Consider the following 72,089-nt stretch of genomic DNA (forward strand, 5'->3'; position numbering starts at 1 on the left):
GCTTCTCTTGTGCCTCCTCTTGTGGCCGCACTTGACTGATCATTACATAAAGGAACACAGAACACAGAGCACAAGATAGTCCAGAATCATCTCATATTTTGCTGCTTCAGCCCTGGAATCAGCCATTTCTCCAAAGGGTCTTGGTTCCTTTGATCAGAGAATGGTATTTAGAAACCAACAGAGGTCTTCCCTGATGGCTCAACTGGTAAAGAATCTGCCTGCAATGCAGGAGACCAGGGTTCAATTCATGGGTCAAGAAGGTCCCCTGGAGAAGGAAATAGGAACCCACTCCAGTATTCTTGCCTGGGAAATCCCATGGACAGAGAAGCCTGATGGGCTACAGTCCATCAGTTCAGTTCAGTTCAGTCACTCAGTCATGTCCGACTCTTTGCGACCCCATGAATTGCAGCACACCAGGCCTCCCTGTCCACCACCAACTCCCAGAGTTCACTCAGACTCACGTCCATCGAGTCAGTGATGCCATCCAGCCATCTCATCCTCTATCGTCCCCTTCTCCTCCTGCCCCCCAATCCCTCCCAGCATCAGAGTCTTTTCCAATGAGTCAACTCTTCGCATGAGGTGGCCAAAGTACTGGAGTTTCAGCTTCAGCATCATTCCTTCTAAAGAAATCCCAGGGCTGATCTCCTTCAGAATGGACTGGTTGGATCTCCTTGCAGTCCAAGGGACTCTCAAGAGTCTTCTCCAACACCACAGTTCAAAAGCATCAATTCTTTGGTGCTCAGCCTTCTTCACAGTCCAACTCTCACATCCATACATGACCACAGGAATAACCATAGCCTTGACTAGACGGACCTTTGTTGGCAAAGTAATGTCTCTGCTTTTGAATATGCTATCTAAGTTGGACATAACTTTCCTTCCAAGGAGTAAGCGTCTCTTAATTTCATGGCTGCAGTCACCATCTGCAGTGATTTTGGAGCCCCAAAAAATAAAGTCTGACACTGTTTCCACTGTTTCCCCATCTATTTCCCATGAAGTGATGGGACTGGATGCCATGATCTTCGTTTTCTGAATGTTGAGCTTTAAGCCAACTTTTTCACTCTCCACTTTCACTTTCAACAAGAGGCTTTTTAGTTCCTCTTCACTTTCTCCCATAAGGGTTGTGTCATCTGCATATCTGAGGTTATTGATATTTCTCCCAGCAATCTTGATTCCAGCTTGTGTTTCTTCCAGTCCAGCATTTTTCATGATGTACTCTGCATATAAGTTATATAAGCAGGGTGTCAATATACAGCCTTGACGTACTCCTTTTCCTATTTGGAACCAGTCTGTTGTTCCATATCCAGTTCTAACTGTTGCTTCATGACCTGCATACAGGTTTCTCAAGAGGCAGGTCAGGTGGTCTGGTATTCCCATCTCTTGAAGAATTTTCCACAGTTTATTGTGATCCACACAGTCAAAGGCTTTGTTTGGCATAGTCAATAAAGCAGAAATAGATGTTTTTCTGGAACTCTCTTGCTTTTTCCATGATCCAGCGCATGTTGGCAATTTGATCTCTGGTTCCTCTGCCTTTTCTAAATCCAGCTTGAACATCAGGAAGTTCATGGTTCACATATTGCTGAAGCCTGGCTTGGAGAATTTTGAGCATTACTTTACTAGCATGTGAGATGAGTGCAATCGTGCGGTAGTTTGAGCATTCTTTGGCATTGCCTTTCTTTGGGATTGGAATGAAAACTGACCTTTTCCAGTCCCGTGGCCACTGCTGAGTTTTCCAAATTTGCTGACATATTGAGTGCAGCACTTTCACAGCATCATCTTTCAGGATTTGGAATAGTTCAACTGGAATTCCATCACCTCCACTAGCTTTGTTTGTAGTGATGCTTTCTAAGGCCCACTTGACTTCACATTCCAGGATGTCTGGCTCTAGGTCAGTGATCACACCATCGTAATTATCTGGGTCGTGAAGATCTTTTTTGTACAGTTCTTCTGTGTATTCTTGCCACCTCTTCTTGATATCTTCTACAGTCCATAGGGTTGCAAAAAGTGGGAAACAACTGAGTGACTAACACTCATGCCACCAGGCATATGTACTATATAATGTACATCTGGGCTCTAGGTGTATTTTACTTAAAATGGTATCAACATTTGTGGCAATACCTTTTCTCATCTGAGGAAGCAACTTGGGTTGGAGGAATTATAATGGTTAAAAGAGTGGACTCTGGATCCACTGGATCCAAATTCTGCCACTGTGACAAATTGCAATACCTTGGGAGAGTCCCTTATAATTGATCACCTGTGTGATGGTGTTAATAACAGTGTCTACTTTGAAAGGTTGCTATGAGAATTCAGTGAGATGTACATGCAAAGCTCTCAGGCTCATGCATGCCCCTGCATGCATGCCACTGCATATTACTCGGTAAATATTTATTGAATGAAGGATCCTCATGTTGCTCAGAAACTCTGAAGGAAGAATGAAAATGAGGGGAAACTCTTATTTACATCCTTTTAGAGCCAGATATCTTGCAATGTGAAGTCAAGTGGGCCTTAGGAAGCATCACTACAAACAAAGCTAGTAGGGTTATGGAATTCCAGTTGAGCTATTTCAAATCCTAAAAGATGATGCTGTGAAAGTGCTGCACTCAATATGCCAGCAAATTTGGAAAATTCGGCAGTGATCACAGGAGTGGAAAAGATCAGTTTTCATTCCAATCCCAAGGAAAGGCAATGCCAAAGAATGCTCAAACTACCGCACAATTGCACTCATCTCACATGCTAGTAAAGTAATGCTCAAAATTCTCCAAGTCAGGCTTTAACAATACATGAACTTGTTGGATGTTCAAGCTGGATTTAGAAAAGGCAGAGGAACCAGAGATCAAATTGCCAACATCTGCTGGATCATGGAAAAAGCAAGAGAGTTCCAGAAAAACATCTGTTTCTGCTTTATTGACTATGCCAAAGCCTTTGACTGTGTGGATCACAATACACTGTGGAAAATTCTTCAAGAGATGGGAATACCAGACCACCTGACCTGCCTCTTGAGAAACCTGTATGCAGGTCATGAAGCAACAGTTAGAACTGGATATGGAACAACAGACTGGTTCCAAATAGGAAAAGGAGTACATCAAAGCTGTATATTGTCACCCTGCTTATTTAACTTATATGCAGAGTACATCATGAGAAACACTGGGCTAGATGAAGCACAAGCTGGAATCAAGATTGCCAGGAGAAATATCAGTAACCTCAGATATGCAGATGACACCACTCTTACGGCAGAAAGTGAAGAAGAACTAAAGAACCTCTTGTTGAAAGTGAAAGTGGAGAGTGAAAAAGTTGACTTAAAGCTCAACATTCAGAAAACTAAGATCATGGCATCCGGTTCCATCATTTCATGGCAAATAGATGGGGAAACAGTGGAAACAGTGTCAAACTTTATTTTCTTGGGCTCCAAAATCACTGCAGATGGTGACTGCAGCCATGAAATTAAAAGACGTTTATCCTTGGCAGGAAAGTTATGACCAACCTAGATGGCATATTAAAAAGCAGAGACATGGTGGCTCAGATGGTAAAGCATCTGCCTACAATGCGGGAGACCTGGGTTTCGTCCCTGGGTCAGGAAGATCCCCTGGAGAAGGAAATGGCAACCCACTCCAGTACTCTTGCCTGGAGAATCCCATGGATGGAGCAGCCTGGTGGGCTATAGTCCATGGGGTCGCAAAGAGTCGGACACGACTGAGTGACTTCACTTTCTTTCTAGTCAAGGCTATGGTTTTTCCAGTAGTCATGTACGGATGTGAGATTTGGACTATAAAGAAAGCTGAGTGCCAAAGAATTGATATTTTTTGAACTGTGGTGTTGGAGAAGACCCTGATGCTGGGAAAGATTGAAGGTGGGAGGGGAAAGGGACGACAGAGGATGAAATGGTTGGATGGCATCACCGACTCAGTGGACATGAATTTGGGTAAACTCTGGGAGTTGGTGATGGACAGGGAAGCCTGGTGTGCTGTAGTCCATAGGGTCGCAAAGAGATGGCACGACTGAGCGACTGAACTGAACTGAACATCCTTTTTAGAAAATAAATAAAAAGTGAATTTGTCAAGGATCTTCATCCTCTTATGTAAATCTTTTTCTTTAAGAATTCCCCACCATAAATTTTATTTATTTATTTATATTTATTTTAGCTGTGCTGGGTCTTGGTTGCTGAGTGCGGGCATTCTCTAGTTATGGTGAGTGTGGGCTCCTCTTCACTGAGGTTCATGCGCTTCTTATTGTGGTTTCTACTCCTGGTGCAGAGCACAGGCTCTAGGTGCACAGGCTTCAGTTAGTTGTAGCACATGGGCTCATTTGTTGTGGGGAACGAGCTCAGTTGCTCTGCTGCGTGTGAAATCTTCCCAGACCAGAAATTGAAACTGTGTCCCCTCCATTGTCATGAGAATTCTTATCCACTTCACCACTGGGGAAGTCCCCACTATAACACTTTTTTTTCTGGTTTTATACACTTTTAATACTATTTTTTTCCTATCTTATGGTTCAGTAAACAAGATTTAAAATTCTTATAAAGTTACTTTTCATAACTTTTTGCTTTCCCTTCATATTTATTATGTTTTTAATTTATTCTCTATAAAGAGGAATTTTATGAATCTGTGTCTTCCAGTGCCTTTTGAGGCCACTATGGCCATGAAGAGCCCTGTTGCTGTCTGTGTCTGGGGATCAGTGGGGTCCTCTTTCCATTCCAGCACTCGGGGGTGGCATCTCAAAGGCCACTTCAGATCCACAGCAATCTTTGTGTAAGAGTGTTCCCATCAGAGACAAGTTATCATGGTCAGTGTCTGCATGTTCTGTAGAAGAGCAGGTCCCTGCCTTCAGCTCCCCAAACTTCTGCCCATTGTAGTGTTGGAGAGAGGGGCAAGGGTACAAGCCTCCATTGTTATGGTGGGCACAGATGGTTTTGAGCCTCTTCTCCTCACTGACACTTGCCAGACCCGATGCTGAGAAACTCCATAATTTCAGATTGGTTTTACTACATTGTAAGAAGCTAGAAGTGTATGTGTTAGTCACTCAGTCACATCTGACTCTTTGCGACCCCACAAACTGTAAGCCCACCAGGCTCCTCTGTCCATGGAATTCTCCAAGTAAGAATACTGGAGTGGGTTGCCATTCCCTTCTTCAGGAAATCTTCCTGACACAAGATCAAACCCTGGTCTTCCAATTGCAGGTGGATTGTTTACTGCTAGAAGAAGTTAGAAGACCACCTATGAAATGTCATATATAAAATTCAAAGAAAAAATACTTTCCACTTATTTGTGTTCATATTCTTCCTCCTTTGTTTAAAAAAAAAAAGTCAGAAAGGAACTCACACAAACCTCATGCCAAACCTGTGCCTGAGACTCTGATTCTTAAAGACATCTAGTCATCACAGAAGACACCAAGACCATTGGGAAGACAGGGAATTGGAGGAGGAGGCAGTCAAGAAAGATAAGGTCCTGTAATCATGCACCCCTTGTTCTCACGACGGGGAGGAGAGCAACCAGAACCACTTCTGCAAGGGCAGGTGCAAGGAGAGCAGGAATTCCACATCCTGAGCCAGCTTTTAATAACGTCTTCTTGACAACTGGCATCTCTAGCCCAAATTCCTGATTTAATTACTCGGAGAGACAGCTATCCTGAAGGCTCTCACAAAGGAGCTTATTTGGTTTTTATTAGACAAGGAGCAAATGCATTAGAAATACTCTAGATGAGGGGGACTTCCCTGGTGATCCAATGGTTAAGACTTCACCTTCCAGTTCAGGACTTTACAGGTTCAATCCTTGGTCAGGAAGTTAAAATCCCACATGCGTCATGCCCAGAAAACAAGACATAAACAACAGAAGCAATATCATGACAAATTTAATAAATACATTAGAAATGGTCCACATCAAAAAAAACTTTTTTTAATCTTAAAAAAAGAGAAATATTCTGGGTGATTTTTATCTTTCAATTTGGTATTTCAGTCCCTTTGCAATTCTTACTCAAGTTCTCCTCACCGTTTAAATCTGAAAAAGTAATTTCTGAATCACTGTGAAGGCCTTGTTGAAAAACCATGACTCTGTAAAGAATCTTTGAGTCATTTGAAATAGGTCAGGCTAACGGTTTAACTTGAAAACGGAATGAATTTTCCAGCAGGGTTCCCATGGTACGTGACTGTGTTTTTGTAATGTAAGACAATGAAGGGAGTTGTTACTAGGTGATTTGGCTAATTTAGAATCTCAGCTCCCTTTCTGGGGAGGAAACCTGAGGCGTGGTGTTTGTACTAGATGCTGGGGTAGTGCTAACTCAGACTTCAGTTCTCCTGCATTGGGCCAGATGGAGGCTATGAACAGGGAGTTAGAAAGTAAGGTCAGCATCCACTTTGGCCAGAACTGAGCCTTGGATCCAATGAAGTCTGTCAGGTTTCTTTGAGTCTGTCTGTCTCTCTCTCTCATACACACACACACACACACACACACACACCAACTCTTAACTGATCCCCCTTCTGTATTGCTGTTCTGGGTAAAATTCCCTAGGGCAAAATCAACAGTAACCCAAGTTTTCAGCTCACTGAGTATCAGTGGGAATTGTGCCATGCTGGCATTTGACTGACAGTCTCAAAACCAGTTTGACTGAGAGTGAAGGCTGTGAGGGCTAGGTGGAGGATTAACTCACCAACTTGGAAAGGTTACTTGGAGAAAGTTCACACTGCCTGTTATTCATGCTTCAGTCTGTCTCAGAGAGTGCTGAGGTCACAGAAATGGCTAAAAGCTGAACAACAGGAGGAGTGTTTTTAATTCAGAGTTCAACCACATGCACATACAAGCTCTGTTGCCACCAGGGACCCCTGGAAAGTGATGCCTAAAAATCAGCTCAGAGCCAACCTCTTTTGGCTTCTATTGTGTGGTCTCCCCACTGGGCTGAATTTTAAATGACAGGAAAGCAGGGGAGAGAGTTCCACCCCAACCTTTCTGGAAAGATGAAAGGCAAATATATATATATATATATATATATTTTAAATATAATATATTTTAAATATAAGCTCAAAGGGCCAGTGGGGAAATCCTTTACACATTAGACCAGGGTTAAGGAAATGAAAACAGGTTTTATTACTTCTCTCCTATACTGAATCTAGAAAAATAAACAAACTGCTCTTATTTTTAACTACTGTTAATGTTGTTAAGTAGCTAAGTCGTGTCCAACTCTATGACCCCAAGAACTGCAGCATGCCAGGCTTTTGGGTCATTCTCTATCTCCTGGAGTTTGCTGAAATTCATGTCCACTGAGTAGATGATGCTATCTAAATGTCTCATCCTCTGCCACCCTCTTCTCCTTTTGCCTTAAATCTTTCCCAGCATAAGGGTCTTTTCCAGTGAATGAGTCAGCTCTTTGACATCAAGTGGCCAAAGTATTAGAGCTTCAGCTTCAGCATCTGTCCTTCCAATGAATATTCAGGGTTGATTTCCTTTAGGATTGATTAGCTTAATCTACTTGTAGTCCAAGGGACTCCCAAGAGTCACCTCCAGCACTACAGTTCAAAAGCATCAATTCTTTGGTGCTCAGCCTTTTTTATGGTCCAACTCTCACATCCATACATGACTACTGGAAAAACCATGGCTTTGACTAGATGGACCTTTGTCAGCAACATGATGTCTTTGCCTTTAATACACTGTTGAGGTTTGTCACAGCTTTCCTTCCAAGGAGCAAGCATCTTTTAATTTCATGGCTGCAGTCATTGTTTACAGCGGTTTTGGGGGTCCAAGAAAATAAAATCTGTCACTGCTTCTACTTTTCCACCTTCTTCTTCATGATATGTGCACCACTAATTTTTAACTATTAATGGTCCACATATCTTGATTGTTGATAAACAAAGCCAAGTTCATGAAATACTGGCTGTAACCTTCATTCTATGCTGTCCACCAGGGTTCTATCCAATCAATCCATGTTGGTGGAAAATCTTCTCATTTGAAAACACCAAGTTAACTTAATTTTAAAATTTTATTTATTTTTTAATTAAGGTCTAATTGATTTACAATATTAAATTAGTTTCAAGTGTATAGCAAAGTGCTTTAGCTATACATATATATGTATATGGGTTTCCCAGGTGGCTCTAGTGATATAGAACCCACCTGCCAATGCAGGAGACATAAGAGATGTGGGGTTTGATCCCTGGGTTGGGAAGACCCCCTGGAGGAGGGCACGGCAACCCACTCCAGTATTCTTGCCTGGAGAATCCCATGGACAGAGGAGTCTGATGGGCTACAGTCCATGGGGTCACAAAGAGTCGGCTACGACTGAAGTGACTTAACACACACTCATGCATATGTATATATAGCTATATTCTTTTTAAAAAGTCTTTTCTATTATAGGTTATTATAAGATACTGGATATAGTTCCCTGTGTTATAATCCTTATTATTTAACTATTTTATATATAATAGTATATATCTGTTAATTCTATACTCCTAATTTATTCCCCTTCCAAGTGAACTTTAAAATCATTTATCTAATTCAAGTAGAACCCAAACAATTAATGTCTAGGAATTCTGTTATTCAGAAACGCCATGTAAAAAGCCCTTAAATCTGGTCAACATTTTTGACTGGGAAGGGTGTGGTAAAATAATAGAAAAAAGCCAAGCGCGTGGAGGGAAGAGCATGAGTGTCTGAGTCATAAACTCCTGAGTAGGAGGAGTCCAGAGTGCGTCACTCTCCAGCCTTGTGATCTCAGGCTGCATAGCAACCCTCATGAGCCTCAATCCTTCACCTGGACTTAGCTCCCTACTGACTGCTACAAAGTTCAATTACAGCCTGGGAAGATGAGCACATGTCTACATGATATTTAATTGTCCCTCCCTCCTTCCTCTAACGCACAGTAACTGGATAATAGTTTCTGTCATCCTCCCCAAAGGCAACTGGGATCTGGGGAAGGAGAAAAAAAAAAAAAAAAACCACAAAGGGCACCGCCTGGTTGATCAGGTGCAAAATGAATTCATTCATGCACAAAGATGAATTCATCACTTTTCACTGTTTAGGGTTTGTTTTTGTTTTAATTATCTATGGCTTTTCTTCTGAACTGAAATTAAACCTTCTGGCCTCATTTCTAAAATGACTAGAAAGTTGGGTCACCTGCATCAGTGGATTTAAACTTGGGCTGTGCATTAGAATCACTTGGGGAGCTTTCTTATAATGCAGAGTCCTGGCCCCACCTTAAGAGAGTCCTTGTTCCCTTTGGGCTAAATCAGGGTGTTTGGTTTTAGATACCCATAGCCCATTGAGACCCAGATGATCTTTGAAGTCCCTTACCATCTCATGTGGCAGGCTCTATTACAAACCACAAGAAATGACACTCAAATCAGAAAACAAGAGCTCTTTTCCCTAAAAGTTTTTGTGCGCTGGTTTCACAGGCATGCTCTGAACCTTCGGCTCACTCGTCCCTTTTTGGAGCAGCCAGCCTCCAAGAAGGAAGAGCCAGATCCACATCTTGGGCTTCAGAACAGGGATGAGGCATCCCAGGAGGTGTCTTGTCTGAAAATGTCTGTGAGGCCAAGGAGATTCCCTGGCTCAATGAGGCGGTAAGATGATGGCTGTGAGATGTTGAACTAAAACTACCAGATGAGGATGAGGGTATTGAGGAGGAAATGGATGAGGGTAAAGGTGAATTCTAGTTTAATCCTGGGCCAAGAAACTTATTTTTTTTGTTTGTGTTTTAATTTGTTTTATATTTAGATTTCCACAGTGATAACATAGAGTATTTGTCTTTCTGTTTGACTTTTTTCACCAACTATATTACTCTCTAGGTCCACCCATATTAACGAAAATGGCAGAATTTCACTCCTTTTTATGGCTGAGTAATATTCATGTGTATATATATATATATATGCGCATGTCTCTGTGTGTGTGTGAATACATCTTTATCCATTCATCTGTTGATGGACACTTAGATTGCATCCATATCTTGGCAATTTTAAATAATGTTGCTATAAACACTGGGGTGCATGAATCTTTTTGAATTAGTGTTTTCATTTTCTTCAGATATATACCTAGGAGTGGGATTGTTGGATCATATAGTAGTTCCATTTTTAATTCTTCGAGGGACTGCCATACAGTTTTCCATAGTTTATAATCCCCTCAGTTTATAATCCCATCAGGGTACAAAAGTTCCCTTTTCTCCACATCCTCATCCAAGATGGCTTACCACTGCTCCCTCTCTCTGCCTTCCTCTTACTGTGGTTGTATACCCTGCTTACAGTTTCAAATAGAGAACAGTTCCTGGCTTCTCCAGCTTTTCCTGAGGATGCCTGCTACTCCATCAGCTTGGTTGCAGAGATGGCTCCTGGCAGCCACATTATTCAGGCCCTCCAGCCATGGGCACGTGTCCCAGTCCAGGCTTGTCCAATGCAGCTGCTCCCTTCCCTCAGAACCTGGAGTTGGGAGGGGTCTCTTGAACAGAGGAAAAAATGTAAACTTGGGTATTGTCAGTAGCTATACTTTTTCATGTGACAGAGAAGAAAATTCTTTTCTTTCATTACAAAGAATAAAGATATAAACAGAAGAGTCAAAGACATAAGATGGAGAGTAAGAAGGACATTCTGGATTTCCTACAGAGTTTGGTTCTCCTTGTCCATAGTTTCATCATCCTAGCTGCATCCCTACCTTTGAGTTCACAACTAATGTCCCTTTAGTTAAAGAAGCTGGAACTGGCTTCTGTTACTTGTAATCAGAAAAGCTTTAGGGACTTCCCTGGTGGTCCAGTGGCTAAGACTCTGTGCTTCCAGTGCAGGGAGTCTGGGTTTGACCCCTGACCCAGGGAACTAGCTCCCACATACTGCAAGTAAAGATCCCACATGCTGCAGTGAAGATCAAATATCCCACGTGCTGCAACTAAGACCCAGAGCAGGTCAAATAAATAAATATTAAAAAAACAAAGCAGCAGGGGAGGCAAAAACCCAGAAATAAAAAACTCTGAGTATGGTTACTATGTATGAATGGTTATGTTTCTCAAATGTCAAACAAGTGAGAAACCAGCGCTTTCCCAACAAGAAAGGCAAAATACATGTGGCAGAAAGCAACCAAGAGATCTGAGTTCAAATCTTCCTCTTAGAATCCCACAGCCACATAGAATCACAGACCACTGACATTAGTTCTTAAACATAACTCCTTTCTATTGCCCACTAGTTGGATGACATTGGGAAGAATCTTGTGGATTTAATAATAAAATTTAACCCTTGTGGATTTAATTATAAAATGACCATAAAGATTCTGTGACAGGGTGGAAACTGAACCATTCACTCTATCGAGACTTCATCCAACATTACAACCCATGCTTACATTGCTATTATCTTGATATAATCAAAAGCAATTTTCCCTGGAATTATTCTTGAAGGCACATTACACACATCAAATGGTTAGGAGAGCTCAGTGTAAGAGGCACATGACAACTGCTCATGGGCATGATGGGCAAAAAAGAAATTTGGGGAGTTTAAATATAACAAATGCCCAGTTTTGCCCAACTTTTCACATGACCTTTGGGCATTTCTTAAAAGCAAATGGTCTTAGAACTTGTCTGTGTACTTGAACAAAATTTAGCAAATCTTTATTGGGACCCAACTAAATACTTGACTGTGCTAGCTGTTGTGCCCTCAAAGAAGAAAAGATAGCCTGCTCTCTGGGACCCCAGCAGAGCTAGGCAGGCTGGTGACAATCTGCATTAGTGCATTGGGGGCTGATGGGTACTCAATGCGGGTGTGTTCAAGGACAAAGTAGGAGTGATGAGCCGGTCTGGCAGGCAGGCAGGGATGTGATGGGAGGTGTCACGGAAAAGTGATGACTTCGCTAGCTTTGTCTAAGGAACAAGCTGAGGGGGATGGACCAGGGCAGGATGGAAGAACAGGGCCTTTCTGGCAGTGGGAGGACGGCATACATAAGACGTGAGGTTGAGAACCAGTTCCAGTGTGTGGAGACCGGCAGTCCTTGTAGTGCAGCAAAAAAAAAACACTCTTTTCAAAGGTATTCATGGGATGGGATTGATTCCTGAGTGAATGAGGGAGATAAAAGTGAGCTTTTAATAACTGTGGGAACTCTAGTATTTAAAAATTAGTCACAAAAAATAATAAAGGGATCTAGTATATATTGGAGTGAAGGAATCCCAGGGACAGAAACATAATGAATCATAAATGGAGTAGAGACATCCTGCCCAGGAGAGTGCATTAATGAGAAGAGTAATAATAAGTAACATTTATGGAGGGATTGTTAAATGCCAGGTGCTTTGTGCCTTAGACACATTGACTCACTTCACACATGGCAACTCTGTGATGTAGGTTCTGTTATTATCCTGTCTCAGAGGCCCTCTTCCTCACCCAGTCATTCCCCTTTCCTGCACTCATCACCAGTACACAATACATGTTTTTAAGCACTATTTTTTAAATTTGTCTCTCTCCTTCTGATAGATTGCACTCTCCTTAAGAGCAGGAAGTTTTGTTTATTGCCACATCCCCAGCACTTAGAAGACATAGTAGTAGCTCAATAAACACTGGTGAATGAATGAATGACAGAAAATGAGGTACGGAATTGTTGATAACTCACCCCGAATCAAATAGCCAGGCAGTGGCAGGATCAAAGAGCAGTACCGCAGACTCTAAAACTCTGGAGTGAGACTGTGTGCTCAAAAGGAGGCAAAACAGACTTGAGGGTGGACGGACTGGAGCACCAGCCCGCTAAGAATAGGCTTGAGAGGTCATTGGTTAATTACTTTATTCATTCAACTTGCAGTAAAAATTTATGGAGCATCTACTGTGCACCAGGCACTGGGGAAGCAATAGTGGACGAAGCAGATAGGGTTTCACAGTCAGAGGGGAAGAGAGGAGAAGAAACAGAAAAGGAAACAGGTGAGTCCATAGAAAAATTTCAAGGATGACAACAGAACCGGGGTATGTGATATATGCATACATCTGGCCTCTGACGTGAGGTATGAGCAGAAGCCTACAGCCTGAAGCTCCAAAAGAAGATAAGGCTCAGAACAAGGAAGACAGGAAGGCAGTGCTGGTGGGAGAGCTATGGATGGGGGTTGGAGAGTGGAAAGAAACCCACGACGATAGCAGTTCTGCAGAGGAAGCTGAGAGTTCACAGCCAGGAGGAAGGGCAGGGTCATCTCTTGGGCAGTGTCTGGCTAGGACCAGAGCCAAGTGGTGGAAGGAATTGTCTAGAAAACCATATCTGGTCTTAAACGAAAAATCCAAACCAGAAAAGACCCTGCTTTAGGTTACCCACAGAGGGATAGAAACAGAGGGTGGTCAAGGGCAAGGGACTCCATATTACAAGATAACTTTGTCAGCTTGAGCCTGGAAGTGCCTATAATGAATTGTGACATGTCCCCACAATTCATAAAGGCACTGTCTGGTAGAGCTGAGAAGCTGTTGGAAGTGACAGTGGCCTTAAAAAAAAAAAAAAAGTATTGTTGTTCAGTCATGTCTGACTCTGAGACCTGATGGATTGTAGCCCGCCAGGCTCCTCTGTGCACGGAATTCTCCAGGCAAAAATACTGGTGTGGGTTTCCATGCCCTCCTCCATGGGTTCTTCCCAACACTGGTTAACATCTAATACAAATGATACTTAACCTGAGCTATGGACCAGACCAGTGATCCCAAAATCTTATGGAGTGAACATAAGGTCCACTTGAAATGTTTGTAAAACATGCAGATGACTGGCCCCAACCCTTGTTGTTCAGTTGCTGAGTTGTGGACTCTTTGAACCCCATGGACAGCAGCACGTCAGGCTTCCCTGTCTTTCACCATCTCCCGGAGTTTACTCAAACTCATATCTGTTGAGTCAGCGATGCCATCCAACCATCTCATCCTCTGACGCCCCCTTCTCCTTCTGTTCTCAATTTTTCCCAGCATCAAGGTCTTTTTCAATGAGTTGGCTCTTTGTACCAGGTGGCCAAAGAATTGGAACTTCTACTTCAGCATTAGTCCTTTGACCCTTACACTGACAAATTGCTGTTCAGTATGTCCAGCAAAGGACCGGAATATGTGTCTGACATGCAGGTGATCTCTGGACAGGCCACATCTTGAGAAACATGGAGCAGGATCCACAAATGGGCTTCAGGGAGTCCATGAATCCCCGGGAATGGAGTAAAAAATGTGTGTGTGTTAGTCACTCAGTCATGTCTGACTCTGCAACTCTGAGGAAAATGTGTGTGTTTACATAAATGTATATTTCTTTTTCTGGGGAGAATCCTTATCGTTACAAGACTCAGAAACTTAAGAACCACCAATTGAGTTCTGCCCTTTATCTTAGAGGGCAGGAAACACAGAGTCCCAGGAATATAAGTGACTCAACTGATCCTCAAAGCTGGCAGAGAGCAGAGTTGGGCTGTCACCCCAGATTTTCTCTTTCCAAGCCCCCTGCTCTCCTCTCTTTGCTCTGCTGACTATAGGGATAGGGGGAGAAGGAAGATGGGGATCTAAGCACGTGGAGGCAAAGTCATCAAATGATTACTTTCCTCCTTTGTGGCCACAGGTGGGATAGATCTGCAGAGTGTACAGTTAGAACAATGATGCCTCAGCAAAGGACCCAGTCACTCACCTGCACTACTACCCCATATTCTGACCCCTGTGGACGTCATCCCCAACAGGACCTAAAGCCATGACAGAGGGCATCCATGCCTCGTTGTTTACATGGTGGTGATGGAGTGGTGTTCTTATTTTTTTTTAATGCTCCTTCTGCTTTGTTCATTTATTTAATTTAATTTGGCTGTGCTGGGTTTTCATTGCGGCATGCAGGCTTCTCTAGCCATCCTGCAGGCTTCATTGCCCCATAGCATATGGGATCGTAGTTACCCTACTGGAGCTCAAACCTGCATCCACCTGCATTGGAAGGTGGATTCTTTAGCCCTGGACCACCAGGGAAGTCCTGTGATGTTCTTATAAAGACCTGCCTCCCTATCCCTGAGAAGGTGGGTGATTCTGAGCTTCCCTGTCTGCGCTCAGTTCTCCATTCATCTATTTCTTAGGCCAGTCTGAAAACTCACCCTTTCTAGTATGCTCAGGACATGCTTCCTCTTGGATCCTTCTCCAAGTCTGAAGCCCATGTCATTAACACCAGCTGGCTCTTCAATTTGGACATATGTTCTGCCCTCTAGATCTGGTCCAAATCCTTTAAACTCTGCCTCAGCCTGAGCTTCTAGATTCATCAGCTGGGTTCACCTTCCTCTTTTTTATTAAAAAAAAAAATTATCAACCTGCCTGACTTCAGGCTCTACTACAAAGCCATAGTCATCAAGACAGTATGGTACTGGCACAAAGACAGAAATATAGATCAGTGGAACAAAATAGAAAGCCCAGAGATAAATCCACGCACCATGGACACCTTATCTTTGACAAAGGAGGCAAAAATATACAATGGAGAAAAGACAATCTCTTTAACAAGTGGTGCTGGGAAAAGGTCAACCACTTGTAAAAGAATGAAACTAGAACATTTTCTAACACCATACACAAAAAGAAACTCAAAATGGATTAAAGATCTAAATGTAAGACCAGAAACTATAAAACTCCTAGAGGAGAACATAGGCAAAACACTCTCTGACATACATCACAGCAGGATCCTCTATGACCCACCTCCCAGAATATTGGAAATAAAAGCAAAAATAAACAAATGGGACCTAATTAAACCTAAAGGCTTTTGCATAACGAAGGAAACTATAAGCAAACTGAAAAGACAGCCTTCAGAATGGGAGAAAATAATAGCAAATGAAGCAACTAACAAAGAACTAATCTCAAAAATATACAAGCAACTCCTACAGCTCAATTCCAGAAAAATAAACGATCCAATCAAAAAGTGGGCCAAAGAACTAAACAGACATTTCTCCAAAGAAGACATACAGATGGCTAACAAACACATGAAAAGATGCTCAACATCACTCATTATCAGAGAAATGCAAATCAAAACCACAATGAGGTACCATCTCACACTGGTCAGAATGGCTGCTATCCAAAAATCTACAAACAATAAATGCTGGAGAGGGTGTGGAGAAAAGGGAGCCCTCTTACACTGATGGTGGGAATGCAAACTAGTACAGCCACTATGGAGAACAGTGTGGAGATTTCCTTAAAAAACTGGAAATAGAACTGCCTTATGATCCAGCAATCCCACTGCTGGGCATAGACACCAAAGAAACCAGAATTGAAAGAGACACGTGTACCCCAATGTTCATCGCGGCACTGTTTATAATAGCCAGGACATGGAAGCAACCTAGATGTCCATCAGCAGATGAATGGATAAGAAAGCTGTGGTACATATACACAATGGAGTATTACTCAGCCATTAAAAAGAATACATTTGAATCAGTTCTAATGAGGTGGATGAAACTGGAGCCTATTATAGAGTGAAGTAAGCCAGAAAGAAAAACACCAATACAGTATACTAATGCATATATATATGGAATTTAGAAAGATGGTAATGATAACCCTGTATGCGAGATAGCAAAAGAGACACAGATGTATAGAACAGTCTTTTGGACTCTGTGGGAGAGGGAGAGGGTGGGATGATCTGAGAGAATAGCATTGAAACATGTATATTATCATATGTGAAACAGATCGCCAGTCCAGGTTCAATGCATGAGACAGGGTGCTCAGGGCTGGTGCACTGGGATGACCCATAGGGATGGGATGGGGAGGGAGGGGGGAGGGGGATTCAGGATGGGGAACACATGTAAACCCATGGCTGATTCATGTCAATGTATGGCAAAAACCACTACAATACTGTAAAGTAATTAGACTCCAATTAAAATAAATAAATAAATAAAAATATTTATTTGGCTGCACCAGGTCTTAGCTGCAACACAAAGGATCTTTGGTTGCAACATGCGGGATCCAGTTCCCTGACCAGGGATCGAACCCAGGCCCCCTACATTGAGAACATGGAGTCTTAGCCATTGGACCCCCAGGGAAGTTCCTCACTTTCCTCTTTTGAACTAACAATGCCTCATCTTGGCCTTTGGCCTCTATTTTGTATTCACTATTTTGTCCTGGTGATGGAGTCTCTGCAGTCCTGGCCCTACTTAGCCAATCAATCAGTCCTCCCTTTACCCACCTGGCCAGTGCCACCTGCTATTCAAGGGCTAGACTTATTCAGAATCCAATCCCTCCTTCTGTAACATAATCAGACCAGAAAGTTCATCTAACATGCTTTCAGGCCTGCAAAAACTCATCTTGGGATCTGGCTGGCAGACCACTGCTTGCCCTGTGCCTTCTTCAACTGGGTACATTTCTCTCAGTAAACCCAGACTCTCTCAATCTTGCTTCCCCACTCTGCTTGCCAAGTCCCTTTATCTTCTGTTCCTTTGTTTTTCTTTCTTTTTTCTTCTTTTTTATTCTTTTCCCAGGCTTTAGGTCTCTCTTGGCTCATGCTGGCATCGCTCTGCCTGACAGCAATACTCAGGAATAAAAAGGTGTCTGAGCCCTTTCTGTTGACTAATGCCACCTTTGTGTTGGTGCCAGATTTGTTTTGGAGGCAGATGTCCGGGAAGGCTGGACAGTAGGTGCGGTCTTGCTGAGCACACCAGAGGCAGAGGCAAGAAGGCAGCCCTGTCATTTTCCCAACAGCCCCCTTAAATCTGTGAGTGACAGGGACAGGAGCTTAGAGACGCTTCAGGTCTCAGATTAAATCAGCGCAGAGGTGGAAGTGAGCACAGAGCCCTCAGCCTGGAAGCCGTCCAGAGAGCTGCGTGGAACAGACTTGCAGCCTCCACCAGGGCTGTCACACGGTGGACGCTTGGCATTTACTGGAAAGTTGAATTAGACTTTCCTGTGGGTTTTTTTTTTTTTAATCCTGTGAAGGAGTTACACAGTGAATTCCTTGTGGAGGATTAATCATCTTCTCTCTTGCCTATAACAGAGGCTGTTTCTCAGGTCCTGCCCCTGGTTTCGTTTGTCCCAAGGATTTCATTTGGAAGGCGGGACATTCTCTCCCTACCAACCCTCCCCACCCCACCCCCCCCAACCGGAGCCTGCCATCGGGACCAATGAAAAGCAAGTACCTCATCCACTGGTGGTGACTAAGAACTCAGAGTATTTAAGAGGTTGCAGGAATGGGCTGAGAACAGTTTTTGCTTTCTCCCGCAGACGGGGCACGCTCTCATCTGATCAGGGCCATCACCGAGCCAAGCCGCGGAGTAAAGGGAGTGGGGACATAAACTCCACCACCATGTGCTACGGGAGATGCGCGCGATGCATCGGACATTCACTGGTGTGGCTCGCCACCCTCTGCATCGTCGCTAATATTCTGCTTTACTTTCCTAATGGGGAAACCAAGTATGCTTCTGATAACCATCTCAGCCGCTTCGTGTGGTTCTTCTCCGGTATCCTGGGAGGGGGCTTGCTGGTAAGTCGTTCAGAAATCATTACAGCCTTGAAAAAAATTTCTTTCCTGTTAGATGAGATGTTTTCATGGAAAGTTTTCTATAAGGCATGTTTCCAAATCCAGGATTTTTGTTCATTCTTATTTTGAAAACTTATCAAGGAACGTTGAGATAGGTATAGGGTATTCATTTTACTAGAGGTTGGTTTACAAAATCCCCATTTCAACTACCTTTTTGCTAAATTCTCTTACTTTACAGCTAGAAACAGAGACTAGCTTTTCAATCAGATTTGAGAACCTCTAGAGTTTCTAGTCCTGGAGCCGGTACTCATTTCACATCCGCTCTGGGAAACGGGGAGGAGTCCGATAGTTCTCTGTCTAAATCAACAGAGTTTTGGATACAAATTCTTTGCTGTTTATTCTCAAGCATCTGTGACAGGGAAAAATAACGAATTGTGAGAGCACTGCTATTTAGAAAGGACTATACATTTTCTCCTTTATGTAAGCCTCGGGTGTGGCGTTTAGGGAAAATCCTTCAGTTAGCAGCAAATCACGGTCTGAAGCTAATAGTGGAATGTGTTGTTTTTTCCAAGGTTTGTTTTTAAGTAAAGTGAGAGGAATTTGCCTGCCAACCTGGATGCTGAAAGTATTAGCTTCGACCGTAGCCTGGAAAGAATGTGGGCAAACTTGGGTTTGCCACTTTGAAATGCTGGGATTGAGAATTTTGAAGAGAAGTTTTATGGAACTGCTAATACCATACAGAATATTTTTCTTAGTCGAGTAAAGGATATTTAAACTTAATACACTAACTCTGGTATGGCAAATCTGCTTGGAATTTAAGCATTACTATCATGCTAACATAATCACTTGTTTTTTTTTTCTCCCACTAGTTCTCAGGTCAGTTTTTGTCTTGTTTTGTTTCATTGAGGTATAGTTAATTTCATAATCATTTGTCTTTAATACAATACCTTGCTTCTTTTGATCTTGAACTCAAAGGGTTTCAAGCTCATTTTAAGAGCTTTATTGTGACATTACAACCATGCGATGATGTCTTCAATGAAGCAGTGTGCCTTTACTATACTGAGTTTTCCTCTCTCTTGTTTATAAAAAAATTTTTTAGTTATTCTTTTAAAGTTTTGTTGTTATCTTCCATGCAATATTTTCAAAACAGTTTGCATCTGGAACTATGTTATGAACTCATGGAATTAACACATTTATGGGTTATTATTTTACCCCTCCCATGCTATATCCTGACCCTACCTAACGTGACACACTACATAAAAAAAATCAGATAGTACACTTTGAAGGTTTTTCTCTTCTCAGAGTTTATGTTCTCTGAGATATTTGGTCAACCTAACTCAAAGACGTTCAGCAATATCAGAAAGAAAAATGTTTTACCAAAAGATGCTTAGATTGACTGACCCTTATGGACTTGGGGAAGATCAATGATTTCAATTTGCATTCAATCTGATTTCAATCTGCTTTCTAACCAGATGTTCCTGCCAGCATTCATCTTCATTGGGCTGGACCAGGAAGACTGCTGTGGGTGCTGTGGCCATGAAAACTGTGGCAAAAGATGCGCGGTAGGTCTTCCCTCTCTGGTGGGGAAATGGTCCCTAAGGGGTAGCTGTGATGTTCGGTGCCTCACTTCTGGTGGTCCTCCCTTCCCTAGATGCTGTCTTCTATACTGGCTGCACTCATTGGAATCGGAGGCTCTGGCTACTGTGTCACTGTGGCTGCGCTGGCCTTAGAGGAAGGACCAAGGTGCATGGATGCCAGTGGCCAGTGGAACTATACCTTTGCCAACACAGAGGGAGAGTAAGTGATTGTACCCAATAAGGCTGCACATTCTTATCCACCACGTGTGTATAGTGGTAAACCCACCAGATTAGAAAGGCATCAACCATTCGCTCATCCATCCTCTTGCCAGGTTTATTCTCACTGACTGGGGGACAATTCAGGCAATGGGTATCAGAGGATGGATTCCCAGTCTCTGACCCAGAGAAGCTTTTTAATGGATTCACTGGCTCAGTCCTCTTGATGACATGTGAGGGGACTTCCACTATTGCTCCTCTTTTACAGATGAGGGTATGGAGACCCAGGGAGATCAAGTAACTTATCTAAAGTCACATTGCTAAGATGTGACAGTCAGGATTTGAACCCAGGCAGCCTAGCTATAGAGTCTGTGCTTGTATAGTGTGTATACTATACCAGAGCAATTGTCTGATTCTACTATTTTAGAAGAAAATCTTATGGAATCCTTATAAAGCACCAGTGAAAGCCATATGCATTTAACCAAAGCCCAGGGTCAATCATACTGCCAACACACACACACTCACATATAACATAGCAATTATGTATAATATACCCTTTATTCAAAGTGGTCAGGCTGTATAAGACAGATCTTATTCATGACTTTAACATTGGGAAAATCCAAGTGGCTCCACTGTTTTATGCTGTACTGTATTACTTATCTATTATTGAGAAAAGGACAGAAATAGCTGAAAGAAACTGATGTGCTGCTGCTGCTAAGTCACTTCAGTTGTGTCCGACTCTGTGCGACCCCATAGAGGGCAGCCCACCAGGCTCCCCCGTCCCTGGGATTCTCCAGGCAAGAACACTGGAGTGGGTTGCCATTTCCTTCTCCAATGCATGAAAGTGAAAAGTGAAAGGGAAGTCGCTCAGTCGTGTCCGACTCCCAGTGACCCCATGGACTGCAGCCTACTAGGCTCCCCCATCCATGGGATCCTCCAGGCAAGAGTACTGGAGTGGGGTGCCATTGCCTTCTCCAGAAACTGATGTACATAATGATAAATGAATGACATACTGAATTTTGAAAGATTTAGTCATGGGATTCATGAGTGAAAATAATATGAATCATGAATTTGAATTGCTCATATACTTTCAGGAATGTTTGTCTTTCATGAATTATGTGGCATGGAGTGATATCTTAAGATCATGAATATGGAATTGGATCGATCCTGAGTTCAATTCCAATGGCAACCCACTCCAGTACTCTTGCCTGGAAAATCCCACGGACGGAGGAGCCTGGTAGGCTTCAGTCCATGGGGTCTCAAAGAGTGGGACACGACTGAGCGACTTCACTTTCACTTTTCACTTTCATGCATTGGAGAAGGAAATGGCAACCCACTCCAGTGTTCTTGCCTGGAGAATCCCAGGGATGGCAGAGCGTGGTGGACTGCGGTCTGTGGGGTTGCACAGAGTCAGACATGGCTGAAGCGACTTAGCAGCAGCAACAGCAGAGTTCAATTCCAGCTCTGTATTTACTGTCTCAGTAACTAGGAAAAGGTGAACTGAGCTCTCTGCATCTCAGTTATTTTATCTGTAAAATAAAACCAATGGCAGTTGTTAGGAAGATTAATAAGTTACTATATGTAAAATATTTGTCACAAAAGCTGACAGAATGAGCACTGCTGTCTTACTACAGCTTGCAATGGGTTCAGCCCAATGATAGCTTCTGAAGGAAAACAGTGCTCACTGGAATTTGAAATTTTGGTGTTTAAAATTGTTGTTAATCATGATTTCTCAGATCATATTTTTCATGCTTTGTACTGAATATACTGAATGTACCAGTAGAAACTGGTTACTCCTGTATTCAAAAACATGTGATCTACCACACAAACCCACCTCTAAAAAAACATTATGATTCATCCAAGGAGAGGTGATTCATCAGCTATAAACTTATAGGAAAGTTTGTAGCTGATTATTCTATCTCCCCTCTCATGGATCCAATCAACTTCTGCAAGAAACCTCCAGTTTCTATGTCATTCCTCATTTCTACTTCTTCAGAGATTTCAGTATGGGAAATAACAAGCCAGTGGTTAGTTGCTTAATAGCCAAGTAGAACCAAAGAACTTTTTTTCCATTGTGTCTTGAAATTATGGATTTTTGTTAAATACAGGGCCAGAAGAACAGAATTTTTTCCATAATCAATCATAATTCCATCAATCAAATTGAATTTCTGATTGGCTCCATTAACCATTCCAAAATGAGGTCTCTAATCCCCAGTCCCTTTGTTCTGTTGTGGCAGGAAGACAGTACAAGGAAAGAATTATTCCAGATCTCTGAATGGAATTAAGTCAATCCTAGATTTTCCCATATGATTGAATCCTATTCTATTAAGAATATGTATATTCAGATAATGACTCCAGTATGGTTTGCTGAGGCTTCCCTGGTGGCTGAGTGGTAAAGAATTTGCCTACAATGCAGGAGATGTGGGTTCAATCCCCTGGAGAAGAAAATGGCAACCCACTCCAGTATTCTTGCCGGGAGAATCCCATGGACAGAGGAGCCTGGCAGGCTATAGTCTATGGGGTTGAAAAAAAGTTGGATATGACTTAGCGACTAAACAACAACAGCAGATGGTTAGCGAACATTTCACAAAATGACTTCAGATTGCTATTTGTCATTCAGTTCCTTTTCCATTGTGTAGAATACTTACTATGGGCCAGATACTGGTCTAGGGGTTGAATAGACAATCATGAATAGCTCTAGTTCCTACCTTCATGGAGCTCAGACTTGTGGACTAGATACATAAGCAACTCTTCTCCTTTGCCCAAGTTACGTGTCCTTTGTCTGTGACCCTTTGACACTTAGTTTACCTGACCAAGCTATTGGTTGTGTTGAGATTGCCTATCATTTCTTCTCCTAAGAAATGTTTTCCCAGGACAGAGTTCAGGCTATTCTATCCCTAGACTTGTCTAGATGTCTAACTCACACTGAGTGCTCAACAATCTTTGCTGAATTTTCTATTAATTATTGCAACAAGATCTGGGCTAAATTCCTTATTCTGCAGAAAGACTTGGATTGGAAGCATCTGATATAAGGCATTGAATTAATCTTTTTTTTTTTCTAAATGAAAAAACATGGCATGAGAAGTATGTTTATGAGACATCCCATTGGTGTGGCTGTGTGTCAGAAGTTTCTGTTTTTATCCACAGTTACCTTCTGGATAGCTCCACATGGTCCCAATGCGTCGAACCCAAGCATATAGTGGAATGGAATGTCTCTCTGTTTTCGATCCTCTTGGCACTTGGTGGGATTGAATTCATCTTGTGTCTCATTCAAGTAATAAACGGAATGCTTGGAGGTATCTGTGGTCATTGTTCCTCTCGCCAACAGGTAAGAACCTGTGTAAAAATGCACCATTGTTTTCATCCTAGAGACAAGAAGACAAAAATTAAACCCTGCTGAACCTACTAATGTTTATTCCATTTTTGTGGAAAAGCATTTACAGCAGTGGGTTTTTTTTTTTAACTTTTTATTTTATACTGGGGTAGAGCCAATTAACAGTGTTGTGATGGTTTCAGGTTGACAGCAAAGGGACTCAGTCATACATATACATGTATCTCTTCTCCTCCAGACTCCCTTCCCACCTAGGTTGCCATATAACACTGAGCAGACTTCCTTGTGCTATACAGTAGAATCTTGTTGGTTATCCATTTTAAACATAACAGTATGTACGTATTGACCCCAAACTCCCTAACTATCCCTTCCCCCTTTTGCTCTCAATGGTAAGCTCCTTTGAGAGTCACAGTTACTGGGTTATCTTGGTTCTTTGTAGTTGGCTCTGTGTAAATAAGACAATGTCACCTATAGACAAGGTGCTTCTTCAGGATATAACCCACTACCCCTTTCGCTATCCCTGCTCCGACTGCAGAGACACAAAAGAAATGTTCTCTCTCTGTCTGCTCTCACATTCCCAACTAGTATACACAAGTAACTGCTATCACCCATTGCCCTAGGCATCATGTTAAACCCCTATTCCAGAAGAGCCTATGATGCAGAGATTAAGCAATGTTTCTAAGATTACCTAGTCAGGAAGCAACAGGCTTCAAATGCCACGGCTCCTGCTCTTAACCTGTATGCAGGGCTTGCTGTTCTGTTGAGTTTTCTACAGTTCCTTCCTAATAAGGAGTCACAAAAATACCCAAATAGCTAAGCATAGAGAATCACTAGTAGCCTTTGAATAACAGCTTATTAAAAACCTTTCACTGTGAAAGAAAACCAGGAAGCGCTTGTTTCCTGGGGATGTGATTTGGAAAAGAAATATGCATTTGTTAGTAGTGGGGAAAGTTTTTGTTTCTATATTTTCCTAAAAAAACATATATTACCGAACTGATAGAAGTCCAGCTTTGGTCAAATTTGGGGGGAAGGGAGGGTTGTTTTATGTCTTGTTCTGTAAAGCAGGATTAGGAAAACTGAAACTTAATTTGTATTTTCCTAACCACTTACTTCTCTGGTTCAAGGTTTCCTAACTTTCTTTGAAAGTAAGACAAAGCCTAATAAAAAATGAAAACCCCATGGCTATCATGAAAAGCTTTGCTCTAAATAGATGGAAACTTTCTATAATTTTTGAGGGGAAGTTAAAATAAAAATCTAGATGTCCTTATCAGGCAAATACAGCAAGATTAATAATTGCTTTGGGAGCCTGCCAAATTTCCGAGAAAACAGCAGAGTGGAAAACTTTCAATATGGAATTGTTTCCAGGCAATTCGGTTGGGCAGAGGCAAAGAAGGCTCTTGGGATTACTATAATATAACCTATCTTTAGCCTTGAGTTTCCTACAAGGCAAGAGTATAAACTGGGTGAGACCCCATTGTACTTCAGCACTGGTGCATTTTGGGGACAGGTATCCACCTGCCAAAGCAGGATCCCTGGCTCAGGAAGATCCTCTGGAGAAGGAAATGGTAACCCCTCTGCTTTTCTTGCCTGGAGAATCCCATGGACAGAGGAGCCTGGCTGGAGTCAAACATGACATAGTGATTAAACAACAATATAATTGTCAATGACTAAAATTGCTACAGTGGTTTGGCAGAATGACACTGTTTTCTGGGTTAAGGGAGCCAAGAGTCCTACTGGGTTTCCCAGTCACTATAGGGGTGGCTTCTTCCCAGACACTGCAGGTCAGATCTGTTATGTTTGTTTACAAGACAAAAGACAGTTTCGAAGAGCAAGATTTTCAGTATAGATTGGTCAACTCTGTATGTAGCGTTTAATTCAAAAGTTGCCCACATTGGGTTGGCACCAATGTAAAACTCCCATGACATTATCTCTTAAATCCTTGAGGTTAAAAACCCACCCTGAACATATAAAAGCCAACCAGGCCTTGAAAGCTGCATTTTCCACGGCTTCTTTCTTCAGCTTTCACTTGGGAAGGACAACGGTCCGGTTTGTTTAGGAAACATTTTATGACCATTGTCTAAGCTCTCTTTGTTGTTGGCCCAACCCCTGCTGAAGCTGAGATTGGTCTGCTTTGTTTGCTTAAAACAGATTTAAAGCACCGAAATGTCATCATTGTTTGTTTAGCCTGATCAGAACCTGATACTTATTTCATTTTCTTTACAGCAATATGACTGCTAGAAGAATTACCCCAAGACAAACCCAAAATCTTCCTCTGTGTCACTGTAATTTATATATTTTACTTGTATTAATTTGTAAAACTTTATACTAGTGTATCATACACTACGTGTTCTACTTTTATAAGTGTGTATAAAGACTGGCATCTTCTCCGGATATTGGTGTTTGAACTTAGCAGAGAAATTCTGTTTTTTTGTAAGAGTAAGAAAATAAACCACACTCTGGAGTTAATTTAACAGACTGACAGTGTCCAGCCTACCTGAGATAAACTCTGGCTGAAATCATGTTTTTGAGAAACATTACAATGATAAATATCACATTCCAGTTACTATTCTATATATTTATATGTGCATGTGTTTATTAAATGAAAGATTTCTAGTTGCCTTTTTAAAGACCATTAAAGAGAAAATCCAACAACCTGAAAAGATATATTTTTTCACTGTTTATATGGTGTTTCCCATTTGTATGCAAACCTCTAACAAGGGGCCTTTTGAACTGATTCATGTTATGAAACAGACATGTAATTCCCCAGCTTGGGGGTTGGGGGGCAGATTGAGAATACTTGAATCTAAATGAATGAGTCAAAATAGGCAAAGCAGTGAGTTATAACAAGGACTACCAAATCCTGAATTTTTCTGACACGTGGAAAACTTTTTGGCCTTCAAAGACAAGACTGGGGATCATGGACATAAAAAGAGAAAGGCCTGGACAAGAAGAAAGATGGGAAATGGAATAAAGCAGTTGATCATCATGGGAATATGGGGATGGAGGGGCGGGAGGACCATGAGGAAATACGCCCAAATTTACTTGTTTCGATACAGCAAATAAAGTATTCACTACCATTTTGTTGTTTGGTTTCATTGTCCTTTGTTTCATGTTCCTCCTTTTTTCTTCCTGTTTTTTTTTTTTTTTTTTTTCCCAGTCTGCAGATTGTATGGCCTCCATTGCTAGGGGCTTTGTGTCTTCTGGTTTCTTGATCACTTTCTCTTCTTCAGCCTCTTTCTCCTTTTCTATCTTCCTCTGCTATCCACGCATTTGGGCCATCCACCTCATCAGGCAACTTTCCTTTGCCTTGGGTACTCCAGACAGCAGGCTCCTCTGGAGGAAACAGACATTTTCTCTCTTTACATCTCGCATCTGTTATATTGTTAGGTTCTTTCAAGTGACAGAGTCCCCTGCCCTACTGGGAATTGTATACAAAAATTGTCTGCTTTTGGTGTTTACCGGCCTAGGCAACAGACAAACTAGTTAGTTAATAAAGAAGCCTCACTGGCTGTTAGACAGCAGAGCTCCTCCTGAGACCAAGGTCTCCTGCCTAAAGGGTTCTAATCTTTCTTGTGCCTTGGTCTTTCAGGCAGTCTGGTGAAGGTTATGGACTCCTTTGAATAATACTGTTTAAAATGCAAAAAACAAAGACATAGGATAAGAAAGTAAACCCAGATATTAACTATTTTAACAAAACATTTTTTAAAATCGTAAGATAGTTGTCTTGCAAGGCAGCTGCATCACACCAGCACCTGTAGACAGGAAAGCAGTGATCAAGAGTGATCTAGCAGTGAAGGAGTTCAGCCCTGGGATTTCTTTGTAAGGACTGATGCTAAAGCTGAAACTCCAGTACTTTGGCCACCTCATGCGAAGAGTTGACTCATTGGAAAAGACTCTGATGCTGGGAGGGATTGGGGGCAGGGAGAGAAGGGGACGACAGAGGATGAGATGGCTGGATGGCATCACTGACTCGATGGATGTGAGTCTGAGTGAACTCTGGGAGTTGGTGATGGACAGGGAGGCCTGGCGTGCTGCGATTCATGGGGTCGCAAAGAGTCGGACACGATTGAGCGACTGATCTGATCTGAAGAACTACTGTACTTCTTTTTATTTATTTATTTGGCTGCATGGGGTCTTCATTTCGGCATGTAGGATCTTTAGCACTGGTGTGTAGGATCTTTAGTTGTGACACATAAACCCTTAGTTGAAGCACGTGGGATCTAGTTCCCTGACCAGGGAGCTAACCTGGGTCACCTGCATTGGGAGCACAGAGTCTTAGCCACTGGACCACCAGGGAAGTCCCAGAACTACCATACTTTTGAAATACAATTCCAATTGAAATGATGTTTTGAGATATATCCAACAATTTCGATGTGATACAAAAATGTGTAATTTTGTATTGTTGTTCAAAACACAATCAGTATCCTGATTCTGCTGTGACTTCCTCCATGCAGTCACAATAAAGGATATATTAATACTAAATTTTCATTAGAGGTTAATACAAACAATGATAAAATTTTTTTCCATCCAAGTTTAACAACTTCCCTCACCATAGATAGCAATCCATGGGCCTCTTAGGAGTCCTTAGACACTAGGTTAAGCAGGTGGCGCTAGCAGTAAAGAACCCACCTGCCAATGCAGGAGACATAAGAGACACAGGTTCGATCACTGGGTTCGGAAGATTCCCCTGGAAGAGAGTATGGCAACCCACAACAATATTCTTGCCTGGAGAATCCCTTGGACAGGGGAAACTGACAGGTTACAGCGCATACAGTCGCAAAGAGTTGGACACGATTGAAGCAGCTTAGCATGCACATGCATAAGAACTGCAATATAAAGAGAAAAACAAATATCATATATTAACATATGTATATGGAATCTTAAAAAATGGTAAGATGATCCTATTTGCAGGACAGGAATAGAGATACAGACGTAGAGAATGAACGTGTGGACACAGAGTGGGGAGGAGAGAATAGGACAAATTGAGAAAGTAGCATTGACATATATACACTGCTGCTGCTGCTAAGTCGCTTCAGTCGTGTCCAACTCTGTGCGACCCCATAGACGGCAGCCCATCAGGCTCCCCCGTCCTTGGGATTCTCCAGACAAGAACACTGGAGTGGGTTTCCATTTCCTTCTCCAATGCAGGAAAGTGAAAAGTGAAAGTGAATTCCCTCAGTCGTGTCTGACTCTAGCGACCCCATGGACTGCAGCCTTCCAGGCTCCTCCGTCCATGGGATTTTCCAGGCAAGAGTACTGGAGTGGGGTGCCATTGCCTTCTCCGCATATATACACTACTTGTGTCAAATAGATTTATAAAGCAATTATACTCCAATTGAAAAAGATAAACAAATACTTTAGAAAAAGAACAGAGGATCCAAAAAAGAGGCATAATGATCCACTGATTAAGCACTTTTCCCCCTAAATCTATCCTCAAAGGAAATGGCAATAATAATTATTAATCATGACAGTAATAATAGCAACTCAACTGAGTTCCTTCAACGTGTTCATTACTCTACTTAGTTTCTACACGTATTGTTTCACTGAAATCTCTTAACAGAGAGGTGGTGCATGTCTCCCGTTTATAGAGTCGAAGGTCAGAGAGGTTGACTAGTCTGCCCCAAGTCACATTTTGCAAGTGAAGAAACTATGCTTAAATCCAGGTCAGTCTAACATGAAAACCCACTAGTTTCCTTGGCCCCCTCCTCTTTCTCTGCTGCCCCTGCCCAGATGCTGGAGTCTTGTCTCTGGAACTCAGACTCTTCCCCCACCAAAGGGGGCTTTGGCAGGCTTCTGTGACCCTTTGGAAAAGGGTCTCATTGGAAAAAGAAACTCATTGGAAAAGACTCTGATGCTGGGAAAGACTGAAGGTAGAGAAGAGGGCAACAGAGGATGAGATGGTTGGATGGCATTACAGTTCAACAGATGAACTTGGGGCAAACTCTGGGAGATGGTAAGGGACAGGGAATCCTGGCATGCTGCCATCCATGGGGTCTCGAAGAGTCAGATACTACTTGGCAGCTGAACAACAAAAGTGACCCTTTAGTCATCCCCCTCAGAGCCCAAATTTGAGTGGCTCAAAGTTTCTCCTAGTTTGTAGATCCTTTAACAGAAATTGTCCAGAGGAACTAGCTTACACAAATTGCCTTCGACCCTAGTTTATTTCTATTCATAGCTCGTATTCTGCATCTGTCATATACTAAACCCCTCAGTTTGGCTGGGAATTCCCCCAGGAACTGTACTGAAACAGCTTATTATCCCTGGCAACATGAAAACAAACATTTCTGTAGAAACTGAGTCACCTGAATAGCATATATGGCTTCAAGGTTAGATAGTTTCCTCTGAGAATCATTTCACTGTTGTTACCAAATTTACAGGAAACACTTGCATCAAGGAAACCTCTCGAACTGAAATCTAAGGAAATTGATGGGACGTACCTTCACTACAATTTGGTTTTTGTAGGTGTGTGAGAGCTCTTCGATTATGTTTTCTCTGACACTTAATGCTAGTGGGAATGGGTATGGGACTTAGTGCAATTTTTCAGAAAGATGACAATCTAGAAAGTCTGCCCATCCTTTTTAACCCAATATTTTTGCTTTTAGAAATTCAAGAGGCTCATCAAAGATGTTCAGTTTCCAGGAATAATTTTGGGAGTATTGTTTATACCTAGAAAACTGACAAGAGCCTTAGTGTCTGACAACAAGGAACTGGTTTGATAAAACATAGTCAGCATAGTAAAATATTATGCATATTTATATTTATAGCATATATGTATACATATTAAAAAGTATTTTGGATCAGATTCTTGGTGACTTTGGTTTTAATTCATTTTACTTATCTGTACTTACTGAAATGTCTTCCATAAACACATATTACTTTTGAAAAGAAAACAAAAAAGAGAAAAGAAAGATTCAGTCCTAAAATTTGGGGAGCAGTCCACAGTCTTTAAAGGACAGTCCCCAAGTGTATGAGAAAACCATTGTTCTTGTGGGCGAACAGAGTCACTCCATGGTAAATACTGGAGAATAATTGTGCCTGCAATTAAGTAGAGGGATGGGCCAGGTGAGACAAGCAATAACCACAGGCTAAAAATATTACAGGGAAGCCGTGATTCCCACTCTGTGTTTGGGAAATGTAAGCACATGGTATCTACTTAGTCTAGCTACTAAATGAGATTTTTCTAATAAATGACAAATATATACCTTTTCTTGTTCATTTTAAAAATGAAAGTAATGAAAAGCTCTACTTTGAGCAGGACATTTTGTAGCACAACCTGAGTTTTTCTCACTTCACTTCTCTGAGATGAGAGGAGGATTAACAACAGCCTAGGTTTACAGGACTTGGCCTAGCCTGGTTTGTGAAAATGATCCAACATGTCTTAACAAGTAGAGGAATTAAGTCATCTACCCAAGGCTAAAACACATTGTTCTTCCTTCTCTTTTCACATGAAATATTTTTGTGTGTATGTGTCTGTTAATTTAGATACTTATTTTGATTATTGCAGTTACAGAAGTCTACTAGGCCTTTCTGGAGCTGGGTTTCATGTGAACTCTGGGAATTGATTAACCAATCTCTGACACTGTTCCTCTCTCTCTCTCTCTCACATACACACACACTTGCCACATACATACATACGTTTTCTGGCAGTCTGGTGAAGCTTATGGACTCACTTGCATAAAACAGAGACATCAGATCAGATCAGTCACTCAGTCGTGTCCGACTCTTTGCAACCCCATGAATCGCAGCATGCCAGGCCTCCCTGTCCATCACCAACTCCTGGAGTTCACTCAGATTCACATCCATTGAGTCAGTGATGCCATCCAGCCATCTCATCCACTGTCGTCCCCTTCTCCTCCTGCTCCCAATCCCTCCCAGCATCAGAGTCTTTTCCAATGAGTCAACTCTTCGCACGAGGTGGCCAAAGTACTGGAGTTTCAGCTTTAGCATCATTCCTTCCAAAGAAATCCCAGGGCTGATCTCCTTCAGAATGGACTGGTTGGATCTCCTTGCAGTCCAAGGGACTCTCAAGAGTCTTCTCCAACACCACAGTTCAAAAGCATCAATTCTTTGGTGCTCAGCCTTCTTCACAGTACAACTCTCACATCCATACATAACCACTGGAAAAACCATAGCCTTGACTAGACGAACCTTTGCTGGCAAAGTAATGTCTCTGCTTTTGAATACGCTATCTAGGTTGGTCATAACTTTCCTTCCAAGGAGTAAGCGTCTTTTAATTTCATGGCTGCAGTCAACAGAGACATAGGATGACAAAATAATCCCTGATATCTGACTATCTTATCAAAATATTTTTTAAAATTATAAGATAGTTGTCTTGGATAGACAGCTCCTTCACAGCCAATTAGAAGGAACAGACTACTGCAAATGAGAAGCCATGGGTGAATCTCATAAATAATGAGAGCAGAAACCTTCTGCCTTACCCCTTTCCCCAATTTTATATACAAGATTCTGGATGTAATCTTGACTGAGGTAGCCAAATATTTAAAATAGAGGGGGAGGTGGTAAGTCCCCTTATACAATATGTCACATATTAGGTTTTTATAGGAACAACACTATTAAGTCCCCAAGAGGGGCTGTTTCAAGATGTCAGTATCCACAAGTTGCATCCTGGAAGTGGAAGACTCTGTGTCAAGTGTTCCACTTGCTAATTTTCACCACAATCCCCTTTGTAACATGTGTACAAATATCACTGATTCGTGTGCAGGGTTTAGGGTCAATTGTAGTGACCTCTCCTGTCTCAGCTGGAGACAATGCTAGAAGGGTTTGAGAGTAAAACTGAGGTCACCAGGCTCAGATCTCTCTCAGTATCTGACTCCATGTCATTTAGGGCAAACCTTTAAAAGCAATAGCTTTATTTTTTTAATTTTTATTTATTTATTTTAAAATTTTATATACTTTTAATTGGAGGATAAATGCTTTCCAATATTGTGTTGGTTTCTGTCATACAGAATGGCCATTATCAAAAAATCTACAAGCAATAAATGCTAGAGATGGTGTGGAGAAAAGGGTACCCTCTTGCACTGTTGGTGGAAATGTAAATTGACACGCCACTACGGAGAACAGTATAGTGCTTAGTTGCTCAGTCATGTCCAACACTTTGCAATCCTTTGGATTGTAGCCAGTCAGGCTCCTCTGTCCATGGGATTTTCCCAGCAAGAATACTGGAGTGAGTTGCCATTTCCTCCTCCTGGGGATTCTCCCAACCCAGGGATCAAACCAGCATCTACTGTGTCTCCTGAATTAGCAGGCTCATTCTTTACTTGCTGAGAACAGTGTGGAGATTCCTTAAAAAACTCGGAATAAAACTATCATATTAAAAAAATTTTTTTTTGATGTCGACCATTTTTAAAGTCTTTATTGGATTTGTTACAATATTGCTTCTGTTTCATATTTTGGATCTTGGCCCCAAGGCATATGGGATCCTAGCTCCCTGACCAGGGGTTGAACATGCACCTCCTGCAATGGAAAGCAAAGTCTTAACCACTGGATCACCTGGGAAATCCCCTAAAACAATAGTTTTAAACCCACAGGCAGCTCTCCCCATAATCCTTAACATTTATTATATTTTGGACCTTAAACATTTTTTGGATCTTTTTGTTGCATGCAGTAACATACATGCAAAAATGTACAGCTCAACAAAGTTTTACATGTGTTTATTTACACACGTGTAACCACCAACTACATCAAGATACAGGACATTTCCAGCACCCAGAAAACTCATGTCCTCTCCCAGGAAATAAGCACTCCTGGAGTAACTACAGTTCTGATTTCCATCAGCATAGATTAGTTTCGCCTGTTCTTGAACTCAGTATAAATTGATTCATAAAGCATGTTTTTCTGTGGGTCTGGTTTTCGTCACTAAACATTATGTTGTTGATTGCTGACTCCCCAGATATTACCAGAACAATCTGTTCGTAAGACAAAGCTGTGTGTGTTACTCACTGCCATCAGGGAGAACATCACCTTGAAAGAGCTTTGGTTGGAGCGGGGAGGAAAAAGATGAATTTGAGATTTTAATTCTGGTTTAAGGTGAGTCTTTTGATGGGAAGGCTTGACTAGGATTAATAAGAATTATGATATCTTTTTAGGATTGATGAGAAGAGCAAGGCAAGGATTTTGAGGTGAGAGGTTCAAAGACTCTTTGAGATGGAAATTGTTGTCATTCACTGTTGAAGAGATAATGGGTCTTTCAGGAAGTTCCTATAATGAATAAAGTTATTTGTCTAGGCAAGAGTATTGTGGAATAGGGACCTCCATTGTGCTCCAGTGGCCAAGACTCTGTATTCCCAATGCAGGGGGCCTGGGGTTTGATCCCTGGTCAGGGGTCTAGATCCCGCATGCCACAACTAAAGGCCCTGAATGCTGCAACTAAGACCTAGTGAGAGCAAATAAATACAAATAATTTTTTTTTTTTTAAGAGTATCCTGGGAAAGTAAAGCTATGCTAACAAAGACTGTGTGTATGTGCTTAGTCGCTCAGTCATGTCTGACTTTGTGACCCCTTGGACTATAGCCAGCTAGGCTCATCTCTCCATGGGAATTCTCCAGGCAAGAATAATGGTGAGGGTTGCCATGCCCTCTTCCAGGGGATCTTCCCAACTCAGGGATTGAACCCAGGTCTCCCGCATTGGAGGCAGATTCTTTACCACCTGAGCCACTAGGGAAGCCCATGCTAACAAAGACTATGGAATAATAAACCATGACGTGGTTTATAATTTCAGTCCTCAGTATCCAAGTTCAGGGTGGGGGATAGATGGTTTGAGTTTGTGATATTTTTGAGATTCATCTGTGTCATCTCATGTAGCAGTAGTTTGTTCATTTCCTTTGTTGTACAGTACTCCATTGTTTGAATATACTACAGTTCATTTACCCATAATTCTATTCATGGATATTTGTGTGGTTTTCAGGAAATATGTTGCTAAAATCATTCTTGTACATGTTTTTTGGTGAATATAAGAACTTGTTGATGTAAGTTTATTTTTGTCTTGTTAAGGAATCAAACTGTCAATGGAGATCCTTTTGTTGGGCTTTAGTTGACATCTCAGGGGACCCACAGATTCCCCTTGGCCCAGCAATCCCACAGCTTGGTTCATATCTTCCTGCCAGGGGACTGTCAATCACTTACTGGTTCAATATTTCTGGATTGTACATTGTGAGTCCTGTATTGCACAAGGTACTGAAGACACAGCTTGGAGATTTTTCCAAGCTCTAGGAGACAGAGTCTGTGACTATGTTGCTCACTATTGTATCCCCAGCTCCTAAAACAGTTCACAGCATGCACTAATTGCTTGATGATCAGAGGTCAGCAAGCCATGGCTCATGGGCCAAATCTGGTCTGCTATCTGTTTCTGTAAATAGAGTCATGGGGACACAGCCATGCCTCTTTGTTTACTTATTGTCTATGGTGCTTTCCTGCCACAATGGTAGAATTTAGTAGTTCTGACAGTGAACACATGTCCCACAAGGCCCAAGATATGTCCTTATCTAGCCCTTTACAGAAAGTTTGTTAATCTCTAGCCTAGCTGCCCATTTGTCTAGCTAAAAGTTGATACTTCTACCCTATGGACTGTAGCCCACAAGGCTCCCCTATCCATGGAATTCTCCAGGCAAGAATACTGGAGTGGGTTGCCATCGCTGTCTCCAGGGAAACTTCCTGACCCAAGGATTGAACCCATGTTTCCCGCTTTGCAGGTGGATTCTTTATCATATGAGCCACCTGGGAAGTCCCATTACAATGGGAGTGGAGCACAATGAGTGTTGTTATTTTTAAGCTTATTATAAAATTTCTCAAAAAGTTACGAAAAGAAGTAGAGAGAGAAAAAAAATGAACCCAATTTACCTGCCGTCTAGCTATAAGGATGGATATTAGAGGATGTATTGGTCCCCCGGTGGCTCAGTAGTAAAGAATCTGCCTGCTGAGAAAGAGAGGCAGGTTCAAGCCCTGGGTTGGGAAGATCCCCTAGAGAAGGAAATGGCAACCCGCTCCAGTATTCTTGCCTGAGAAATCCTACGGACAGAGGAGCCTGGAGGGCTACAGTCCGTGGGGTCGCAAAAGAGTTGGACATGGCTTAGAAACTAAACAAAAGCTTCCTAGTTTCCTAGCTGTAACAAGCTACCACAGCTGGATAGCTTAGTGCAACAGGAATTTATTGTCTCACAGTCTGGAGGCCAGAAGTCTGATATCAAGGTGTCAGCAAGACCTCAGTCCCTCTGAAGATGCTGTTTCAGGCTTCTCTTAGCCTCTGATAGCCTCAGGGATTTCTTGGATTGTAGACAATCATCTTCTCCCTGTGTCTCTTCACATTGTCTTTCTTTTGCGTATGTCTATCTCTGTGTCCAGATTTACATGGACACCCAGTTGTGTTGCCTTAGGGCTCACTCTAACCATCTAGTTTCAACTAGATTACCTCTACTAAGACTGTATTTCCATATAAGGTCACACTTTGAGGTGCTGGGGAGTATGACTTCAACATATCTTTTTTGAAAGGGGACACAATTCAACTCAGAACAGAAGAAGGGACAGCAGTCTCTGACGGAGACTTTATCAGCATCTTCTAAACCAAACTGATGTCCTATGCCATGTCCTTGAAAAGTCTGGGAGGAAAAAAGACAAAAGAAAAAGTTTGGGAAAGAGTGCACACAATACACAGCTTCCTGAAGATCCATCACATGCATTTCCTAAGCACTGAGAAGTCTTATTGAAAAACCGGTTTAACTCAAAACTTCCCAAATTATCTAACTATCAAACCCTACAGTTGCAGCTTTGGAAAGAAGTGAATGACAGATGAAAAGAAAAGCACAGAGCTGGAAACATGAGAAAATCATTAAATGATGATTAGATCATTAGAGGGCAGATTAGAGGAGTCCTTCCTTGCTGACTCAGAAGGTAAAGAATATGCCTACAATGCAGGAGCCCTGGGCTCAGTCCCTGGTCAGGAAGATCCCCTGGAGAAGGGAATGGCTACCCATTCCATTATTCTTGCCTGGCGAATTCCATGGACAGAAAAGTCTGGCAGGCTACAGTTCATGCGGTCGCAAAGAGTTGCACACGACTGAGTAACTAACACACTCAGTGACAACGAGGAGTTTAGAATGAAAAGAAAATTTCATAAAATTAGCTGCTGCCTGTTCAATGGACAGGAACTCTGATACGTATTCTATCTTTTACTCTTGAATAGGCGTGCAGGGTACCACCTTTGCAGATCTTGCTCCAATTCTATAGGAAAATATTATGTGCCCTTTAAGCAATACAGCTCCATAGGTTTGGAAGGAATCCTGACTCCCAATTTTAGAGAAAAATTTTCTCCCAAAATTTTCTATTGTAGCTATCTTGGTCTCCAAGGGGAAGACCTCTCTGAGTGGGAAAGGCAAGAGAAATTCAGAGATATAATAATCCAGTTGTTAGACATTTCATCCCTCCATAGTTTAGGGTCAAGTCAGTTCTCCCGCAAATTCCATTTCTGAGTCCATATGTGTTTATCACAAGGTATTCTTGTATTGGGTTGGCCAAAAAGTTCATTTGGATTTTTCCATATGATGTTACAGAAAAATCCAGATGAATTTTTGCCCAATCCAATATGTGCATATGGGCAGCGGTATATGTAATCTACAAAGCCCTGCAAAGGTTGAAAAACAACTTCTATCTGGGCATTGGTACGGGGTGAGGAGGCAGGTAGGGGAGAAGGACATTCCAAAGGTGTGTGACAGGCAAAACTGGAGGTTGGAAAGAGACAGAAATGAAATGACATATTAGTAACCAGTTTCTGCAAAGGCAATCTTGGTGATTCAGTCTTCAGCGTCCATGGCCAGAGGATCAGGGAGTCATGAGTCAGGTAACCTGTGAACTGCTGTGTGTTTCGTTCGCTCAGGGAAGCGTCACCCTAGAGGCAATGATGAGTCTCATGCTGTATAATGAGAGGAATATTCATGTCCACATCCTCAGGGCTCCCTATGCAGGTGAGGACATCGGAGTTTGATGGTTTGTGGAGATGGCCCAGATGGAAGAATGGGTCTCAGGTATAGCATGTATAACACCAACAGTGAACCCTAATGTAGCCAATGGACTTTGAATGATTATGATGTGTCATTGTAGATTCATCAATTGTAACAAAAGTACAATCTGGTGGAGGAAGTTAATAATGGAGGAGGTTGTATCTGCATGGGGGCACAGGGTATATGGGAACCCTCCATACTTTCTGTTCGGTTTTTCTAAATTGAATCTAAAACTACTCTAAAAAATTAAGTCTGTAGAAAAAAATTGCTGTAGCTTTTGAGATTTCCAATGTCTAGGCCACACCCCAGATCAATTAAATCAGGACATACAAGGTTGCAATCTAGACATCAATAAAGTTTTCATACAAATTTATATACAATTTTTCATACAACCCATGTAATCCCAATGTATGGTCAAGACTGAGATTTACTGCCCTCAGTTCAGTTCAGTTGCTCAGTCGTGTCCGACTCTTTGTGACCCCATGAATCACAGCACACCAGGCTTCCCTGTCCATCACCAACTCCCAGAGTTCACCCAAAGTCTTGTCCATCGAGTCGGTGATGCCATCCAGCCATCTCATCCTCTGTCGTCCCCTTCTCCTCCTGCCCCAATCTCTCCCAGCATCAGAGTCTTTTCCAATAAGTCAACTCTTCGCATGAGGTGGCCAAAGTATTGGAGTTTCAGCTTTAGCATCAGTCCTTCCAATGAACACCCAGGACTGATCTCCTTTAGAATGGACTGGTTGGATCTCCTTGCAGTCCAAGGGACTCTCAAGAGTCTTTTCCAACACCACAGTTCAAAAGCATCAATTCTTCGGTGCTCAGCTTTCTTCACAGTCCAACTCTCACATCCATACATGACCACTGGAAAAACCATAGCCTTGACTAGACAGACCTTTGCTGGCAAAGTAATGTCTCTGCTTTTGAATATGCTATCTAGGTTGGTCATAACTTTGCTTCCAAGGAGTAAGCATCTTTTAATTTCATGGCTGCAGTCACCATCTGCAGTGATTTTGGAGCCCCCCAAAAATAAAGTCTGACACTGTTTCTACCATTTCCCCATCTATTTCCCATGAAGTGGTGGGACCAGACGACTGCCCTAGGAAGTGATAATTTCACAGCAGTGAATCTCAGATCTGGATGCCAATTAGACTCACCAGCACTTAAAAAATATGTAGATATACTCACTCCCTGAAATTCTGATTCAGTTGGTCTAGGATGAGTCCTGGGCACTACTGTTTTTTAAAAAGCTCTTCGACTGATTCCAATATGCAGCCAAGGTTGATCTGCAGCAAGAAGGGCAACTTCCTGAACATATGCTTTAAACTCTCCAGTCCTGTCCCCAAGGGAGACATCACCAATCAGTGCCAGTGAGCCCAGACATGGCCTTAGCATCCTTCTCTACTCAGCTCATCAGGCAGTCACCAACAATGGATCAGAATAGCCAATGGAATCCCCTTTGGCAGCTCTGTGGGAAAGATTTACTCCCTCTCCAAGCAGAGCCAACAAAGCCATCTCTGGTTTGGAGATCAATTCTGCCTCCATCTCCATAACTTGGAAAGTCTGACACTTTCATAGAAGAACTCGCTAAGGCTGTGACTCCGTGACAGCCATTCGGGCTTTAGAACAATGTTGTACCTTCATACTGTGCCTATGGTCTTCAGATCTCAAGGACTTTTCTGCAAACATTAACTCATTTGTTTGAAAAGCTGTGGTACTGTAAAGACTAATGAGATAATGTTTATGAAACACTCCTGTGTTCCCAAGATGAAAGGCAGCATGTAAAAGATTCATGTAAAAGATTCAGAGGCCACTGAAAACTTTCCCAGGAACTGGCAGTTTTTTTGCTTTGCTGCGAATATTGTTTAAGGCCAGGAGAGGGGCCACACCACTGTTCTTTGGAGAAGGCTCAGTGATGTGGGAGGGATAACAGCAAGAACAGCTTGGTAGAACCCCAAGCTTTGTCACCTTCTAGTTTTGTTACCTTAAGCAAGTTTCTTAATGCCTCTACCCTCATACGTCCAGTGGGAGTGATGATGCCTAATATGTGTGAGAATGCTGGCTTGGACCCTCATGTCAGCTTTTATAAGGAGCTTAGAAGCCGCCTTGGGCTGGTGTGGAAGAGCCGTATGTGCAGTACATTTTCTCATCACAAAGGGGAAATGTACAGGACAGTGCTGAATAAGAATCCAGAAAAGAGGGACTGCCCTGGTGTTCCAGTGGCTAAGACTCCATACTCCCAATGCAGAGGGCGTGGGTTCAGTCCCTGGTCAGGGAACTAGATACATGATGTAACTAAGGGTTCCCATGCTATAACTAAAGACCCCATATGCCTCAACTAAGATTCAGCATAGCCAAATAAATAAATGAGAAAGTGAGGGTGTTAGTCACTCAGTCGTGTCTGACTCCTTGTGATCCCATGGACAAGCCCACCAGGCTCCTCTGTCCATGGAATTCTCCAGGAAAGAATACTGGAGTGGGTAGTCAATCCCTTCTCCAGGGCATCTTCCTGACCGAGGAATCGAACCTGCGTCTCTTACATCTCCGACATTCTATCATTAAAAAAAAAGATCATTAGGCACTATGTGTAAGCGTATGTCAGTTGCTCAGTTGTATCGGACTGTTTGTGACCCTATGGACTAGCCCACCATGCTCCTCTGTCCATGGGATTCTCCAGGCAAGAATACTGAAGTGTGGTGCCATTCCCTTCTACAGGGGATCTTCTGGACCCAGGGATCGAACCCACATGTCCTGCATTGTAGGCAGATACTTAATTGTCTGAGCCACCAGGAAGCTCAAATAAATAAATACTTTTTAAAAAATCAGAAAAAAATTCCCTTGACTAACATGAGAATTGTGAGAATTTATGTCTTTTAGAATTTTCCCATGTAGATCTATAATTAAGAACAAAATCTATGCTGAGTTCAGCTTGGCCCTAGCAATCATACTGATCTCTCTAGTGAAAATAAAACCTCTCAACGGGTAGCCACTACACAGAAAGCTGAATAATGGGAATGAATAAGAAAGCTTTCATTTCTCCAATATATTCAGAGAAACTCCTGCCTTAAAAAAGCAGACAACATGTTTTATCAGTTCTAAGATGCACATTTGATTATACTATAACATACCTGAGCTTGGAGCCTATCTTACAAGTGAAGGTAAATCATAATATAACAGCTATTCTTTCCTTTCCTTCTTTTTTTTTTCTAAAGAAAAAATTTTTTTTGATGTGGACCATTTTTAAAGTCTTTATTGATTTTGTTACAATACTGCTTCTGTATTATGTTTTGGTTTTTTGGCTTCGAGGAGTGTAGGATCTTAGCTCTCCAACCAGAGGCTGAACCCACACCTCCTGCATTAGAAGCCTAAGTCTTAACCACTGGAAGTCCCTCCTTCCTTTCTTAATGGTTCATTGAATAAATGTGGCATCATGAAATCAACCTTAGAATCTAAGATTGAATCACCTTAGGGTCAGTGAAACATGACAGTAATAATCCCTCAGGGCTGTTAGAGGCTTAAGTGGGGGTATTATTGGAAAACACCTGTATTTATTATTAACTGCTGCGTTGAAGATTACACCCAAATTTAGTAGCTTAAAGCCATAAACATTGTCTTTTCTTCATGGGGGTCAAGAATGCAGGAGCAGGTTAGCTCCAGCTCTAGCTCAGGATCCTTCTTGAGGCTGGGGTTACAATGTCATCTGGGTCCACTGTCATCCAAGGCTCGACTCGGGGTGGAGAACCCACTTTTGAGATCACATGGCCCTGGGCAGGAAGCTTCAGTCTCTTGCAATGTGGCCCTCTCCACTGAGCTGCTGGCACCAAGGCAACTGGTTTCTCCTAGAATGAGTTATCTGAGAGAAAGAGAGAGAGAGACCAGGATGGAAAGATGGGAACTGCAGAAGTCAAACGCCATCTCTTCTGCCATATTCTATTGGTCACAGGCCCTCCCTGGTGTAAGAGGGGAGAGCATGGAAGGCAGGGATCCCTGGAGCCATCTTGGAGACTGGCTACCACAACACCCAACACATGGAGTGATGAAAAGGAAATAAGAAAAAAAAAAAAATTAGGTTTTCTCCCTTGTACAGCATTTTCCTTTTTACTTCATATGAGTTTTGTTGGAAGAGATTGAGTCTTCCAATCTCTTGATTGATTGGTACTACTTTAGGTTGTATCACCATCAAACTTATAGTTTCAGTTTATTTAGCATATAGCTATAGTGGCAAATGGGATGAAGGTGAAAGGATGTTGAAAAGAACATTTTTTTTGGTTATTTGGTATATCTGGAGGTGAGAATCTTTCCTTCTGGCTTCCAGGTGCAAAATGGAGACTCTTATGATTTCAGTAATCTCTCTCTTGAAAGAAATGTGTCCAACCTCTAGGGGCTAGTCACCCAAGAGAACTCGGGCACCCTGGTTCTTCTGACCTTTGTAGAGCAGTGGTTTGGCACCAGATGGGAGCTCTAAATACAGCAAGAGCTCATAGGACCTCAGACCTAGGCTCCTCTGGTTGAGCATAAGGGGATCAGCTAAGCAAATCACCGTCAGTTGGCATAGTGCAAAGAATAAATATGTGCATTATAAAATTCTGGAGCCATTTAACCCTGATTTTCACAGTATTCTTAGAAAAAAGAAGCCTGGTTGCTATAAGATGAATTTATGACATCCCTGGATATTATCCCACATATCCTGAGTATATGATTCTCAAAGTGTGGTACTAACCCAGGATCATCAGCATCACTTGGAAACTGGTTTGAAATGCAAAGTCTCAGTCCTCACTCCAGATCTAGTGAACCACAGCCCACATGAAAATGGAGCCCAATGAGCCATCTGTGTTTTACTGAACCCTCTAGGTGATTCTGATGCTCATTTAAGCTTGAGAACCATGCCCTGAAAAGCTTGAAGAGCACTGCCCACTGTAAAACCCTCTTCCTTGGTGTAAGACATATTATTTCTTCAATACCACACCCCACTCACCAAATACACACACACAAAGGCAAAACTAAATTTTAGTATATGGGGATGCACTTGGGTGATAAAACTATAAGGAAAACTAAGATCATGATTACTATAAAGTCAGGATAATGGCTCTTTTTAGGGAGGAGGGAAGGACAAGCGGGCTGTGCAGGAAAAGGCACAGGGAGGGCTCCGGATGTGGTGTTATCCATTTGAAGGAGAGTGGGAACACCCATTGTGTGTCTAGCTGGGCTTCAGGAAGACAGACAACACAAACATGATGGCTGGGGATCTGATACACATACATACCTGTTCCCAGCACAGAAGAGGTAGACAGCTCTCCTCATAAAGCTAGAGTCTCCAGCAAATGAAACCCAGTATATTTTGACAAAATATGGGGTGTTTTCCAATTCTCTGGACACCAATTAGGGGTCAAATAATTAAATACAATTCTGATACTAACTCTCTGGAGTTAATTCCACAGATTTAAGGGTTTGGTCCCCCAAGACTGCCCCTACTTCAGATGCCAGTTGCAAGTCTTGGCCACTCACACTTCTGACCAAATGGCTATAGTTTGGAGGTTCTCACCACCCCCTTCTTAAGCTTGATAATTTGCTAAAATGACTCAGAGAACTTGAGGAAACACAATGTTTGCTAATTTACTATTAAGATATAACTCAGCAACAGCCAAATGAGAGAGATGCTTAGGGCAAGGCCCAGGAAGACAGACACAGTTTCACTCCATCTCCGGCTGGACCACCCTCCCCAGCACCTTGCTGTGCTCACCAGCCTAGAAGCTCATCAAATCTTATTGTTCTAGAGCTTTTATAAAGCTGCATCTCCAGCCTTCCTTCCACTTCCCAGAGGCTAGTGGGTGGCGTGGGGCTAAACCTTCTAACCCTCTAATCGCTGGGTTTTTCTGGTGACCAGCCCCATCCTGAGGCTCTCTAGGGGCGTTACCCTAAGTCACTGCATCAGCACAAACTCAGGTCTGGCCCAAAGGGGTTAATTATGAATAACAAAAACATTCCTATCACTCAGGAAATTCCAAGGGTTTTAGGAGCTCCGTGCCAGAAACTGGAGACAAAGGCCAAATATATTTCTTATTATACAGCACAGAGGAAAAATCTGAAAGGGGAAATATGTTAAATGCGACAGAAACTGGACTGGGAAGTCAGTGAGTTCAAGAGACTCCAGGCTTCACCCAGGGCTGTCTACACATCATGTCCTCTTCCTCTCTCCCATCTTCCATCTCTGCATCACATGCCCTGCTGCCTTCATTTCTCGTTGCAGATGACCCTCCTCCATGCAGTAGTGTGTGGGCAGAACGCATGGTGTCACATAATTTCCTGAATTAAATGATTTATCATCCCAGCTTAGGGACGCCAGAGGAAAGCATCATCTCTTCCAGTGTCCATAAATAAAATTCCAGGCAGGGGCCATATTTGCCTTGCTTGGGCCACAAAACCAACTTGCTGTGGCCCTGGAGTTTGGGTATCTTGACTGGTATAGAAGGAAAATAAAAATGAAACGAATATTTCCAAGAGAACACTCTAAAATAGAGCCAGGAGGCCGTTGAAAAGGTCTGACGTATACCGTGTTAGCCTGGATGGAATTTGACCTTTTGACCATGCATTGTCCTACTCCAGATACTTATCAGACCCTTACTCTAACATAACTCATGGTAGCCTGTCTACTTATCAAACTCCTAACCTAAAATTATTTTCTGACGTGCGTTAGAGTGGATCACAATCTTCACTGGGCAACTTTAACCACCTTGTGGCTTTTGTCTTTTTAAGCGTTTGACCTTTTCTTTTCCCCAGAACACTCTTTAGATTTATTTGAATCTGTGTCTTCTGAATTATAATTCTTAAGGCTTCATATAAGGCTCTCTATTCTTTGTGGCCTCAGTACTGGGCATGGATCATACAAGTGGGTGACTAGGCGTGGCTGGGACTGGCCAAACCCACTAGGATCACATGGAATGCTAGAGGGCAGTTCCCCAAGGAAAGAGAAGAGGAATTCCAGGTGGCCAAGACAATCAAACATGTTTGCTGTAAGTTTTGATGGAAACCACACATGGGGGTATTTTGTACCTGGGATAGAGAGAGGGACAAAGTAGGGAGGACAGTGAGGTTATTCTGAAGATAGGCTACAGTTTGAACTCATCAGTCCCTGGAAAAAAGACATGTGTGTTCAGTGGAGGGATGCAGAAAACTAGAACAGATGCCTTGAGGTATGCCTTGCCCATCTACCTTGAGTCATTTCTACCTCTCATCAAATGTCTAAGAAAATCCTTGACCTTCCCAGCCGGGAGTATTCTCCAGAAATGGAGATGCAGTGTTGTGTGGCGGAAAGAGCTCTGGACTAGAAGTCAGGGCCCTCCGTCCCTGACTTGATCGAGTTCACTCCCTTCTCAATAAATATGTCATTAGATCAGATCAGACTGCATGCTGCAACCCATGGGGTCACAAAGAGACGGACATGACTTAGAGACTGAACAACAACAATAAGACCAGATCATAGTTGAGCAGAGTATTGTGAAAACGGGGACAGATCTGGGACTGGAGAGAAATAGAAGGATGAAACACCCCCAAGGGGCTGGATACACTGACTATCACAATGTTATTGTATTACAAATCTATAACTTCATTGAAAAATAAAAATGATAGATAGAAATATATTTTGTATTATTTTATTTTAGCCCCATTAAAGGAAATGATCTTCTCTTGTATCTCTTCACTTCTTTAGTGAGAAAACTACAAGCTACTTTTCCCTGTGTACCAGGATGAAAATACCTTGTGGACTCCTGGGGAGAGTTTTCCTTTAAGAGAATACATATCATTTATGCCACACGAGACACGTAAATGAAGGGTGAATAGCCCAGACTGCCTAGGGAAAGGCAGTATTGAGAGCGCCTTTGTTTGGGAAGTCGGGAGTCAGGAGGATAGATGGTAGAAAATACGCTGCCACCTTCGCCCTTGGCCATTGCCGCAGAAAGGTTGGGAGGGAGCTCTGTGAACAATAGAATGTATTTCGACTCAGAGCTTCAGGAGCCAACTCCTGGTGTACAGAAGCTAAAAGAACTTGGTTGAAAGGGCAGCCACGCTGGAGTCCACAGGAGAACTGAGTGCTGAGGGAGGTCACTGACCTCTGTGAAGAGCCCCCGTGGCGCTTTTAGGGACCAGCATCCTAAGGGCTCCTTACAGAGAGGAAGCATTTTAAGGTGAACCAACTTGTCTTCGACAGCGACACCGTGTGGCTGAGAGAAGTAAAGACAGCACTGGGTCAAACGCCTTTTCTCGGGTTGAGGCTGCCTGGCCAACCTGCGTTCAAACTTAAATAGTTGGAGAGGGAGCGCTTCAAAAGGGAGACAGTGACCTCATTTCTAGGCCACAGGGAGCTACAGGGATTTTTTCAGAATTGCTATTTTGAGTTGTTGGAGCAATTCGTTTTGGTTACATATATTCTGAAACAAATGTTATAAATAGACTAACATTTCTGAAAATCTATAACCACATCATTTGACTTTTGTAGGTTCTGCTGGAGTCCTGAGCATCACGCTCCAGACCACTGGACACAAGCTTTGTTTCACTTCCTCTTTCACCAAATGATACGCCGACTTGTTTTCTGAAAAGGGGGAACAGGGAAGAGGGGGAGGACTCAGTTTTTTTACTTTCAAATGGGACTCCTGTGGGATTATTACATTTTCCTCTAAGGTAACTTTAGCTCAAGGGTCTACATACTTAAATGGAACTGTTTAATATTTTAAGAATTTCCTGGGAAAGTTACTCATGCTACTCACTGTAGATATCCTGTTGAAGAAATGTTTCTTTTTTTTTTTTTTCTAATTGAACATCACAGCGTTGATTTCTCAAATCACTTATAGATTCATTAGGAATATGTGTTTGTGCTCAGTTGCTTCAGTCATCTCCAACTCTTTGTGACCCTGTGGACTGTAGCTTGCCAAGCTCCTCTGTACACGGGATTCTCCAGGCAAGAATACTGGAATGGGTTGCCATGCCTTCCTCCAGGGGGTCTTCCCAGCCCAGGGGTGGATCCGGTGACTCCTTCATTGCAGGCGAATACTTTACCCACTGAGTCACCTGGGAAGCCCCCTTATTAGGAATAGGACTGTGTAAATTAGTCAACTGGGTATAGACCACATGGCTTGGAGTGTCATACACTCAAACAATAGGGAGTGTATGAGCCCCACCATCTATCAGGTGAGGCTGGGCATTGAAGCCCTGAATTGGTACCGAACAAAGCATAGCGTCTCTTGGCTGGAGACAAGCACAGGAAGAGGAGAGAGGAGGAAGATCCCAGTCAGTCTCAGCTGCCATTTAATTAATAAGTGGCATAGAATTAATAACCAAATATAGAACCAGCCCATGAAATCAGTCATTCACATGGTGGGCAGTGTTGTTCTGAAGTTAGGTGTGTTGAGTGCTAGATTTGAATCTCTCAGTTCCATCACTTAGCAGCTGTGTGATCCTGGGCATGTCACTGAGCCCTAAGTACCTCAGTTTCCTTGCCTGAGAATTGGAGATAATACTCACATCTAAGGAGGTTTTAATCAGATAATACTGGCAAAGTGCAATGTTGAGCAGAAGTGCTCTGTAAATTGAGCTTGATTGTAATAATGATAGTGACTCAAAAATTTGTAGGCCAATCAGATCACCCATGTATTTTTGTTGTGTTCAAATCAAGAGTTGATCCATTTCATAAAGAGTTGTGGGTTTAAACCAGATTAGATTCACCATGTTTCTCTAACTCTTTGGATCTTGACCAAATACAGACTACATATCAGACTCATCGGGGGAGTTTTGAAACTATAGATGCCCAGATTCCAAATCAGAGTTTGATGCTGTTGGTCTGGATTGTGTGTTGGGTTTCAGGATTTTCGATCATGAATTAATGTGCAGCCAAACTTGGAACCCACTGGTCTAACTGAATATGAAGAGTGAGCAAATTTGAGTATGAAGAGTGAGCAGATTTGTCCTTTGTTCCCTGGCAACCAGGGAAGTTGCTAATGGCTTTCTCCTTATATATCCACATTTGTGCTAGAAGTTGTCTTGGAAACAAGCAGTGGGAGAGAGCGCTAAAATCTGTCACTAAAAATTGACCGAGGGCCCAATAATTCTAACTTCCTAAGGCACTCGTGAGTTCTTTAAGTACTCAGGCATGTGTCTTAGCCAGCAGTTCTGGGATGCCTGGAACAGCTGGAGTCAGAAAGATGGATACGAGGAGCAGCTCTGCCACAACTCAGTCAAGGGAGTGTGTGCAAGTCCATCTGCCTATGCCATCTCAGCTTGGTTATCTGTGTGTGTTTTTGGAGGTGAAAACGTTCTTCCTGCAAACCTCACAGAGCTGTTCTTAGGTCACCGAGATTATGTCGAGAAAACATTTTGCAAACGGTAAAATACTACATGAATGAAATCCAATACCCAGTAGAGATTAGACATTGCATTTTTTTAGACAACAAAAAAATCCCCTGCAAATTATGGTTTTTGTTATTTAGAGCAAAGTTTTCCACTGCCCTGTAGCAAAGTTGTGATAGAGACCATTTTACATAGCGATTCTATATGCAAGGATTCACAAAAGCAATACTGCAATGCACTTTATTTTCTATTCTAATCAGTAACTTATCATGATAAACCTTCTGCAAAACACTATCTAGGAGGTGGGGGCTATGGTTCAGCTGCAAAGAATCAGCCTGACAATGCAAGAGATGCAAGTTTGATTCCAGGAAGAAGGAAAGATCCCCTTGAGAAGGAAATGGCCACACGCTCCAGTATTCTTGCCTGGGAAATCCTGTGGACAGAGGAGCCTGATGGGCTGCAGTCATGGGGTGGCAAAGATTTGAACACGACTGAGCGACTGATCAGAAACATGATTAGGAATTAGGCCTATCTGGTAAAAATGACTCCCTTTTTTGCAGAAAAAGAATTACTGTAATGAGTTTTTGTTATGCAAATATAAAGCACAAAGTCCATGCAGTTTTACTGAGGATGAAGTCATGGGCATTCAAATGAAGGGTTTTAATTTGTTATGTAAATCTAGGGTTTTTTTGTTGTTGTTGTTTTGTTTGTTCTTTTGGGATTTGGGTTTGTTTATTTTAGCAGAATTATTTCTTTCCAGGTTATGGTGACTCTTGAAAGCATTTCTTTTGTTAAACAACAAAATGTAGTGGAATAAGTTTTAAAGATCTTATTGGTTCATCAATTAATGAATCTGGCAGTATCCTATCTAGCAGATAGAAAGGAGCTCCAATTAATTGTACAATTCAAGGTGGGGGTGGTTATAGACCAACATGAGCTGGAACAAGAAAGTTACACTAGGCAAAAGCAGATTGGTTATTCCAAGGCTATTTCCTTACACAGAGCAAAGAGAAGCCTTGCTTAGAGCCACGTCAGGTACCTTGTGCTGAGCAGAACACTGATTAGTTGATGTAAACCTTCCTTTTCTGGGAGAGCCCAGCCTAGAAACCTAGCTGAAAGTCCTGATTTCCTGACATGGAAGCAAGCTTCAGCGAGGGCCCAATCTGGTTACTTCAACACTTTCCTAAATCTGATTCAGACTGCCTAGTGTGTGTACATTATTGCGTGTTCTTAAGGGGTTGTGTGTGTTGTGTTAGGAACACCTAGATGCAGAGGTGGAGCTTGTCTGTAGGGACCACGGAGGAAAGCTGCTAGCTGATTTCTTTATCTCACACTGCAGAAGAAGGGTTATATGGAAAAGGCAACTGCCATCTAAGGAAAGGTTAAAGGTATATTGAGAAGCTGGCTAGAGCACGTTAGGGGAAGCGCACTGATTGAAACCGCCCACCCTGGCCAGGCACCATAGTAACCATTTGCGTGAGTTGTTTTATGACAAGAGATCCTGATAAGGAATATGGAACTAATAAGCCACCACCAAGCGGAAGGGTTCGGGAAAGGTCTAAAGGAGACACCGCATGTCCATCCACTTCCCAGAATCCCTCTCGCTAGCATCCATCTTGGCTGAGCGATGCGTGAGCCACCAGGAAAGACTGAATTAGAATGATTGGCCAAAGACCACCTGGAAACTAATCCCATCACCATAAAACCTGACATTGCAAACCACGCGGCAGAGCAGTTCTCCTGGGTTCCCTTACCCTACTGCTCTCCATCTGGGTGCCCTTTCCCAATAAAATCTCTTGCTTTGTCAGCACATGTGTCTCCTCAGACAATTGATTTCCGAGTGTTAGACAAGAGCCCAGTTTCGGGCCCTGGAAGGGGTCCACCTTCCTGCAACACATAGACTCCATCTAGAGTCACATTGCCTTGTTTGAATCCCAGTTTTAATTCTTACCAACTGTGTGACTTCAGTCAAAAAATTAACCTCTCTGTGCCTCTTTCCTTTTTCATTAACTAGAGATAATAAAAGTACATAAAAGTCATTAACTTGTTATAAGAATTAAATTAGTTAATATTTATAAAATGCCTAAAACAGCCAGAACATTGTAAGTACCTTATAAGTGTTAAATAAACTTTTTCATATGAAAATTTTTTTATTTGGGAAATTAACAATGAAATAACCAGTTAGAGAGTCCACATTCCACAGAAGGCTAGAGCTGAGTTTTGTTATGTAAATATGTACCAGAAGGTGAGCTCTTTGATTTATTGGTAAGAAGAAAATATGGCAAACGATAACAATAACAAATAAGCAACTTATTGGATAACGGGCTTTGCACAATGTCATTTAATTAATACATTCATTCATTAATTAAAAAATTTTTATTAAGAATCAGCTATGCACCAAGCATGGTGAAAGGCACTAGATATACTACATTTGTCTAGGATGGGTGTGAATCCTGCCCTGTGGGCTCCAAGAGGAGACGTGAAGGATGAGATGGTGCCCAGGAGCCAGGACAGGTAAGGACAGAGCTTTAGCAAGGATAGGACCTGGGAGCAGGACACACTTGAGTTTTTATTAATAGCAGCTGAAAGGCAGTTTGGGTGGTTGATAGTGGAGGCAAGAAGATGGCCAGCAGGGGATGATTCTCTGGGCATGTTTCACTTGATGTCTCTAAGGCACTAGACCTATTGAATCTTGACATTGACTCCCCTTGATTTTCATGTTGCTTCTACCCCCTTGATTTTCTCCCTTCGTATACTGGGGTGACTGCAGCCATGAAATTAAAAGACGCTTACTCCTTGGAAGGAAAGTTATGACCAACCTAGATAGCATATTGAAAAGCAGAGATATTACTTTGCCAACAAAGGTCCGTCTACTCAAGGCTATGGTTTTTCCAGTGGTCATGTATGGATGTGAGAGTTGGACTGTGAAGAAAGCTGAGCGCCAAAGAATTGATGCTTGTGAACTGTGTGTTGGAGAAGATTCTTGAGAGTCCCTTGGACTGCAAGGAGATCCAACCAGTCCATTCTGAAGGAAATCAGTCCTGGGTGTTCATTGGAAAGACTGATGTTGAAGCTGAAACTCCAATACTTTGGCCACCTGATGCGAAGAGCTGACTCATTGGAAAAGACCCTGATGCTGGGAAAGATTGAAAACAGGAGAAGGGGACGACAGAGGATGAGATGGTTGGATGGCATCACCGACTCGATGGATATGGGTTTGGGTGGACTCCCGGAGTTGGTGATGGACAGGGAGGCCTGGCATGCTGCAGTTCATGGGGTGGCAAAGAGTCAGACACGACTGAGCGACTGAACTGAGAACCTCAGACTGTGACCTTATTTGGAAATAGGATCTTTATAGATGTAATTGGTTAAAATGGTTAGTTAGATGGATTAGGATAAGCCTTAATACAATGACTAGTGTTCTTATGGGCTTCCCTTATAGCTCAGTTGGTAAAGAATCCGCCTGCAGTGCGAGAGACCTGGATTCCATCCCTGGTTTAGGAACATCCCCTGGAGAAGGAAAAGGCTACCCACTCCAGTGTTCTGGCCTGGAGAATCCCATGGACTGTATAGTCTATGGGTCACAAAGAGTCGGACATGACTGAGTGATTTTCAGTTTCACTTTTCAGTGTTCTTATAGGAAGTCCATGTGAAGACAGAAAGATGAAGGCCATGTGATGACAGAAGCGGAGACTGAAAGGATTCAGCTCAAGCCAAGGAATGCCAATGATCGGCCAGCAACCACCAAAGCTGGATGATTGAGCATAGAATAGATTCGGCTTCAGAAACTCCAAGGAACCAAACCTGCTGGCACTTTGATTTGGACCTCTAGACTCCTAAACTGTAAGACAATAGATTTCTGCTGTTCTAAGCCACCCAGTTTGTGCTGAGTTGTTATGGTGGCCTTAGGAGACTCTTACGCATCTCTTCAACTGTGCATTCTCAGTCCTTTTCTTGTTTCCTCTTCCTGTGCATACTCTTGGGTGTGATGCAGGGTTTCCATTCTTTGTTGATCTGCTTTCTTTACACCCTTTCCTTGGCTCCTGTTGACAAACAGCTTTACTACCAACTCACGGCAAATAGGAAAGAAGTCTGGGAGTCAGCTTGGATACTTTCCTCTATTTCAACTCCCACAGGGCCCAAAAGTAGGCTCTTGTCAAACACTCAGAAATGAATTGTCTGAGGAGACACATGTGCTGACAAAGCAAGGGATTTTATTGGGAAAGGGTGCCCAGGTGGAGAGCAGTAGGGCAAGGGAACCCAGAACTGCTCTGCCACCTGGCTCACAAGGTTTTATGGTGATGGGATTAGTTTCCGGGTTGTCTTTGGCCAATTATTCTAATTCAGAGTACTTCCTGGTGGTGCACACATTACTCAGCCAAGATGGACGCCAACAAGAAGGATTCTGGGAGGTGTTTGGGCATGTGGTGTCACCCTTTGACCTTTCCTGAACTCTTCCAGTTGGTGGTTCCATGTTTCTTACCAGGACCTCCTGTCATAAAACAGCTCATGCCAATGGTAACCATGGTGCCTGGCCTGGATGAGCAGTTTCAGTCAATCTGCTTCCCCTAACAATTCCACTAGTCATCAGGTACATGTACACTGAACTTTTACAAAAATTCATTTTCAAGAGTAATGGGGAATAACATTTGGATATGATTTTTTAAAATATATCATGAATAGATGATATTGTTGTAGCCATGCATTCTGGGAAACAAACTCACTCAGAAGGACAATGCAGATAGTGGAGTGCAGTTTATTACACCGGTGGGCCCAAGACAGAGTCTCCTCTTAGCCAAGGACCCCGACAAGCATTTGTGAAAACCTTCTATACCCCATGTGTACGTGTCTGAACCCACCAACCCAATTTCCTTGAGACTTACATAAAACAAAGGAAGGGTAAATACAATCACAGTAACCCCATCATTCATGTGTTATGTGTTCAAACAGTTAATAATCAAAAGCCTTCGGTTACATTCCGATAGATACAGAAAGAATTTATGACCTGTCCGGAGGCAGGGGTGATTAGAGTATGTTTTCTCTTAGGCCATGAGTAACCTGCATGTGATCTTTAGGATTCCCCTGTCCAGAGGGGGTCTTATCCTTCTATTGTAGTTTCCATAGGCTCTAAGCACAGAGTTCAGAGTCCATTAGAGAGGTGGCCAAGCATGATTAGCATGAACAGGCCGAAGATGGAGTCCAGCTCTGTCTGTTTTGTCCTTCAATATCTGTTAATCTCATACCCCTAATTTGTCCCACTCTCTGTTCCTCTCCCCTTTGATAACCACAGATTTGCTTTTCATATATTAATGTTGTAAATCAATTAAACTTCAGTTAAAAAATATATGACTAGATAGACGTACAGACCAATGGAAAAGGCTAAACATCTCAAAATAAACCCAAGTATATATGGAAATTTAGTAAATGATTAAGGGAGTCACTAGGGAAAATATTAACATTAACTTTAAAAAAATGCTGTAGGGACAACTGAACTACCACTTCAAAAATGATAAACTAGATATCTATCTTACACCATGAAAGTGTGAAAAGTGTTAGTTGCTCCGTTCAGTTCAGTTGCTCAGTCGTGTCCAACTCTTTGTGACCCCATGGCCTGCAACACGCCAAGCTTCCCTGTCCATCACTAACTCCCAGAGTTTACTCAAACTCATGTCCATTGAGTCAGTGATGCCATCCAACCACCTCATCCTCTGTTGACCCCTTCTGCTCCCACCTTCAATCTTTCCCAGCATCAGGGTTTCTTTTGCATCAGGTGGCCGAAGTATTAGAGCTTCAGCTTCAATATTAGTCCTTCCAATGAATATTCAGGACTGATTTCCTTTAGGATGGACTGATTGGATCTCCTTGCTGTCCAAGGGACTCTCAAGAGTCTTCTCCAACACCACAGTTCAAAAGCATCAGTTCTTTGGCACTCAGCTTTCTCTATAGTCCAACTCTCACATCCATACATGACTTCTGGAAAAACCATAGCTTTGACTAGATCGAACTTTGTTGGCATAGTAATGTCTCTGCTTTTTAATATGCTGTCTAGGTTGGTCATAACTTTTCTTCCAAGGAGTAAGCATCTTTTAATTTTATGACTGCAGTCACCATGACAACTTGACAGCTAATCTTGAACAAATTCCTTAACCTCTTTGTGCCTCAGTTTTTTCCAGTATAAAAACTGGGTCTAATAAGAGTAACTGCTCTGGGAAAGGTTAGCTGATTTAGTATAGTTAAAGTATTTGGAATGATGACTGGCATACTACTATCATCAACAGCATTATTATTTTACAATATGAAATTCAGTATAATGCATTAAAGAAATTTTGCAATGCCCCTCTGCCAAACCAAACAGTAGCAAGACGTGCATTGAAATGTAAATTTCTCTTTCACATCTGAGCCTGATCAACCAGTTTTCCTCCCCAGGTACAATTGTTACCAGCTGTGGCATTTATGAATTTATTACCTTTTAGTCCCAAATCCCCCCTTCATTTCTCTGCTGTGATAATGAAACATCTTTCCCTTGCCAGCTGACACAGTGTTAAACTTTGCCAGTAGAGGACGCTGAGAGACTCTGGAGGACAAATAGGCTTCTTTTCCTGGTTCTAGTGGGCTTTCTGATCTTGCTCCTGTGGTGCTAGGCTAGTCCCAACAATGGATCTCATCCAGCAAGTTCCGTGGGCACCCCAGTCGGCTTCCCCTCGGCCATCTCAGAGACACTTCTGTAAAACAGCTTCCTGGCAGCTTTCCGGTGAGTCCAGTCGTGGCCCAGGCAGTTTCCCATCAAGTTCCACAGCTCTTGCCACAAGGCAGTTTCCAGTTGAATTTCATCAGCTCTCCCACCCTACCCCCTGGCAAGTGATTTCTTTCCCACCAGCCTCAGCCTCAGCCTCCAGGTTTCCCAGTTGAGGAATTCCCCACTTGTCAGCCTGGCCTATGACCTGAAGTTTGTCAACTGTGAACCAGTTCAAGCAATCCAGCAATCTAGCAAAATACTCCACCATCAGTGGAGCTGCCCCTTCTCCAAGGAGGTCTGTGTCCAATGAAGCTCACTCTTCCAAGTTCACCCCTTTCTTGGGTACCCTTTCTCAGCCCTAGTGTGTGTTAGTGACACAGTCATGTCTTACTCTTTGTGACCCTATGGACTGTAGCCTGCCAGGCTCCTCAATCCATGAAATTCTCCAGGCAAGAATACTGGAGTGGGTAGCCATTTCCTTCTCCAGGGGTTCAAACCTGGGTCTCCTGCATTGCAGGCAGATTCTTTTCCATCTGAGCCACAGTTTTTTTGTTTTCTGTTTTTTTTTAAATCAAAGTACAGTTGATTTACAATGCTATATTAGTTGTAGGTATACAACACAGCAACTCCATATTTTTATGCATTATATTCCATTTAAAGTTATTATGGGGACTTCCCTGGTGGTCCAGTGGTTAAGACTTCATGCTCCCAATGCAGGGGGCACAGGTTCAATCCCTGGTCAGGGACCTAAGATCCCACAGGCCACATGGCATGGCCCCCAAAAAAGTTTTAAAAAGTTGTTTTAAAATAATGGTTACATTCCCTGTGCTATTCATTAATCCTTGTATATTATTTATTTTATACATAATAGTTTGTACTTCTTAATCACTTCCGTCTATCTTGCCCCTCCCCAACTTGTAATCACTAGTTTGCTCTCTATAGCCATGGGTCTGTTTATTACTTGTTATATCCATTCGTTTCTTACTTTAGATTTCACATATAAGTGAAATATAAAACATTTGTCTTTTTCTGACTTACTTAATTATGAATAATAACCTCCAGATCCATCCATATTGCTGCAAAGATAAAAATTTCATTCTTTTTTATGACTGCATAATATTTCATTAATATTTCATATATATATATATATCACATCTTGTCTCTTCATCTGCTGATGGACACTTGGGTTGCTTACATAGTCTGACAGTTGCACATAATGCTGCTATGAACATTGGGGTACATACTTTTTTTCGAATTAGTGTTTTCATTTTCTTTGGACATCTACCGAGGAATGGAATTGCTGAATCTAATGGTAGATCAGTTTTTATTTTTTTTAGGAACTTCTATACCATTTCATGGTGGCTACAGCAATCTACATTCCCACCAACAGTGAACTAGGGTTCCCTTTTCTCCATATCATCATCAACATTTGTTACCTGTGATCTTTGTGGTGATAGCCATTACAACAGAGATGATATCTGATTGTAGATCTGATATGCATTTCTCTGATGATTAGTGATGTTGAGCATTTTTTCATGTGCCTGCTGGCCATCAGTATGTCTTCTTTATTGCTTTTTATATAGTTCAACCTCATATATATGTGGTGGTTTGCCATTCCCTCCAGTGGATCACATTTTGTCAGAACTCTCTGCTATGACCCGTCTGTCTTGGGTGGCCCTCCATGGCATGGCTCATAGCTTCATTGAGTTACACAAGCCCCTTCACCCCAACAAGGCAGTGATCCTTGAAGGGGACTAAATATTAAACAAACAAACAAACTAAAATCATGGCATCTGGCCCCATTACTGTGTGGCAAATAGAAGGGGATATGTGGAAGTAATGACAGATTTCCTCTTCTTGGGCTCCAAAATCACTGCAGACGGTGACTGCAGCCATGAAATCAGAAGATTGTTTCTTGGCCGGAAAGCGATGACAAACCTAGACAGTATGCTAAAACGCAGAGACATTACTCTGCTGACAAAGGTCTGTATAGTCAAAGCTAAGGTCTTCCCAGTGGTCACATATGGTTATGAGAGCTGAACCATAAAGAAGGCACAATGCCAAACAATTGCTGCCTTTGAACTGTGGTGCTGGAGAAGACTCCTGAAAGTCCCTTGTTGGACAGCTAGGAGATCAAAACAGTCAATCTTAAGAGAGATCAACCCTGAATATTCAGTAGAAGGACTGATGCTGAAGCTGAAGCTCCAGTATTTGGTCATCTGATGTGAACAGACAATTCACTGGAATAGCCACTGATGCTGGGAAAGATTGAGGGCATAAGGAGAAGAGAGTGTCAGAAGATGAGATGGTTGGATGGCATCAGCAGTGCAATGAACATGAACTTAGGCAAGCTCTGGGAGATCCTGGATGCCATCCAACCATCTCATCCTCTGTCATCCCCTTTTCCTCCTGCCTTCAGTCTTTCCCAGCATCAGGGTCTTTCCCAATGAGTCAGTTCTTCACATCGGGTATTTTATATATTAACCCCTTATCAGACATATCATTTGCAAATATCTCCTCCAATTCAGTAGGTTTTCTTTCTATTTTGTTGGTAGTTTCCTTCACTCTTGAGATAGCTTTTAAATTTAATTACGTCCTATTTGCTTTTCTTTGCTTTTGTTTCCCTTGCCTGAGGTGACGGATCAAAAAACAAACAAACAAAGCATTGCTGCCGTGATCCTAGCAAGCGAAGCCAGCACCCCGGGTACTTTTCCACTTACTGCCTCCATGCTATGAGCAAACTCTTCAAGAGTGGCGTCTTGGCTTCTTACAGCCCTAAGGCAAACTCCACAGCTAAGTCCTCTCAGTGTTGGAAGCCCGAGAGTTTTCTTCAGAATTCTCTTACATTTAGTAAGTTATTCATCATTTTCCACATTAAAGCTTCACTACTCAAATTATTGTGCAATTTCTGTCTCCTGAATGGATCGTGACAGATAAAACAGATCCTTGTCATGGTCTTCCAGAGATATCCTACACCTATATAGTATATGCAGATAGATAGGTATCTAGATAGATAGATAGATCATATCTTTTTGTTATATAAATAGTAATGTAACATACTGTGTTTTTCTAACTCAGACATCATTGCATATCAGCACATATAGATTTATCTCACTTTAACAGTTTTATAGTATTCCATTATTATATAGACTGCCATTATATGGCAAGAATTATGCCATAATTTATTTAACCAGTTTCCTACTGGTAGGGAGTGAGATCATTTCCAGTCCTTTCTCTTTACAAATAGTATTCTTAATTGATTGGTCCATATGCCCATGTGCAAGCATATCTTACCTGAAAAATCACTTCTTGGAAAAGATTCTACCTTCTTAAATTCTCTCCAAACTATCTCCATGCCCACTTCTGTCACTGTATTATAGGCATTTTTCATTTTAAAATTAATATTTAGTACTTTTATTAATTAGAAGTAATAAAGCATTTTGATACATTTTAATTGTTTAAAGAACATAAAATCAGTGAAAAACAAATTCCAAGGAAAAGTATCATCAGATGCTTTGAGACAGTCATGGGCATGCATGTTTATATATACAGAACTTTCTCTGTGTGTTCCCAGAACATAAACTTCTCAAGAATCCATTATATGCTTTTAAAAGTTAGTAACACTTTCCTCAGACTTGTGCCAAATTGGCCACTAAAGTAATAACATAAGAATGGATGAAATTATTTTAATACGTTCTGAAATACTCCTAAATGTAACTCAGTTCAGCATTTCATTCTTGCAGCAGTTAACTGGCTATATCAGGTACTGCTTCTTTTATTAGTATTTATGTTTTCTTGACCATTGAAATATATCTTGCTTTTCTTTCCTTTATTCTCTATTCAGTCATTCCTCAAGTCTTATTATTCTTTTTCTCTTTTTTCTTAAAGTGGAGTATGTTGAGATATGATTTCTATATAATGAAGCTCACACTTTATAGGTACACAGCTTTGATAAATGTATACAACTGTGTAATCTCCACCACAATGAAAATGCTATATAAAGTATTTCTATCACCCAGAAAGTTCTATGTGCCTCTTTATAATCAACTCCTCCCTCCACACCAGCCCCTTTAAAACAATGATCTTATTTCTATGCAGATAGCTTTGTGTTTTTCAGGATGTCCTATCAATGGAATCATCCAGCATGTAGTCTGGCTTCTGTCATCTAACATAATGCTTTTAAGAGTCATCCAAGTTGCTGTGGTATCAGTAGTTCACTCATCTTTATTGTATAGTATTCATTCATGGATGTAAAATTTATTTATTATCTGTTCACCAGTTGATGCTTCCAGGTTTTAGTGGTTATGAAGAAAGCTGCTCTAAACATCCCTAAACATATTTTCACTTTTCTTGGATAAATATCTCAGAGTGAGATTGTTGGGGTTATATGGTATGTGTACATTTAATTTTGTAAGACTCTGCCAAACTGTTTTCCAAAGTGGTTGTACCATTTTGCATTCCCATCAGCAAAAATGAGAGTTTCTGCTGCTCTGCATCCTCACCAGCATTTGGCCTTCTTTATTTCTGATGAAATTGCTGCAGTAGTTTCTGGAATGATCTCTTGGTTCATGCCTTCCAAACTCTGATTTATCCTTCAAATTGAAACCAGAACCAGTTTCTAAAATGTCCTTCACTCTTTGGTGACTTTGACTTTCTCAGGATAAGTCAAAGTCAGACTGACAACTTTCTCAGGCTCTCCAGACTGACATACAGCTCAGACTTTTCTAGCTCTGAGTTCCTTCTCACCAACCCCCTCCACCAACAACATCCATTGTGTCCTACCTGGGCAGCTGGCCACACCCAAGCTCTACTGACTCCAAGTTATAGCATGGACCATGCTCTCTCCCGATTCAGTGCTTCTGTGCAGCTGAAGGCAATTGTTTGGGCAGAGCATTTGTTCTTTATTTTGTATTCCCAAGATGAAAGTACCCTCTGAATTTTGGGTAGTGCTGGTATTTACTCAACTGTCTACCAGGGAACTATTTTTTTCAACTATTTTTCATGAAAATTTTCACAAATTCAGAAAGGTTAAAAACTAGTACAATGAACATCTAAATTCAGTTCAACAATTGTTGTCATTTTGTTACATTTGCTTCATTTGTCTGTCTGCATTGCATCCATTCTTCGTCTCCCCCTTCTTCCGCAAAGCCATTTCAGATTTCAGATTTTTGCTAAACCACTTGCTAAATATGTTTCAGGCATATCTGTCCCCTAAAAACTCGAACAACCTACTTTATAACTACCCCTCCACTATCTCCACTATCTCCCCAAAAAGCTTAAAACCACTTTAATATTGTCTAACATTATTTACATTGATATTTTCCCCATTGTCCCCAAAATGTATTTCATCACGTTTGTTTTCCAAATCAAGATCTCATCGAGCTTTATACATAGCATTTATCCACCAGTGAACATTTATCTTGGATTGGGTATCAGTTTGCCCTGCTACCTGCTTCTGTTAAGCTAGATGACTCAGTTCTGTCCCTGCCCTTCCAAGGAATCTTCTATGAACTCCCAGCTCCATTCAGGCAGGTTCCTGTGAATTTCTGTACTTTCCAGAAGCTTTTGCGTAAATCTATTGGAGAGCCAAGATTTTGTATTACAAAGGTTTTGTCAAACTTTTCTATTTCTTCTACCAGACTCTGGGCAGAGCATCTTGAGGGCAAGGACTAGTGTTCTTTGCCTTGGTAGTCTCCCTGCTGTGTAGTACTTGCTCAATATCTATTCAAAGAATAAATGAGGGCCTGGGACTTCCCTGGCAGTCCAGTGGTTAAGACTTCACCTTCCAAAAGAGGATGGGGGTTTGATCCTTGATTGGAGAGCTAAGATCCCACATGCCTCACGGCCAAAAAATCAAAACATAAAACAGAAGCAACAAATTGTAAAAAATTCAATAAAGACTTTAAAAATGGTCCATTTTTAAAATGGTCTTTAAAAAAGACTTTTAAAAATCTTTTTTAAAAAAAGGAATAAATGACAGAATATGGTTTCTCTTCACTGTGTAGAGCTGGGGTAAATAAATGGACTCAGGGCTGGGAGCCAGGGAGAAGAGGGTAAAGGGAAGTACAACAAGGTTCTGAGAGGTCATTCCAAATACAGAATATTGCTTGGGGAGCTGTGGATAAAAATTGCATTAATATATGCCTTCCTGTCTCTCAGGAGGCAATAGGCTTGATATTTATCATTAGTTGGTGATAAACATAGAATCTAGCAGCCCTATAGATATTTTGGACCAGATAATTGTAGAGAAAGAATTATAAACACCAAAATCAAGGGGACTGCATTCCAGTGGTCCATTTCTGTTTACACAGCTATTCAACTGCTGCTTTCCTGCTGTGCTTTTAAGGAAATAGCCATTCCCAGCGGGTCTCTATACTGGACTGGGACCAGAACTTTGTGCCCACGGTGAAATGAGGGAAATCCCAACGCATCTACTCTGAACTCCCAGAATGAACTTTCTTTCTGAATATTAGCCTTTTCTGCAGTTCAGCTTTTATCTTGGTGGCAGATTTTTCTCTTTGATAAACTTCTTTCAGATACTTCCTTCTTCTCCACTCCCCACCACCTGTGGGATTAATTCCAGGATCATATATTAACTCTGATTCCAGAGTGACTCAGAAACTGCACACCAAGACTATTTTAGGTGGAGTGTTTCCTCCTGAGTCACCCCATCCCTTCATAGCAGACATCCTGCGGATTTCCTCAGCTCCGCTGTTGAGAACAGGAAACCAAAGCCAAAAGTAGCCAGTAAGCACAGCAAACCAGTGATGCTTCCTGGTTCCTGGAGGACTAGCAAGAAAATCCTGATTTAGGAAGAATTCCTTGGCAAGAAAATTGGGATTTTGCTGGAGACACATGGCTTTAGGAAGGTTCTTTTAAAATAAGTCCAGATATTTTTTTAAGGAGACAGGTTAAGAATGAGCTCTCTTAGGAATGAAATTAAATAACTTTTTAAATTGTCCAGGGAGACTTCATTAGATGCTCTCATTAATGAGATAACCAAAGCCAAGAAGCTTATTCATCTCCCCTTTTCACAATTTTATCAAGTTTTTCATACCCTCTTCATTCACTCCTGTCAGTCTTCCAAATGGTGATGGATCCTACACCTCCCACCCCCAAAAAATATCTATAGCTATCTGTGACATGGAAGCATCATTAGAGACATCTTTTGGGGCTTGACTAAGACTGGGAAACAGTAGCCAGGCGCATTGCTTTTCCCTGACCCCATGTCCACAGACATCAGCAATCTATCCAGCCAAACTATCTGGCCTGTATGTTTCTCCCATTGAAACCAACGTGTCTTCAAAATAGCAATGTAGGCAGCCATTATGGAGGAATCCAAATATCCAAACTTGAAACCTATTTGTGGACTTCCCTGGTGGTTAAGAATCTGCCTGCCAATGCAGGGGACATGGATTCGATCCCTGGTCTGGGAAGATTCCACATGCTGTGGGGCAATTAAGCCCTTGCTCCACAATTAAACACATTACATGCCTAGAGCCTGTGCTCTACTACAAGAAAAGCCGCCGCCATGAGAAGCTGGCACACCACAACTGGAGAAAGGCTGCACACAGCAACAAAGACCCAGGGCAGCCAAATGTAAACAAGTAAACTTAAATAAAATCATTTTTTAAAAAAGAAGAAAATAATTTGCAATGAAGAAGAGGGGGTTTAATATATAGAGGTGTATCAGGTGAACATGGTGGGAGAGTCCAAAGATTATGTCTTAAGTCTTGGGCTTAACTTCTAGTTCCTGGGCAAAGTTTTAAAAATGTTTCTTAGAGCCATTGTTTTACATGCAAAATGGAGTTAAGGCCTTCATCTCAGTATAACTGTAAGAATTCATTTTGTGATTGTTTTTAATGTATGTGAAAGCTTTTAGCACAGTGCCTAGGACAAAGATACTCAATGGATGTCAATTCATTATGATAATTTTGAGGGGGGCTCTGATTGGGAGCTCACCTTGCTGACACTAAAAATTCCTGGAAGCCACAGCACTGAAACAAGGTAGGAACGGCGCAAGGATTCCACTCTCCATAAATTTTATCGAAAGGTCTTCTTAGTCACTCCTCTCCAGGGCAAAATATTGGCAATAAGAACTTTTATGAAGTTTCAACTAAACCCTCTTAGAGCCTCACAAATAAGTCTGGTAAAACACCATTCTTTCTGGGTTTCTTGGTAACCAGTTACCCTCTTTAGAGATTATCCTGTTCTTCCCTTCATGTTCACCTTATTTCAGTGCCTGTTAGACTCTAAAACTAAAAGCCAAATCAAGCATTTTCATTTTTTTTCAACATTTTTGCTTAAAAGTTGATGGGAGAGAGATGGTTGACTATTGGCTGGAGAGACTGTAAATTAAATGCTAGATGATATTGCAGTCTTCTGCCCCACCTCAGTTCACTTCCCATCAAAGTTACTTTCTTTTGTTCCTTGAAGATTTTAGTACCAGGCTCACAGTCATTCTCTCCCAGACTGCCATTGTCATAAGCATTGATTTTAATATTCATTTCAAGGCATTAGTGCAATATCCAATCATCTCCACTGCTTTCTTACAATTCTCTTGCTTTGGGTAAAGTAGCCACCCTACTTCAGCTACTCACTGCCATGGTCACAACTTGTATTAGTCTGCTAGAGATGCCATGACAAAATAGCACAGAATAGGTGGCTTAACCAACAGAAGTGCATTTTCTCACAGTAATGGAGACGAGAAGTCCAAGATCAAGATGTGGGCAGGCTTGGTTTCTCCTGAGACCTCTCTCCTTGGCTTGCAAATGACTATCCTCTTGTTGAATCCTCCTATGGTCTTTTCTCTGTGCACAGGCCCTTCTGGTATCTCTCTGTGTGTTCAAATTTCTTCTTACAAGGATATTAGTCAGATTGGATTAAGGTCCACACTACCAGCCTCACTCTAACTAATGCCTTCTCTCCAAATATAGTCACGTTCTAAGGTTATGGGGCACCAACATATGAATTTCAAGGGAACACAGTTCAACCCAAAATACACCTCTAGACTTTGTCTTCACCAATTACTGAAACATCTTTTTTTTAAAGCTTTTCTTTATGGTAAAAGTCACATAATATAAAACATACTATTTTAACCATGTCTAACTATATAATTCAGTAGTAATAAATACACTCTTTTTGCTGAATACTGAAACATCTTAATTTCAAATTCTATCATCTCTTCATCTCAATCACTACCTTCTATCTTTTCAGCTCTTTATCTCTTTGCTACCCCAAACCAATAATTCTTCAACTCCACTAGGACACATAAATCCAGCCCTCTTTTTTCTCACTGTCGCTCTGATTCTTTCATGTCCTTACTTCCCTCCTTCCTTGGATTAGATTCCATAGTTGATCACTATAATCACTCTCATATATTTTCTTGATTCCTTTCCCCCGTTTCTCTCTCTCTTTATGATGTTTGCTTGGCAAAGTCCAAATCCTGGCTGATTCCAGCTTTCTTACTACTCTCTGCCCATGTCTTTGCAGTTGCACTGCCCTGGGAAAAGCACTTGACCATGTTTCTAGTCTCACTATAAACTCTTGACCTTAAGCGGGTCATCCATGCCTGTTGGCATCTGCCATCTCTCTCTAGACCTTTCACTATCTTGCTTTCCTAGGCAACAGTTTCATACCTTCTTCTCTCTCTAAAAACCTGTAATACCCTCTCCCCATCTTTATTCTCAGCCAATAAACCTGCTTCCAGTTTCACTGAAAAAACAGGAGCCCTCAGAAGCTCCCACACTTCCAATCCCATGTGTCCCATCTTACTTCTGTTACTGAGCATGAACTACCCGGGCTGCTAGCTTAGGCCAGTTCCTCCGTTTGTGCGTACACTCCTGCTGCTTCCCACTGACGCAGGAACACTGCTCCAGGGACTTCCCTGGTGGTCCAGTGATGACGAATCTGTCTTGCAGTGCAGGGGACACAGTTCAATCCCTAGTCAGGGAACTAAGATCCTACATGCCGTGGAACAGCTAAGCCCATGCACCCCAACTACTGAGTCCACTCACCGCATCTGGAGAGTCTATGCACCTCAGCGAAAGATCTCGCATGAGGCAACAAGGAGCCTGTCTTCCATGACTAAGACCTGATGCAGCCAAATAAATAAACTAAAAAAAATAAACACCACTCTATCAATTCTCCCATTTTTCTCTTGCACTCACCTCCCCTCCACCACTCCCAACAAAAAATTCCTATCAGTATACAAATGTGCTATAATTTTTCCCTTTAAACTTTTCCCCTTAACTCCCACTTTCCCTTTAGCTAAACTCTCCAAAAAGTGTTATCTCTTCTGTTTCCAATTTCTCTTTTCTTCTTCCCTCATGAACCTATTCCATTTGGACTCAACATCTGTCCTATCACTAAAGCTCCTCTTATCAAGCTCATTGATGACCTCCATGTTGCTAAATCCAATATCCATTTCTCAGTCCTCCCACATTACTTGCTCTATAGGTAGTCTTAACTCTTCTAACTGACTACTTCTTTCTCAACTTAGGAATTCAACTTCCAGGATAAGTTCCTGGTTCTTCTAACTCACTGGCCACTTCTCAGTCTCCTTTGCTGACTCCCCCTTCACATCCCCAAACTCAATTCTCTGGAATCCCCAAGACCTAGTCCTTGACCCTCTTTTCTAATCTACATTCACCCCCAGAGTTTTGTGCCTTTAGATATTATCCATACACTGACAACTCTCATACTCCACCCCAGACCTATTCCTTGAACTTCATGTTTGTGTATCCAATAGCCTGATTGGCATCTCCACTTGGATTCTAAGAAGTGTCTCAAAACTTGAGAAGTCTGGAACTAACCCTCTTCTCTTCCCCTGTTAATCCTGCTCAACCTGCTGTTTTGCTCATTTCAGTAAATGAGAGCTTCATTCTTCCTGTTTTTCTGGCCCCAAACCACATAGTCATCTTTGACTCCTCTCTTCTCTTCCAGCCAATGTCTCACCAAATACTGTTGGATCTATCTTCACAATATAGACAGAACCCAGCCTTTTATCACCATCTCTGATACTACTATCATTGCTTGAACCACTGTCATTGGTGGGAACACTGGATTGGTGAAATGGCTTCAGAATTCATCTCTTTCTTTCACCCACACCCTTTATAACCTAATCATGACGCAACAGCTAGACTGAGCCTTTAAACATGTCAAGTCATTTTTCTATTCAAAACTAATCTCAGAGACCTGGTTAGAGGGTCAGAAATTTCAACCCCACCCTGCAGCCTCTGGGGAGGGGAAAGGGGCTGGAGACTGACATATCAACTAATTGCCAATGACTTAATAATGTCTATAGAATAAACATTATTAATGTTGAAAATTAACAGAGGAGCCTGGTGGGTTACAGTCCATAGAGTCACAAAGAGTTGGACACAACTGAAGCAACTTAGCTTGGATGCAATTTTGATATTGGGGGCTTCCCTGGTGGCTCAGTGGTAAAGAATCTGCCTGCCAAGCAGGAGACTTGAATTTCATCCCTGGGTTGGGAAGATGCCCTGGAGAAGGAAATGGAAACCCACTCCAGTATTCTCGCCTGGGAAATCCCATGGACAGAGGCGCCTGGTCGGCTACAGTCCGTGGGGTCGTAAAAGAATGAGACATGACTTAGGGAAACAACAACATTATAATTTAAGACAACTAGTTCCTGGGTTTGTTTTGTTTGAATCCAAATGTGGCTCCATGTAGCTCGACTTTTTTAAAAAGTATAAGTACAGTACAATTTTAAATATTTATATAAAATAAGTTTTTTTCTCTTGAATTAAAAGAAAATATGTTGCAGAGTATTAATACTTTCCAAAAGATAATAAATTAAACATAAATACTTCTGGGATCAACATTGTAAGGTTTCATGATACAAAACTCTTTGGGTATCAAGAAAAATAAATAAACAGACTTTACTTCTGATTTCTGTACCATTTTTCCCGTTATGTTCCTATAACTCCTGTTTTTATTATTAATGATAACTTGCATTTATTGTTTGCTGCTTCTCTATCATCTGACACTGTTTTGCACACACAATCTTGTTTAACCCACACATTTATCTTTGTGGGAAATGTACCATTTTTTAATTCTCATCTCACAGGTTAGGAAGTTGAGACTTAAGAAAGTTGTCAAGCAGTGTTCTGAGGTTACCAGCAGAAACAGTGGCAATGAGGTCAGGCAACCCTTGAGTTCTTTTCTTTCATTTTGCTTGGCTGCACCATGCAGCTTGTGAAATCTTAGTTCCTCAACCAGGGATTGAACCCAAGCCCTTGGCAGAGTCCTAACAATTGGAATTCCCAAACCTTGAATTCTTTAAACCACTGTCTACATTATATTTAACATATTAGAGCCAAGGTTCCTTCCCATAACCCTCTCCTTATCTCATCAGAATTAGAGGGGTCTGTGGGTCTTTACGGAGAAGGCAATGGCACTCCACTCCAGTACTCTTGCCTGGAGAATCCCATGGACAGAGGAGCCTGGTGGGCTACAGTCTATGGGGTCTCGAAGAGTTGGACAAGACTGAGCAACTTCACTTTCACTTTTCACTTTCATACATTGGAGAAGGAAATGGCAACCCACTGCAGTGTTCTCGCCTGGAGAATCCCAGGTATGGCAGAGCCTGGTGGGCTGCCATCTATGGGGTCGCACAGAGTCAGACACGACTGATGTGGCTTAGCAGCAGCAACAGTGGCTCATTAAATTTAGGGCAATAATTTGGAAGGGAGCGTTCCTCAATTCACTTCAGTCTTATTACCCATAAAATGATAATCAAATCACTCAACTTTTTTTTACTTCCTTTTCCTAAACAGTAAGAGATATGAATTTAATTCCTGTTATTATTTCTCAGAGAAGTAGAGACAAAGATGTGAACTCTTAAGAGGAAAGCTGTTCCAGTTTTCTACCAATAAACTCATCAACTGTAATGTTTCTTCAGCCACCGATTTGCCGCTTTCTTTGTCCTTTTTGTGTCCCCTGTAGCTTAAACAGTGCTTGGTGAATAGTGAGCATAGAGAAACAAAAAGAATACTAAAAAAAAGACAGATACATAGAGTCAAAATATTTGAGCAATTTGCACATCCCATGCCAGTATAAGATCCCTTGGTCGTTTCCTCGTGAAGCCCTGTCCTTTGCTTGGTATGAAACTTGCCAGACTCAGTTCCAACCCCCACCCCAACTTCCTTCTGCAAACACGCTCAGGGTTCCGTCTTGAGTGCTCTAACTCAGAGGAAAATGACTTATTTTAAAAAGCGGTAAAAGCATCGCATTCCTTTGGCACAGGATGAAGACCAGCTCAGCTCTTCAGCCAGTTGATCTTTGTCTATTGTTCTCCAAACAGTAAACCACTATTTCCACATCGACAAGATCCTGGGCTGCATTTCTGTCCGAGTCCTGGCTCCTCATGAATATGAACTGAAGGGCTCTGACCCAGAAAGTGGTAGGTAATCTCGAGAAAGAAAAAAAAAAGACAGGTATGGGGGAAAACAAAACAAAAAACAGGCTTGATGTAATTCTACACTCTTGAAATCTCCTGCAGGTTCTGAGCAGGGTAAAATGGGGTCTCGGAAATGTGGAAGCTGCCTGAGTAGTTTGCTGATTCCTCTTGCACTTTGGAGTATAATTGTGAACATATTATTGTATTTCCCCAATGGGCAAGCTTCCTATGCATCCAGCAATAAACTCACCAACTACGTCTGGTATTTTGAAGGAATCTGTTTCTCAGGTATCATGGTAAGTGTAACTTTGGAGAACTTGGGATTGCCGAAGGGGAGTTTTTACTAAGAATTGACTTGTTCCTAGTGAAAATGATGAATCATGGAAAAATCATTCTACAAGTCCTGGGTTTGGGATTTGGAAGATGGAAGGGGATAAAAAGGCAGGAAGTCAGTGAGGACTTGGAGGGTAGCTTTGTATTCAATAAACTGCTTATTTATATAGCTTCAGCAATGCAGGAAGTTAGTCCTATTAAAAGTTGATGGGACGTAGAAATATTATGTCCTTATGAAAGCTGTGGACACAACATTATGTCCTCATGAAAGTTGTATGTGAACTTATGCTATTGAATCTCCAGTAGCATTGCCCTTTTCCAGAATGGATTTTCTATTTACACTCAGGATTTCTCTAGCTTGGAAGGGTATTAAGACAATAGAAAAGGCATAAACTTGAAGATTCAGACAAATTTGAGTTTCAGCCTAAGCTCTGTGATTTGTATCATGAGACTTTAAAGCAAGCTACTCAGTGTCTTTGGGCCTCTGTGTCCTCATTTGAAGAATGTGAATGATGACATTTATTTTTGAGGGAAATTGTGGGGATTAAATAACATCTCATGTACGAAGTGCCCAGGATAGAGACTGACATGTAGGCAGCCAGTGACTATCGTGATTATTAATACTGACTGAAGGATGGACCATACCATTATTAAATTGTCTGACATTATACCCCTAATGATAGTGGTGTTTTTGAAAACTAAATCAAGGTATCTACAGTAAAAATCCACGAATGAACGTTTTCCTGATGACTTTGTGCTGTTTAAAAACAAACTGATAAAAAATCATGTTGGCAATTCAGAGGAAAAGACATTTTTCCTGGTTGTATCATTTCTAAAAACTCCCACATGTGTGCTGTAACTTTCCTACACTAATAATAGCAGAAAAGAAAATCCACTGTAGTCTATCTCTACACTTTTGTGGGTGTTTAATTTTGTAATATTTGAACAGCTATGTTGAAAAATGGTTTCATTTAGTTACCGCTTTCACATTAAATTAATAAACTTTGAATTATTAATACCCAGTGCTACTGCACATGCTATATGCTAGGTATATAATCGATGGTGATGGTGATACTATAAATAAATGTAACCCTTTGGGAGAAATTTTTGATATGATATATTAAGACCTATGAAAATGCTTATGTGTTTTGACTCAGTGATCCTAAATCTGAGAATTCATTCTGAGGAAATAATCCAAAATAAGGAAAGAAATGTATACACAGATGTTTGTGGCAGTACTATTTGCATGCGTGTGCTCAGTCACTTCCTCAACTGTGTCCGACTCTCCTCAACCCAACGGACTGTAGCCCGTCAGCATTATTTATAATAGCATAAAGCTAGAAGCATCATAGTATAGACATGGCCAAATAAATTATGGTCTATTAATTTCATAACTGGTGAAGGTTATGATTATGACCATGTAACAACATGGACATATTATTTTGTGTTAAGGAAAACAGATATAACAAAACTGTTAATACATTATGGTTGCAGCTATGTAAAATACACACATGTGGGAGTAAATAGTCAAAACATGAGAAAGTAGTAGAATTTTTGGTAATTTTCCTCCATTATTCTTGAGCCCTCTGTACTGCAGTTATACTTTACAACAAAAAGAGAAAGCAGTTTCTCTTTCAACACAGAACTTGCCTGTGTTTCTCCTTTGACACAGGGCTCTAGGGTTTAGGTTTAATTATTTCTAACAGTATTGTAATGAAGCTGATTTCGGCACCTAGTTTACTGTGTCTTATCTTGACATTCTTTCTCTCAATATATAATTGTAATAAACAGGAGATTTGCAAGGCATTATGAAAGTTAAACCAGAATCTCTTTGAAACGGTGATAACTAGCAGTGTTGAAAGGAGGGGAATGTAGGACTAACTTTTGCTTATAGTCCATGTAAAATTTAAAACTGTGAAAAGAACTTATTCTCTATTTTTTACTGTTTAGGACTTCTTAAAATACTCTTTCAAGAGCAAATCCTTTTAGGAGAAAAGAGAGGAATATAGATAAATAATTAAATACATAGGTAAATAAATGATGGGCTGAAGGAATTTGGAAACTGGGAATGCTCACTCCAAGCAGTAAAATAACAATGGTCTAACTCCACTGCAGGATTCAGTACTGAACAGTAGGAGAAAAGGGTAGGTGGAGAATTTGCCAGAAACAATTCACAACTCATACTTCGCCAAACCAACAACTGTAACATAAAGAAATCCATGTTCTTTCCAGAACTTAAATCTTTTGCCTAAGATATCAAGAGAGGGAAGTAGAATACACTGAATTCTCCCGGTTTGTTGATACAGGCAAAATACATTGGAAAATTTGAATCTGAGATGATCTGAATGTACTTGCCTTTGGATTAAGAGATTTAGTTTCAGATTAACCATACCTTTCACCTGCCTTCTCAGAGGGCAGAAAGTGGAAAGAGGATGGAAAATGCCAAGGTCTGGAGGATGGTTTTCCTTTGTTCTACAACCGAGTCAGTAAGAAGTGTAGGTTTGCTACAGAGAATGGTCATCTCATGTCTATACTATTTATTCCTACTTAATCATTATTTCTTTAAATTTTTATTTATTTATTTTAAAAATGTTAGTTATTTATTTTTTACTGTGCTGGGTCTTCCTTGCTACGAGCATGCTTTCTCTACTTGTGGCAAGTGGGGGATACTCTCCTGTTGCAGTGCATAGGCTTCTCATAGTAATGGCTTCTCACGTTGAGACCCATGGCCTTAGTTGTCCTGGGTGATGTGGAATCTTGCTAAAGCCAGGATAAAACCCGTGTTCCCTTCATTGGCAGACAGATTCCCAACCATTAGACTACCAGGGCAGGCCAATCATTAGCCTTTCATAGTTTATAACCATGATAATAATAGCTAATATTTATCAGTCACTGGTTATAAATCAAGCACTCTATTCAAGATTTTACATGCAATACCTTATAATAACCTAAAGAGGTGAGTTCTCAGCACCATTTTATAGGAAAGGACTCTCAAGTTTACACAGCTATTAAGAGGAAGAGCTGGGATTTGAACCCAGATCTACGAGATCCCAGAGTCTATGCTCTGAAACACCGAGTTCTGGTTATGAGCTTGAATGCAAACTAGTATTTCATTTCTTATATTGTTTCTCTTCCTTACAATAGATGCTTGTAGTAGCAGCAGTTCTTCTTGTATTGGAGAATGACAACAACTATAAGTGTTGCCAGAGTGAAAACTGCAGCAAAAAATACATGGTAAGAGCAAATAGTATTTTGAGGATGGTTGAGTGGGCTCTGGCTTTCTTTCCTCTCACTCAGAAACACGAAAATACTGGCACTATCGTACCCTTTCCGTGATCCTTTCATTTCAGAGTCCAAGAGTTTACTTTCACAAAAATTCTCTTCCATTTTGCATACAGTTTTCCTCCACTTTTGTTCTGCGTATATTCTTCTAGAAATTCAAGATTTAAAGATACATGAAATTAGAATATAATACTACCTCTTCCTAACTGGGTTTCTGTGAGTCTATTTCTTCCCTTATCAAGTTTACAGAGGCTAATTTACAAACAGTGTAGTGAAGTGAAGTCGCTCAGTTGTGTCTGACTCTTTTCGACCCCATGGACTGTAGCCTACTGCACTCCTCCGTCCATGGGATTTTTCCAGGCAAGAGTACTGGAGTGGGGTGCCATTTCCTTCTCCAGAGGATCTTCCTGACCCAGGGATCGAACCCAGGTCTCCCGCACTGTAGGCAGACGCTTTACCTTCTGAGCCACAGGGAAGTCCGACAAACAGGAAATGGCTTCAATTAAAAGTGC

At 41.6% G+C, this 72,089-nt stretch overlaps 2 protein-coding genes across 3 annotated transcripts in view; both read left to right on the top strand.

Moving 5' to 3' along the window:
• Positions 1–18,054: 18,054 nt before the first annotated feature.
• TM4SF1 (transmembrane 4 L six family member 1) lies at positions 18,055–26,536 on the top strand. Its single transcript, XM_005911463.3, has 5 exons — positions 18,055–18,338; positions 19,808–19,897; positions 19,987–20,132; positions 23,276–23,456; positions 25,683–26,536. The coding sequence occupies exons 1-5, from the start codon at positions 18,162–18,164 to the stop codon at positions 25,695–25,697; spliced, it is 609 nt and encodes a 202-aa protein (XP_005911525.1). The 5' UTR covers positions 18,055–18,161; the 3' UTR covers positions 25,698–26,536.
• A 41,185-nt stretch (positions 26,537–67,721) lies between these two features.
• Positions 67,722–72,089, top strand: part of TM4SF18 (transmembrane 4 L six family member 18) — a 24,773-nt gene continuing 20,405 nt past the window's right edge. The window contains exons 1-3 of one of the 2 annotated variants that reach the window (XM_005902441.2): positions 67,725–67,965; positions 68,065–68,258; positions 71,440–71,529. In XM_005902441.2, the coding sequence (XP_005902503.1) occupies positions 68,082–68,258; positions 71,440–71,529 (267 nt within the window). In that variant the 5' untranslated portion in view covers positions 67,725–67,965; positions 68,065–68,081. Of the gene's footprint in view, positions 67,966–68,064; positions 68,259–71,439; positions 71,530–72,089 lie in introns of both variants that reach the window. The other variant, XM_070374810.1, reaches the window with a different exon arrangement.

Source organism: Bos mutus, chromosome 1 (genome assembly GCF_027580195.1).
Source record: "Bos mutus isolate GX-2022 chromosome 1, NWIPB_WYAK_1.1, whole genome shotgun sequence".
NCBI classification, from domain to species: Eukaryota; Metazoa; Chordata; class Mammalia; order Artiodactyla; family Bovidae; genus Bos; species Bos mutus.

Bases quoted from the DNA above. Each gene is read 5' to 3' on its own strand.
- TM4SF1 (XM_005911463.3), top strand. From the start codon at position 18,162: ATGTGCTACGGGAGATGCGCGCGATGCATCGGACATTCACTGGTGTGG. The intron at 19,898-19,986 runs GTAGGTCTTCCC...TCCCTTCCCTAG, and splicing joins ACTGTGGCAAAAGATGCGCG to ATGCTGTCTTCTATACTGGC. The intron at 20,133-23,275 runs GTAAGTGATTGT...TTTTATCCACAG, and splicing joins TTTGCCAACACAGAGGGAGA to TTACCTTCTGGATAGCTCCA.